Source organism: Maniola hyperantus, chromosome 7 (assembly GCF_902806685.2).
Source record: "Maniola hyperantus chromosome 7, iAphHyp1.2, whole genome shotgun sequence".
In the NCBI taxonomy this organism is placed as follows: Eukaryota; Metazoa; Arthropoda; class Insecta; order Lepidoptera; family Nymphalidae; genus Maniola; species Maniola hyperantus.
Window position 1 is genome coordinate 16,005,231 of NC_048542.1, and position 54,136 is coordinate 16,059,366.

Consider the following 54,136-nt stretch of genomic DNA (forward strand, 5'->3'; position numbering starts at 1 on the left):
ATGATGATGATGATGATGATGATGATGATGATGATCCCTATTATAAATGCGAAAGTGTGTTTGTTTGTTGGTTTGTCCTTCAATCAAGTCGCAACGGAGCAACGGATCGAAGTGATTTTTGCATGGGAAGATATAGTTTAAGACCTAAAGAGTGACATAGGCTACTTTTTATCCCGGAAAATCAAAGAGTTCCCACGGGATTTTTAAAAACCTAAATCCACGCATACGCAGTCGCGGGCATCAGCTAGTAAATTAATAAACATTATAACAGGCAAATGTGTCTGACTGACTGATCTATGCACAGCTTAAATGTACTGGACGCATTGGACTAAAATTTAGCATTCAGGTAGCTATTTTGACGTAGACCGCTAAGAAAGGATTTTGGAAAATTCAACCCCTAAAGGACAAAAATAGGGGGTTGAAATTTGTGTAGTCCACGCGGATGAAGTCGCGGTTGTAAGCTAGTCTATTGCCTATATTCTGAATGAAACTACACAACTAAGCCACCGGCTAAAAAGTGTGACTCAAAAAAAGTTGCCTTTTTAGGGTAAACACGGAACCCTTAGGTATAATTTTCCCATGTCCGTCCGTCTGTCCGTCCTCGGTTAATCTCAGAGACTATTAGTGCTAGAAATCTGTAATTTGGCATGGGTATAAATATTAATCACAGCGACAAAGTGGTGAATTTTTTAATATTACAAGTTTTCAAATTATTATTCTAGGTGTGGCCTTAGCTGATTCTCCAGCAGGTCTTGCGGCGTATATCCTGGAGAAGTTCTCAACGGCAACCAAGCTGCAGTACCGCAACCACCCCGATGGGGGGTTTGCCAACCACTTCACAAAAGACCAGCTACTTGACAACGTCATGGTCTACTTCGTGACTAACTCCATGACGTCAGCTATGAGGCTTTACGCTGAAACTTTCAACTCTAGATACTATAGCTTACAGCTTGATGAGTGAGTAACATGAAAATATAATTTAGCTTAAAAAAGCCGGAAAAGTGCGAGTCAGGCTCACGCAACGAAGGTTCCGTAATATAGTCGTATTTATTCGACATTTTGCACGATAATTCAAAAACTATATGATGCATAAAAATAAATAAAATATAGTTATCTTACTTCGAAAACTGAAAATACTAATTATTAGTTCATGACCACAATTTAATTTTGTTTGTGTGATGTAACCACAAATTCACGGTTTTCAGATTTTTCCCCGAATGTCTGCTTTAAGACCTGCCAAATTTTATGACTCTAGGTCAACGGGAAGTACGGAAGTACCTACCCTGTAGGTTTCTTGACAGACCGACAGACAGACAGACAGACAGATAATAAAGTGATCCTATAAGGATTCCGTTTTTCCTTTTGAGGTACGGAACCCTAAAAAGTAGTACTTAATTCTTATTTGTAAGTAACTTGAAAGGAGGTCCTCAATTCTGTGCGTATTTTTTTTTCAGTATTCCATCACCAGTTCCAACGGTATCACTGCAGGCTAAGAACGAGGTTGTCTTCATCACAAGATGGGCGATTCAGAAGAAGTTTCCGAACCTTATACGCAGCACGCTGTTAGACGAAGGCGGTCATTTCCTGGCGTTGGAACTGCCTCAACTGTTTGCTAAGGATGTAGTGACGGCTATTGGGGAATTTAGGGCTTGGCATAAGAACAATAAGACTGAATTGTAAGAACCATTCGAGCTGCTAGAAGCGCCACCGCCACCATATATTTTATTTGAATTTTTTATCATCATTTGTGGGAACTCTTTTACCTCTGGTAACATTAAGAAACGTGAGAATTCCACGGAATTAAAAATTAGCCTATACTTAAGAGCCCTCGTCCACGGCGACTTTTTGTAGCGATACAGTAGCGATGCTGTCGCGCTTCCGCATCGATACAGTCGCGAAGCGGTCGCTAGCTGTGTGCCCTCGCCCACGGTCTTAGATTCAGTCGCGATGCAAACGCGATACTGTCGCGCTTCTGTCTCGATGCAAATTGCAAACGAGAAAAAAATGTTGCACTGATGCTTGGTTCTCCATTCATGCGCCACCCTCCCTCCGTTCTTTCCCCGATGTCGTCCGACACGGTCGCGCGTTTGCATCGATACAGTCGCGATGCAGTAGCGCGTTGCAAATGCGACTAACACGCGTTAGTAGTGATGCTGGCGTGCGTTTAGTAAACGCGCGACAGCATCGCTACAAAAAGTCGCCGTGGGCGAGGGCTCTAAATGAAAAAGTTTGCGAAAATGTTGGCCAACCAATCCTCTCAGAATGATAAAGTTTTAAGAGTACGCTGGCCAAGTACTGTATGAAGAATCTCGTAGACTGTGACCTTATTCCACAACGTTTCACTAAATCCAGATTCGAAAACATTATTAGTACTAATCATGTTCAATGAACATTAATTCTGTAATTGTCCTAGATTAGGATAAACGATTATATAGCACAATTAATATTAGTTACACTCGCAGCAACGCTATTAATTTTCGCTGTAAATTCAAAATCAGATTATATCACGGAATTAACTATTCAAAACCGTGCACGCTTTTATGAGTCATATATATACGGAAATAGCTGCCAATTTCCTCTGATTTTGTTAACATTCCGAAAATTAACGGCTTTCATGAAATAAAGAATTCCACCCTCACCATCTGGGTGTCTGGTGCACTTCGACCGTCCGCTGCGCCAGATCCTTCTTTCCACGCACGTGCAAACTGTGGAACCAACTCCCATCGGCGGTGTTGCAAATAGATTACAACATGGGGTTATTCAAGGGGCGGACCAACAAATTCCTAAAAGGCCAGCAACGCATCGGCGGTTCCTCTGGTGTTGCAAATGTTCATAGGCGGCGGTAATCACTCAACATCAGGTGACCCGCCTGCTCGTTTGCTCGCTATCTCTATAAAAAAAAGGAAACCCTAGGGCTTCTGGAAGAAACCTAAGACATAAGTTGTCTCTGTGCATATCCTTTCAGTATTTATGTTTTGGTTTTAAGTTTTTGTTTAAAATTAAAATAAAAAAACAATAATGAGAACATTTTTTTATTAATTATAATAAGTTTGATATCCATACTTAATATTATAAATGTGAAATCTGTGCCTAAATGTGCGTGTCTGTCTGTCTGTCTGCTAGCTTTTGATGATATTGATGAGTACAGAGTTAGCTTAGGTACATCCCGGGGACGGACATTTAAATAAATTTTTTTTTCTTGTATTTTGGTGATCGTATCATATCAGTAATCATCAGTACTACCTGTCGTCAGTTTTTGCTAGCGTTCTGTATGTATAAAAAATTGTCGCCCCAAAACTTTCCCAAAGTCAGCCTCTCCCTCGTAAAATAACAATTAGTTTGCGCCCGAACGCTCTGCAGCTCCCTTATCACTGTTATCAGTAATCACCAGTTCACAATGACGAGGCGCGTGGCAGGCGTGCGGCGCGGGATTAAACACCATAAGGAAACTTATTATTGGCTTAACTTGATGGTTTAGCGTTATTAAATCACATTTTTACTTTTTTATTGCTGCTTATATTGTTACTAGCGTATGCTCGCGACTTCGTCCGTGTGGACTACACAAATTTCAAACCCCTATTTCACCCACTAAGGGGCTGAATTTTCAAAAATCCTTTCTTAGCGGATGCCTACGTCATAATAGCTTTCTGCATGCCAAATTTCAGCCTAATCCGTCCAGTAGTTTGAGCTGTGCGTTGATAGATCAGTCAGTCAGTCATTCAGTCACCTTTTCTTTAGATTACTTGATGATGCCCGCGACTTAGTCCGCGTGGAATTCGTTTTTATAGGGTTCCTTACCCAAAGGGTGCCAAGAGGTCCCTAAGACTCCGCTGTCCATCCGTCCGACTGTCTGTCAGGGTGATGTATCTCATGAACAATAAGAGGTAGATACCTGAAATTTTCACAAGATGTGTATTTCTCGTATTTCTTTTGCCGATATAGCATCGAAAAATATACATTTGCATTTTCCATGAAAAAAAAAAAAAAAAAGTGTTATTACTTGTACGGAACCATTCCTGTGCGAGTCAGACACGCACTTGACCGATATTTTTTTAATCGAGAGTTAATTTTCCGATGTAAAAATTATTAGCCTATGCACCTCGATCGCGGGAAACCTGCATCAATCAGTACCTATTACAATCTCAATTGTTCTGATTGGTGGAATTTGTGAGATTCTTGTTGCAACAATGCATTGTAGCCAATAGTGAGCGAGCGTCAACCAATCAGAGGTGATTGCGATCGTGACTTGTAGCTGTTGAGCGACGAATATGGCCTCTAGCTCTCCTCCAAAAATTAATAAATAGCGTAAATAAAACTCATTCATCAATAAATACTTAGTTTAATTGATCTTAACGCTGAACATGATTTTATTTAGGTACTAAAAATAAAAATCTTATGGTAATTTAAATTCATAAAATATAAACTTATAAACCAATTAAATAAATTATAACATCACCAACAACCATTAAAGCAATAAATAATTGCAATTGTTTAACAAAATGTTCATGAAGAATGCATCGTTTCCAAAACCGTTAGTTTTGTGGCAATTTTGTTTCTGCCGAGAAAATTATTTAAAACTGTCGTGTAAAGTTATCGTTATGTAAAGGTCTAAAAAGTTTACCGAAATCTGCCAAACTGTGAACCCAACACATTATATAAGTACTTGGGTACTATGAGACCATGAGACATATAAATTTCCGATTTTAATATTTCATTTATCTTTCCCATCAGTTTTATCTTTACAATTACCATCTTTTTCATCCCCCTTACCCGTCGGCGCGATCATCAGCAGGTTATTTCCATTCCTTTCACCTAAATTCCTGAACGGCATGTGCCTCCAATGCGACGGTATATAATACTGATTCCGCAACACTTTCAAATGGTCTTTTCCGAAGAAGAACTCCGTTTTACTTTGGAAATTCCTTTGGCAGTTTCTTCTGAACACTAACTCGTTTTCCTCATTTCCGAACCTCACGTAGTCCGTATCGTAGGACCTCTTGTCATCGTCGTAAGGTCTCTTGAGTCTTAGACGTCTTGAGGTTGGACTCAATGGAGATTCACATTTGATGGCTAGACCTGAGTTCTCCTTGTTCATTCCTAGGCCGTGATTTTTTTGCCATTCAAGAACTTCGCACAGGAGACCGATGTATCTGAATAATATATAAAATATTGCCTTAGTTTAGAAATAAGATTAATCCAAAGGCTTATTTTGCAGAAAGATGAAAATATTATAAACATTGTGAAGTGAATTTAAATATCACAACGCGAATAGGCTTATTGAGAGTTTAACCTTTTATAACAATCTAACTGTAATATTAACTTGATCAAGGCACAATAATTGCTATTGCACCTACTCAATCAAAATGGCGACCTAAACACAAAAAAACACTCAGTAGTCGGTTGAGTCTCGAGTGGGCACGAGACTAGCTTTAAAACCATCAACCACCCGTATTTATACAATCGACTCAAGATGGCTGCCTCGCAATAGATGACGCGACTTCCATTTCAAAAGGCGCCAAACTCAAATGCAATAACAATATTCTATTGAATACTCTTGAATAAAATTAACTGTAGGTAGGTATACCCTATAAATATCACTCAATGAATACACATACTTAATGTGGCCACAACAATAATAATTGTATTCTTATCACGTTTTACATCGATCGCATAAAGCTAGTCTACCTTATAGCCATCCTCAGTATTTCATTCTTGGAGAGCTTCTTGTCGTGCGGATGGGTCGGCACCAGCCGCCGCAGCTCTGCGAAGGCGCCGCTGACGTTCTGCTGGCGCCAGCGCTCGCGACAGTTGGTGAACAGCTTTCGAGGCGGTCTGAGGACGCAGGAGTTGATTGCCGGGAGATCTTCTGGCAGGCTCTACAAAAATGGAAGAGTAGTTATTTGCATAGGTATGCAAATTTTTTTTCTGTTGCCACACTTGAAAGATTGTGCTATAGCCGAAGCATTTGCGCCTGGATATCATCGATGTGCTTGGCACAATAGATATGGACTCTTGCAACTCATAGTGATAGCAGAGTGAGGGAACTCGGTTTCATCCTAAATTGACGATATGTCAAATATCAGGAAATAGTGGTCAAAGAAAAATCGGGCTGATTTAGGGCCACCTGCACCAAATGTACTAACATTTGAAGCCTCGACGTTATGTGAGAAGTTCCCTAACTGTCGTGGACGGTGATGATTAAAGCGGCTATAGGAAGAAATAATGTATAAATGGTAGCAAAAGAAAGTCTTGGCAATGTCCACAACGTCAGAGAAATTGACAGAACAGAAATGGTGAGTAGGTACCTACTAGGTACTCATTTTTAGGGTTCCTTAGCTCAAAAGGAAAAACGGAACCCTTATAGGATCACTTTGTTGTCTGTCTGTCTGTCCGTCTGTCTGTCAAGAAACCTACAGGGTACTTCCCGTTGACCTAGAATCATGAAATTTGGCAGGTAGGTAGATCTTATAGCTGGCTTTAGGGAAAACATCTGAAAATTGTGAATTTGTGGTCACATCACACAAAAAAATTTAAATTGTGGTCATAAACTAATAATTTGTATTTTCAATTTTCGAACTAAGATAACTATATCAAGTGGAGTATCATATTATGAAAGGGCTTCACCTGTGGATTCTAAAACAGGTTTTTATTTATTTTTATGAATCATACTTAGTTTTTTATTTATCGTGCAAAATGTCTAAAAAATGCGACTGTACTACGGAACCCTCGGTGAGCGAGCCTGACTCGCACTTGGCCGGTTTTTAAGCTTAGTAAAAATAACTTCAACGGACCACCAGCTCTTGCTGGTCAAATACGTACCAGAAGAACACTAGAAACAATTTATTTTTTCGCCGCATAACTTGTCAATGCCTGACATGTCAAAAAATTTTTACAAAAAAAATAAAAACCGACTTCGATACACAAACACTAAAAATTGAAAAATAATTTAATTTATTACCGAATATATTATGTATACAAGAGTTAATATAGTTCCATAATAATATTTTTAGTGCCGGTGCCAATTAGCTTTAGCTGCGCGAATCGTCTAGACTTCATATTTTTATGAGACTCCACAATGGCACCTCATTGGCACCGACCCCAAAAATATTATTATGGAACTATATTAACTCTTGTATACATAATATATTCGGTAATAAATTAAATTATTTTTCAATTTTTAGTGTTTGTGTATCGAAGTCGGTTTTTATTTTTTTTGTAAAAATTTTTTATTTCACAATTTTTAGTGGCCCCATGGAATTATGCTATGACTGGTTAAAAATCTACTGTTTACTAAGCTATTACACTGATCGCGACCAATTTACTCTTATCCGTTGAGGAGTTCCAGTATCTATCTTCGAAGATGTTCATCAGATCTTCACCAAATTTAAATGGGACCAACTTTGAACTATACCCTTTCAAACAAAAAAAGAATTTTCAAAATCGGTCCAGGCGTCTTTGAGTAATCGGGGAACATACATAAAAAAAAAAAAAAAAAAAAAAAAAAAAAAAAAAAAAAAAAAAAAAAAAAGATTCCGACGAATTGAGAACCTCCTCCTTTTTTTGAAGTCGGTTAAAAAATTACAACAAGTTACAGTACCTGAACACTTCTGGAGGTTTTCCGGTCGTCGTCGCTGTCGGGCAGACAGAGATCGTCGCTCAACATCTCGCTGTCAGGCTCTTCGTCCGAGCACGACTCCTGATCCGACGCCATTGTGTATACTGAGCACAGAACAAGTTACAGTACCTGAACACTTCTGGAGGTTTGCCGGTCGTCGTCGCTGTCGGGCAGACAGAGATCGTCGCTCAACATCTCGCTGTCAGGCTCTTCGTCCGAGCACGACTCCTGATCCGACGCCATTGTGTATACTGAGCACAGAACAAGTTACAGTACCTGAACACTTCTGGAGGTTTGCCGGTCGTCGTCGCTGTCGGGCAGACAGAGATCGTCGCTCAACATCTCGCTGTCAGGCTCTTCGTCCGAGCACGACTCCTGATCCGACGCCATTGTGTATACTGAGCACAGAACAAGTTACAGTACCTGAACACTTCTGGAGGTTTGCCGGTCGTCGTCGCTGTCGGGCAGACAGAGATCGTCGCTCAACATCTCGCTGTCAGGCTCTTCGTCCGAGCACGACTCCTGATCCGACGCCATTGTGTATACTGAGCACAGAACAAGTTACAGTACCTGAACACTTCTGGAGGTTTGCCGGTCGTCGTCGCTGTCGGGCAGACAGAGATCGTCGCTCAACATCTCGCTGTCAGGCTCTTCGTCCGAGCACGACTCCTGATCCGACGCCATTGTGTATACTGAGCACAGAACAAGTTACAGTACCTGAACACTTCTGGAGGTTTGCCGGTCGTCGTCGCTGTCGGGCAGACAGAGATCGTCGCTCAACATCTCGCTGTCAGGCTCTTCGTCCGAGCACGACTCCTGATCCGACGCCATTGTGTATACTGAGCACAGAACAAGTTACAGTACCTGAACACTTCTGGAGGTTTGCCGGTCGTCGTCGCTGTCGGGCAGACAGAGATCGTCGCTCAACATCTCGCTGTCAGGCTCTTCGTCCGAGCACGACTCCTGATCCGACGCCATTGTGTATACTGAGCACAGAACAAGTTACAGTACCTGAACACTTCTGGAGGTTTGCCGGTCGTCGTCGCTGTCGGGCAGACAGAGATCGTCGCTCAACATCTCGCTGTCAGGCTCTTCGTCCGAGCACGACTCCTGATCCGACGCCATTGTGTATACTGAGCACAGAACAAGTTACAGTACCTGAACACTTCTGGAGGTTTGCCGGTCGTCGTCGCTGTCGGGCAGACAGAGATCGTCGCTCAACATCTCGCTGTCAGGCTCTTCGTCCGAGCACGACTCCTGATCCGACGCCATTGTGTATACTGAGCACAGAACAAGTTACAGTACCTGAACACTTCTGGAGGTTTGCCGGTCGTCGTCGCTGTCGGGCAGACAGAGATCGTCGCTCAACATCTCGCTGTCAGGCTCTTCGTCCGAGCACGACTCCTGATCCGACGCCATTGTGTATACTGAGCACAGAACAAGTTACAGTACCTGAACACTTCTGGAGGTTTGCCGGTCGTCGTCGCTGTCGGGCAGACAGAGATCGTCGCTCAACATCTCGCTGTCAGGCTCTTCGTCCGAGCACGACTCCTGATCCGACGCCATTGTGTATACTGAGCACAGAACAAGTTACAGTACCTGAACACTTCTGGAGGTTTGCCGGTCGTCGTCGCTGTCGGGCAGACAGAGATCGTCGCTCAACATCTCGCTGTCAGGCTCTTCGTCCGAGCACGACTCCTGATCCGACGCCATTGTGTATACTGAGCACAGAACAAGTTACAGTACCTGAACACTTCTGGAGGTTTGCCGGTCGTCGTCGCTGTCGGGCAGACAGAGATCGTCGCTCAACATCTCGCTGTCAGGCTCTTCGTCCGAGCACGACTCCTGATCCGACGCCATTGTGTATACTGAGCACAGAACAAGTTACAGTACCTGAACACTTCTGGAGGTTTGCCGGTCGTCGTCGCTGTCGGGCAGACAGAGATCGTCGCTCAACATCTCGCTGTCAGGCTCTTCGTCCGAGCACGACTCCTGATCCGACGCCATTGTGTATACTGAGCACAGAACAAGTTACAGTACCTGAACACTTCTGGAGGTTTGCCGGTCGTCGTCGCTGTCGGGCAGACAGAGATCGTCGCTCAACATCTCGCTGTCAGGCTCTTCGTCCGAGCACGACTCCTGATCCGACGCCATTGTGTATACTGAGCACAGAACAAGTTACAGTACCTGAACACTTCTGGAGGTTTGCCGGTCGTCGTCGCTGTCGGGCAGACAGAGATCGTCGCTCAACATCTCGCTGTCAGGCTCTTCGTCCGAGCACGACTCCTGATCCGACGCCATTGTGTATACTGAGCACAGAACAAGTTACAGTACCTGAACACTTCTGGAGGTTTGCCGGTCGTCGTCGCTGTCGGGCAGACAGAGATCGTCGCTCAACATCTCGCTGTCAGGCTCTTCGTCCGAGCACGACTCCTGATCCGACGCCATTGTGTATACTGAGCACAGAACAAGTTACAGTACCTGAACACTTCTGGAGGTTTGCCGGTCGTCGTCGCTGTCGGGCAGACAGAGATCGTCGCTCAACATCTCGCTGTCAGGCTCTTCGTCCGAGCACGACTCCTGATCCGACGCCATTGTGTATACTGAGCACAGAACAAGTTACAGTACCTGAACACTTCTGGAGGTTTGCCGGTCGTCGTCGCTGTCGGGCAGACAGAGATCGTCGCTCAACATCTCGCTGTCAGGCTCTTCGTCCGAGCACGACTCCTGATCCGACGCCATTGTGTATACTGAGCACAGAACAAGTTACAGTACCTGAACACTTCTGGAGGTTTGCCGGTCGTCGTCGCTGTCGGGCAGACAGAGATCGTCGCTCAACATCTCGCTGTCAGGCTCTTCGTCCGAGCACGACTCCTGATCCGACGCCATTGTGTATACTGAGCACAGAACAAGTTACAGTACCTGAACACTTCTGGAGGTTTGCCGGTCGTCGTCGCTGTCGGGCAGACAGAGATCGTCGCTCAACATCTCGCTGTCAGGCTCTTCGTCCGAGCACGACTCCTGATCCGACGCCATTGTGTATACTGAGCACAGAACAAGTTACAGTACCTGAACACTTCTGGAGGTTTGCCGGTCGTCGTCGCTGTCGGGCAGACAGAGATCGTCGCTCAACATCTCGCTGTCAGGCTCTTCGTCCGAGCACGACTCCTGATCCGACGCCATTGTGTATACTGAGCACAGAACAAGTTACAGTACCTGAACACTTCTGGAGGTTTGCCGGTCGTCGTCGCTGTCGGGCAGACAGAGATCGTCGCTCAACATCTCGCTGTCAGGCTCTTCGTCCGAGCACGACTCCTGATCCGACGCCATTGTGTATACTGAGCACAGAACAAGTTACAGTACCTGAACACTTCTGGAGGTTTGCCGGTCGTCGTCGCTGTCGGGCAGACAGAGATCGTCGCTCAACATCTCGCTGTCAGGCTCTTCGTCCGAGCACGACTCCTGATCCGACGCCATTGTGTATACTGAGCACAGATCAAGTTACAGTACCTGAACACTTCTGGAGGTTTGCCGGTCGTCGTCGCTGTCGGGCAGACAGAGATCGTCGCTCAACATCTCGCTGTCAGGCTCTTCGTCCGAGCACGACTCCTGATCCGACGCCATTGTGTATACTGAGCACAGAACAAGTTACAGTACCTGAACACTTCTGGAGGTTTGCCGGTCGTCGTCGCTGTCGGGCAGACAGAGATCGTCGCTCAACATCTCGCTGTCAGGCTCTTCGTCCGAGCACGACTCCTGATCCGACGCCATTGTGTATACTGAGCACAGAACAAGTTACAGTACCTGAACACTTCTGGAGGTTTGCCGGTCGTCGTCGCTGTCGGGCAGACAGAGATCGTCGCTCAACATCTCGCTGTCAGGCTCTTCGTCCGAGCACGACTCCTGATCCGACGCCATTGTGTATACTGAGCACAGAACAAGTTACAGTACCTGAACACTTCTGGAGGTTTGCCGGTCGTCGTCGCTGTCGGGCAGACAGAGATCGTCGCTCAACATCTCGCTGTCAGGCTCTTCGTCCGAGCACGACTCCTGATCCGACGCCATTGTGTATACTGAGCACAGAACAAGTTACAGTACCTGAACACTTCTGGAGGTTTGCCGGTCGTCGTCGCTGTCGGGCAGACAGAGATCGTCGCTCAACATCTCGCTGTCAGGCTCTTCGTCCGAGCACGACTCCTGATCCGACGCCATTGTGTATACTGAGCACAGAACAAGTTACAGTACCTGAACACTTCTGGAGGTTTGCCGGTCGTCGTCGCTGTCGGGCAGACAGAGATCGTCGCTCAACATCTCGCTGTCAGGCTCTTCGTCCGAGCACGACTCCTGATCCGACGCCATTGTGTATACTGAGCACAGAACAAGTTACAGTACCTGAACACTTCTGGAGGTTTGCCGGTCGTCGTCGCTGTCGGGCAGACAGAGATCGTCGCTCAACATCTCGCTGTCAGGCTCTTCGTCCGAGCACGACTCCTGATCCGACGCCATTGTGTATACTGAGCACAGAACAAGTTACAGTACCTGAACACTTCTGGAGGTTTGCCGGTCGTCGTCGCTGTCGGGCAGACAGAGATCGTCGCTCAACATCTCGCTGTCAGGCTCTTCGTCCGAGCACGACTCCTGATCCGACGCCATTGTGTATACTGAGCACAGAACAAGTTACAGTACCTGAACACTTCTGGAGGTTTGCCGGTCGTCGTCGCTGTCGGGCAGACAGAGATCGTCGCTCAACATCTCGCTGTCAGGCTCTTCGTCCGAGCACGACTCCTGATCCGACGCCATTGTGTATACTGAGCACAGAACAAGTTACAGTACCTGAACACTTCTGGAGGTTTGCCGGTCGTCGTCGCTGTCGGGCAGACAGAGATCGTCGCTCAACATCTCGCTGTCAGGCTCTTCGTCCGAGCACGACTCCTGATCCGACGCCATTGTGTATACTGAGCACAGAACAAGTTACAGTACCTGAACACTTCTGGAGGTTTGCCGGTCGTCGTCGCTGTCGGGCAGACAGAGATCGTCGCTCAACATCTCGCTGTCAGGCTCTTCGTCCGAGCACGACTCCTGATCCGACGCCATTGTGTATACTGAGCACAGAACAAGTTACAGTACCTGAACACTTCTGGAGGTTTGCCGGTCGTCGTCGCTGTCGGGCAGACAGAGATCGTCGCTCAACATCTCGCTGTCAGGCTCTTCGTCCGAGCACGACTCCTGATCCGACGCCATTGTGTATACTGAGCACAGAACAAGTTACAGTACCTGAACACTTCTGGAGGTTTGCCGGTCGTCGTCGCTGTCGGGCAGACAGAGATCGTCGCTCAACATCTCGCTGTCAGGCTCTTCGTCCGAGCACGACTCCTGATCCGACGCCATTGTGTATACTGAGCACAGAACAAGTTACAGTACCTGAACACTTCTGGAGGTTTGCCGGTCGTCGTCGCTGTCGGGCAGACAGAGATCGTCGCTCAACATCTCGCTGTCAGGCTCTTCGTCCGAGCACGACTCCTGATCCGACGCCATTGTGTATACTGAGCACAGAACAAGTTACAGTACCTGAACACTTCTGGAGGTTTGCCGGTCGTCGTCGCTGTCGGGCAGACAGAGATCGTCGCTCAACATCTCGCTGTCAGGCTCTTCGTCCGAGCACGACTCCTGATCCGACGCCATTGTGTATACTGAGCACAGAACAAGTTACAGTACCTGAACACTTCTGGAGGTTTGCCGGTCGTCGTCGCTGTCGGGCAGACAGAGATCGTCGCTCAACATCTCGCTGTCAGGCTCTTCGTCCGAGCACGACTCCTGATCCGACGCCATTGTGTATACTGAGCACAGAACAAGTTACAGTACCTGAACACTTCTGGAGGTTTGCCGGTCGTCGTCGCTGTCGGGCAGACAGAGATCGTCGCTCAACATCTCGCTGTCAGGCTCTTCGTCCGAGCACGACTCCTGATCCGACGCCATTGTGTATACTGAGCACAGAACAAGTTACAGTACCTGAACACTTCTGGAGGTTTGCCGGTCGTCGTCGCTGTCGGGCAGACAGAGATCGTCGCTCAACATCTCGCTGTCAGGCTCTTCGTCCGAGCACGACTCCTGATCCGACGCCATTGTGTATACTGAGCACAGAACAAGTTACAGTACCTGAACACTTCTGGAGGTTTGCCGGTCGTCGTCGCTGTCGGGCAGACAGAGATCGTCGCTCAACATCTCGCTGTCAGGCTCTTCGTCCGAGCACGACTCCTGATCCGACGCCATTGTGTATACTGAGCACAGAACAAGTTACAGTACCTGAACACTTCTGGAGGTTTGCCGGTCGTCGTCGCTGTCGGGCAGACAGAGATCGTCGCTCAACATCTCGCTGTCAGGCTCTTCGTCCGAGCACGACTCCTGATCCGACGCCATTGTGTATACTGAGCACAGAACAAGTTACAGTACCTGAACACTTCTGGAGGTTTGCCGGTCGTCGTCGCTGTCGGGCAGACAGAGATCGTCGCTCAACATCTCGCTGTCAGGCTCTTCGTCCGAGCACGACTCCTGATCCGACGCCATTGTGTATACTGAGCACAGAACAAGTTACAGTACCTGAACACTTCTGGAGGTTTGCCGGTCGTCGTCGCTGTCGGGCAGACAGAGATCGTCGCTCAACATCTCGCTGTCAGGCTCTTCGTCCGAGCACGACTCCTGATCCGACGCCATTGTGTATACTGAGCACAGAACAAGTTACAGTACCTGAACACTTCTGGAGGTTTGCCGGTCGTCGTCGCTGTCGGGCAGACAGAGATCGTCGCTCAACATCTCGCTGTCAGGCTCTTCGTCCGAGCACGACTCCTGATCCGACGCCATTGTGTATACTGAGCACAGAACAAGTTACAGTACCTGAACACTTCTGGAGGTTTGCCGGTCGTCGTCGCTGTCGGGCAGACAGAGATCGTCGCTCAACATCTCGCTGTCAGGCTCTTCGTCCGAGCACGACTCCTGATCCGACGCCATTGTGTATACTGAGCACAGAACAAGTTACAGTACCTGAACACTTCTGGAGGTTTTCCGGTCGTCGTCGCTGTCGGGCAGACAGAGATCGTCGCTCAACATCTCGCTGTCAGGCTCTTCGTCCGAGCACGACTCCTGATCCGACGCCATTGTGTATACTGAGCACAGAACAAGTTACAGTACCTGAACACTTCTGGAGGTTTGCCGGTCGTCGTCGCTGTCGGGCAGACAGAGATCGTCGCTCAACATCTCGCTGTCAGGCTCTTCGTCCGAGCACGACTCCTGATCCGACGCCATTGTGTATACTGAGCACAGAACAAGTTACAGTACCTGAACACTTCTGGAGGTTTGCCGGTCGTCGTCGCTGTCGGGCAGACAGAGATCGTCGCTCAACATCTCGCTGTCAGGCTCTTCGTCCGAGCACGACTCCTGATCCGACGCCATTGTGTATACTGAGCACAGAACAAGTTACAGTACCTGAACACTTCTGGAGGTTTGCCGGTCGTCGTCGCTGTCGGGCAGACAGAGATCGTCGCTCAACATCTCGCTGTCAGGCTCTTCGTCCGAGCACGACTCCTGATCCGACGCCATTGTGTATACTGAGCACAGAACAAGTTACAGTACCTGAACACTTCTGGAGGTTTGCCGGTCGTCGTCGCTGTCGGGCAGACAGAGATCGTCGCTCAACATCTCGCTGTCAGGCTCTTCGTCCGAGCACGACTCCTGATCCGACGCCATTGTGTATACTGAGCACAGAACAAGTTACAGTACCTGAACACTTCTGGAGGTTTGCCGGTCGTCGTCGCTGTCGGGCAGACAGAGATCGTCGCTCAACATCTCGCTGTCAGGCTCTTCGTCCGAGCACGACTCCTGATCCGACGCCATTGTGTATACTGAGCACAGAACAAGTTACAGTACCTGAACACTTCTGGAGGTTTGCCGGTCGTCGTCGCTGTCGGGCAGACAGAGATCGTCGCTCAACATCTCGCTGTCAGGCTCTTCGTCCGAGCACGACTCCTGATCCGACGCCATTGTGTATACTGAGCACAGAACAAGTTACAGTACCTGAACACTTCTGGAGGTTTGCCGGTCGTCGTCGCTGTCGGGCAGACAGAGATCGTCGCTCAACATCTCGCTGTCAGGCTCTTCGTCCGAGCACGACTCCTGATCCGACGCCATTGTGTATACTGAGCACAGAACAAGTTACAGTACCTGAACACTTCTGGAGGTTTGCCGGTCGTCGTCGCTGTCGGGCAGACAGAGATCGTCGCTCAACATCTCGCTGTCAGGCTCTTCGTCCGAGCACGACTCCTGATCCGACGCCATTGTGTATACTGAGCACAGAACAAGTTACAGTACCTGAACACTTCTGGAGGTTTGCCGGTCGTCGTCGCTGTCGGGCAGACAGAGATCGTCGCTCAACATCTCGCTGTCAGGCTCTTCGTCCGAGCACGACTCCTGATCCGACGCCATTGTGTATACTGAGCACAGAACAATACGCTCTAATAAAAACATGGCCCAAAGTCACGTTACCCTCATCATCATCATGATCAACCCATCACCGGCTCACTACAGAGCGCGGGTCTCCTCTCAGAGTAAGAAAGGTTTTGGCCATAGTCTACCACGCCGGCCATGTGCGGATTGGTAGACTTCACACACCTTAGAGAGCATTATGGAGAACTCTCAGGCATGCAGGTTTCCTCACGATGTTTTCCTTCACCGTTAAAGCAAGTGATATTTAATTAATTAAAACGCACATAATTCCGAAAAGTTAGAGGTCCGGGATCGAACCACGTTACCCTAACTCGTTTCAAAACTTTCACCTAAAAGAAATTCCCCCGAAATTCACAAGCTTTTTTATCGCATGATAGACTTGACCTTTAGAGGGCCAACATGCTTAAAAAAGCAATGATGAGGTTGAAGTTTTGACGACCTCCCTGGCGCAGTCGTGAGCGCTGTGGTCTTATTAGTGGGAGGTCCCGGGTTCGATTCCTGGCAGGGGTTTGGAATTTTATAATTTCTAAATTTCTGGTCTGGTCTGGTGGGAGGCTTCGGCCGTGGCTAGTTACCACCCTACCGGCAAAGCCGTGCCGCCAAGCGATTTAGCGTTCCGGTACGATGCCGTGTAGAAACCAAAGGGGTACGGGTTTAATAAAAACTGCCATATCCCTTCCAGGTTAGCCCGCTATCATCTTAGACTGCATCATCACTTACCATCAGGTGAGATTGCAGTAAAGAGCTAACTTGTATCTGAATAAAAAAAAAAAAAAAAGCGCGCTTGCCTAGAAGATGCCCATGCATTCGCTGTTGCATTGAAGATATTTAGGTTATACCTACCTACGTGGCAGAAAACATAGGTAGGTAGGTAGAAAATTTATTCCATATTCCTGAAATTTTCCCTTAGTGAATTATTTTTGTCTTTTAATAGAAATATCAGTAAAACATGAAACACTGAGCAAACAGTGGCTATTGTAAGATATCAGCGGATGCAGATATCAGCGGACGTGCTATATTTAACACCGTTGCATGGGAACAAATATTTCCAAGATTATTTCTTACTAGCTTATGCCCGTGACTTCGTCCGCGTGGACTACACAAACTTCAACCCCCAATTTTACTCCCTATAGGGATTAAATTTTCAAAAACCATTTTTTAGCGGATGTCTACGTCATAATAGCTATCTGCACGCCAAATTTCAGACCGATCCGTCCAGTAGTTTGAGCAGTACCCGTAGTACAAGATTTTACGTCTCACCAAACCAAACCAAATTCGAGAGTCGAAATACTTACGCGTTACAGTAAAATGGACCTAAACAGCCTTGAATTGAAGTCAAATATTCAATGCCACTGATTTTAATTTCGCAATGTTTCCGCTTGGAGCGCTGGCTGTAGAAGTGTAGACAAACTTGAGCTTTAAAACAAGGCAATTAAGATCCAGTTTACTGTAACGCGGAAGTATTTCGACTCTCGAATTTGGTTTGGTTTGGTGAGACGTAAAATCTTGTACCTACTACGGCTGTGCGTTGATAGATCAGTCAGTCTGTTAGCTTTTCGTTTTGTATACTTAATCTAAGTAGGTACTAGGTACCTACCAATCTTCTAATATCATTGGTACCTACACTAATATTATTATACCTAAATGCGAAAGTGTGTCTGTCTGCTTCAACGATAAAGCAATGCTTGTGAGGTCTCCATAATGCTCTCGAAGATGTGTGAAGTCTGCCAATCCGCCTTTGACCAGGCAGCGTGGTAGACTATGGTCAAACGGTTCTCTAATAGGTAGGTATCCTATAAATAAGATATAGGGTACTTTTTTTTTCAGATACAAGTTAGCCCTTGACTGCAATCTCACCTGGTGGTAAGTGATGATGCAGTCTAAGATGATAGCGGGCTAACCTGGAAGGGGTATGGCAGTTTTTATTAAACCCATACCCCTTTGGTTTCTACACGGCATCGTACCGGAACGCTAAATCGCTTGGCGGCACGGCTTTGCCGGTAGGGTGGTAACTAGCCACGGCCGAAGCCTCCCACCAGACCAGACCAGAAATTTAGAAATCCTACCTATACCTACATCAAAAATCATTATAAATACCTAAGTACATATATTTTCCGAATTTAATTTTCCGAAAATATTTCGAAAATAATTTCAGCATAACAACGTTACATTATTCCTGAATAACATAGGCTATATTTTATTTTCAAAAAATTAGAAATTTCTACGAAAATTGTAATAAGGTACCTGTACATAGCCGGGGCGGGTCGCTAGTAGGTAGGTACATAATACACAAATTACTCGTACTATCCTACCTGTATTTCCGGTTATATCCGTCACTGTTGGCATAAACACAGTTAAAGTCAGCTGATCACCACACAGAAAAAAAACTATTTTTCATATAAATTTTTAACGGAGATCTTCACTGCACAGTAGTTGGAAAATAACTGAAGAAAATTCAATTAAAATATTCAAATGTCGAAGGGGGTTGAGCAAGCTGAAGCCTGGTTGGTGGACGGTGATGATGGAATCAACCAATAGCATGCAAGGGCGGAGTGCGATGCGAGAGATTCGATCTCGAATTGCTTTTATTAAGGCTGGAACACATTCAGCGAAAAGCCTCATGAATAAACGAGACGAAAAGTATTCAACTTCGGAGACTAGTTAGTAGGTATCAGTGGCGAGGGGTGAAAATCTGAAAAAGGGAAGCCGCAACAAAAAAAAGTTCTTACCTAAAAAAATATCAGCTCGACACCACCGTCACCGATTCACCATATTTTGTAAAAGCACTGGTATTTTCAAAATATTTGTGACTTTGAAAAAAGCCTTTTTATGTTGCTGTGAGACACATCTGTGCTTGCTTGCTTTATTAAATACACACTTAACCCAAACCAAATCAAAAACTAAGTATACCTATTAGGTATAGGTCTCTTTCTGTTACGTAATCCCATGCAAAATGCAAATGACAGACAAAAACTCAGTGGGCATTAACCATTTTGAGGCAAACCATTAACCAATCACAAACACGTTTTCAAAAAACATTCGAAATTCAATTCGAAAATGTTATCAAAAACATAATACTTATATTCAATTCGAAAACATAGTTTTGTTTGTCATTGGTTGGTGACATTTGGCGTGCACAGAAATAGATAGACATGTGTCCGCTATAGCTTAACTTAACTGAAAACCGCTGCCGTGCCTATAGCGTACCGTAGCGTTATTGTCGTAGCTAGCAACGGTTTTCAGTTATCATCTATGACGAACAACCTGACAACGCAACACTGCCAACTGGCAACTGACAATGCATTGTTTGGTTTTTTGGTAACTAGAAACGCAATAATTATGCCTTTCTTTCTTTCTTTCACTGAAAGCTGAGAAGGAGCGGTTATTGGCTACCGGCTTAGTAACTAAGAACTTGGTAAACCAAAGCCGACCTTATCTCTATTACGCTAAGGCTTAACTGTACAAGTACTTGTACTATTACACTTTGATCTATCATTCTAAATACAGTTAGCATTAGAGTAATAGAGATAAGGTCCTCTTTGGTTTATCAATCTTCATGAAATGTTTTTGGTTAACTGGACTGTGGCAAACTATTCGTGCAGGCGTCCACTATAGTTTGACCTATGTCAATGATCAAATTAAACTTTACTGCTATGAACTTAAGGTTGTGATTACTTCACGATATTCATGAAAGTAAAATTGGTTTTATTTTAGAGAATATGCGCGCGCTAGCTATACAGACGGTATTGATACGGCAGCTAGCTTAGTTACTACATTACAAAGTACTCTGTGGTTACTACTACGTAAACCGCTGCGCGTTGCGCATATTAAATTAGTTGAAACACAACTCTGATACCGATATTCGGCAACGGTTAACAATATCGGTATTGAAACTAAGTAACTGTTGATTAACCGTTGCCGTAAATAGCCAATAACGCCCATCTTTAGAAATAGACATTTGAATTATTAAAAACATTTACATGATGAGTATGAGTACACGATGACATTGCAATATTAATGAAATTAGATAATTTAGAAATAATTTTGCACGCCATGTGTGGCAGGATATGTAACTGATTACCTAACTTTTAAGACCCCATGTAAATAATATACATGTACCTACCATATCTGAGCAAAATAAATAAATGATTATGATTATGATTATGATTATCACATAACAACGAAAAGTTAGAGGTGAATCACTTGCGTGCCTGGGACCGAACCCCGACCTCCGATTAGGTCGTCCTGCGACTGTACGTCGAGTAGGACGTTCTAACCACTAGTCTATCACAGCTTCATCACACATAATGTATAGATACTTATTTGTGTCAGCTGTGTGCATGAGAATAATAATATTTTGCAGATCTGATTGTTGGAGTACCTACTACACCCGCTTGTGATATTAATGGTCTAAACGCACCGCTGCGCTGCGCGACGCGACGCGACGCGTCAGTGGCATAGTGCCTTGCTCCATACAAACTCACATAGCTAAACCATACAGCCGCGCCGCGTCGCGCAGCGTCGCTCGAGTGCGCTTGGCTCCATACAAACTCATATAAACTAATAGATGATGCTCGCGACTCCGTCCGCGTGGATTTAGGATTTTTATAAATCCTATGGGAACTCTAATTTTCCGAGATAAAAGGTAGCCTATGTCTTTCCCCGGGATGTAAGCTAACTCTGTACCAAATTTTATCAAAATCTGTTCAACTGTTGGGCCGTGAAAAGCTAGCAGACAGCCAAACAGACCGACGGACACACTTTCACATTTATAATATTAGTAGGTATGGAGAAAATTTGACGTGCCGCATAGCATCGCGTCCGTCGCACAGCGCAGTGTGTTTGGACCTTAAGTCCTAAGTCACATTATTGATGTCGCTACGAGCCATTGGCTCTGCAGGTGGGTAGAGCAAGGGGTGGTGTCGACCAGGGGTGTTACGGATATCCGCATCCGCAAATGCGGTACATTCGCATTAATTAAGACATCCGCATTCGCATTAATGCCGAGCTTTTATTGATGCGGTTTCATATTTGCAACAAGACCTGCAAAGAATGCGGGCGGGGCCAGAGAGGTACGTGCCTCGCGCGTGTTTGTTTGTTAGTTGATATCTTCGTTCGCTAACTGACCAATCAAAAAGTGTAAAAAAAAAATATTACCGTTTCGGCTTATAAAAATAAAAAAACTACTTAGACATTTGGAGTTGGTTTCGGATTTTTTTAGGGTTCCGTACCTCAAAGGGAAAAACGGAACCCTTATAGGATCACTTTGTTGTCTGTCCGTGAATTTGTGGTTACATCACACAAAAAAATTAAATTGTGGTCATGAACTAATAATTAGTACCTACCTACCTACCTATTTTCAATTTTAGAGATAAGATGACTATATCAAGGGGGGTATCATATGATATCAGGTCTTCACCTGTGGATTCGAAAAAAGAATTTTATTTCTTTTTATGAACCATAGTTTTTGAATTATCGTGCAAAATGTCGAAAAATATAACTGTAGTACGGAACCTTCGTTGCGCGAGCCTGACTCGCAGTTGGCCGGTTCTTTTCCTATCGGATAAATTTAAATTATTTTCAAATTGATTGATTACCATCCAACTTGGATCCATTAGTTAGTTAATAGTTGATATAAGTAACTTGAACTGGTTTTTATCGTAATTAATTGGTAGTTAGAGAAGACACGAGGCATCCTTAACAGCGATTGGCTTAACTTCCTTATCAGTGCCTCGTGCCTGATGAAAAATAGAGTTAAAATAAAAATTAAATAAAAGTAGAAAAAAACCGGTCAAGTGCGAGGCGGAGTCGCACACCAAGGGTTCCGTACTACAGTCGTATTTTTTCGACATCATGCACGATAAATAAAAAACTATGATTCATAAAAATAAATAAAAATCTGGTTTAGAATCCACAGGTGGAGGAAGCCCTTTCATATGATACCCCACTTGATATAGTTATCTTAGTTTGATAATTGAAAATACTAATGATTAGTAATTCATGATCACAATTTAATTTTTTTGTGTGATGTAACCACAAATTTACAGTTTTCAGATTTTTTCCCTAAGGCCAGCTATAAGATCTACCTACCCGTCAAATTTCATGATTCTAGGTCAACGGGAAGTACCCTGTAGGTTTCTTGACACACCAACAGACAGACAGACAACAAAGTGATCCTATAATAAAGTAGGTAATATTTATCAAATTCAAAAGTAGGAAACAACCCACCCAATACCCAATACCCAATTATTAACTGCCCAATATAATTATAAACATGGGTTGGCTCTGGCCACTGGGCGCCTAGAGTTGCCAGGATAGGCTATTTTATTTATTTATTTAATACTTATAATATTAGGTATACCTACTTCCATAATTATAATAAGGAAATATTGTTTTTAGGGTTCCGTACCTCAAAACGAAAAGCGGAACCCTTATAGGATCACTTTGCTGTCTGTCTGTCTGTCTGTCTGTCTGTCAAGAAACCTACAGGGTACTTCCCGTTGACCTAGAATCATGAAATTTGGCAGGTAGGTAGATCTTATAGCTGACATTTGGGGAATAATCTGAAAACCGTGAATTTAGGGTTAGATCACACAAAAAAAAATTAAATTGTGGTCATGAACTAATAATTAGTATTTTCAACTTTCGAAGTGAGTGACTATATCAAGTGGGGTATCATATGAAAGGTCTTCGCCTGTACATTCTAAAACAGATTTTTATTTATTTTTATGCATCATAGTTTTTGAATTATCGTGCAAAATGTCGAAAAAATACGACTGTAGTACGGAACCCTCATTGCGCGAGCCTGACTCGCACTTGGCTGGTTTTTTTATCCAGATACAAGTTAGCTCTGGACTGCAATCTCACCTGGTGGTAAGTGATGATGCAGTCTAAGATGGAAGCGGGCTAACCTGGAAGGGGTATGGCAGTTTTTATCAAACCAATGCCTCTTTGGTTTCTACACGGCATCGTACCGGAACGCTAAATCGCTTGGCGGCACGACTTTGCCCGTAGGGTGGTAATTAGCCACGGCCGAAGCCTCCCACCAGACCAGATCAGAGGAAATTTAGAAATTATAAAATTCCAAATTACGCCTGCCGGGAATCGAACCCGGGACCTTCCACTAATAAGACAACATTGCCATCTCATACTGTCGCGTACTATAGGCACAGAATACTTATAATAGTAAGTACTAACTGTCTAACGGTGCCTATTACAAATGTTTTTTTTATTCCATCAATAAACTTTAAAACCTATCGACAATACGACAAGTTATTTTATTTATAGCATTATATTACTTTTATATTTACAGCAATCTATAAACTCTAATAAATAACAACAATAAAATAAATTTGTACTTTTACCCAATAAAATATTATACCTAATTTAAAGTTAGATTAGTAATCTATATTTTGAACACGCTTCTCGGAGATAAGCTCGTTTAAAATTTAAATATCCCTCGCTTTAACGGTGAAGGAAAACATCGTGAGGAAACCTTGCATGCATGAGAGTCCCTCCATGTTCTCAAAGGTGTGTGAAGTCTGCCAATCCGCAATGGGCCAGCGTGGCAGACTATGGCCTAAACCCTTCTCACTCTGAGAGGAGACCCGTGCTCAGTAGTAGGCGGGCGATGGGCACAAGTATAATAATTATTTTTATAAATTATTAACTGATGCCCGCGACTTTGTCCGCGTGGATTTAGGTTTTAAAAATGGGAACTCTTTAATTGGTCGAGATAAAAAGTAGCCTATGTTACTCTCCAACCTCCTCCTTTTTTGAAGTCGGTTAAATATCTAGTCGATTGGTTGCTTAGTTAGGTCGTGAAGGAAGGACAAAGAAACACACTTTCGCATTTATGTTTTTATTAATATAACAAAATTCAAAGTCCTGACTGACATAGATATCAACGCACAGCCTAAACCGCTGGTCCAAAAGACATGAAATTTGGAGGGTCTATTCTTTGTGAAGAGTAGGTATCCACTAAGAAAGGATTTTTCGAAATTCCACCCCTAAGTGGGTTAAATGGGGGATGGAAGTTTGTATGAAAGTCGGTCATTTTTCAAGTTATTTCCATAAAAAATTGGTATTTAGGTTTTCGGTTACAAATGAAGAAATACGTGTTTTAGGATTTTTGGAAAATTTGCCCATTTAGGGTGGTAAAATAGGGGATGAAAGATTGTATGGGAAGTTTTAATTATTGATATTATTAACTCGAAATTTGGAAAATAGGTTTTTTCTTGAGGTTAGGTGTCAGCTAAGAAACGACTATGAGAAAATCCCCCCCAAAGGAGTGAAATGGGGGTTGGAAGGTTATATGTGTTATTCGGTGCTGTTCAGAGTGCGTGTCCTGATGTTATAATGTTTGTTTCTGAAAAAAAAAATGCCATTTGTTTCCTGTAGGCCACGCGGGCGAAGCCGCGGGCAGAAGCTAGTTTATAATATTATAGTAGGTATATAGTTATAGTGTAGTAGGTATAGTATAGCACAGTAATTGGTAACTATACCTACTTAGAAGTCTAGATTTAGTGTGCTGCTTCTAGTACTGCAAAAACGAAGTAGGTACCTACATATTTAATCATTAATGCCTACATAGCTAATAATGACTGATTGTAACCATGTAGATTGTAGACATTTAGTATTAAACTAATTACCTACCTAGTAATAAAATAATTAATTAAACTAAAAAAAAATTGAGAGTGTTTAATTAAGTAAGGAGTAGTAATAATTAGATACTTAGCTGAACAAACGATGTGTTTTGTTAATTTAATGTATTGTACCAACTTAATTAGTTTAGTAAGTGATTACTTAAATAAAACAATAGTTACCTACCTACCTCAGTAAAGAAATAGTTATTTGTTATGCAAGGCTGCAAAATTTGTTATTTTGTCCCGAGAGTTTGTATTGAATTCCGAGCCAGCAAAGGATCCTAAGGTTGAAAGATAGAATCCTGAGCGTAGCGAGGAATTCAAAGGCTCGAGCACGAATAAATCAGCGAAACACACAACTTTTCATCTCACTACAACCTTAGAATCATCCTTGCTGGCTCGGAATTCAATAGGTACAAACTCTCGCGACAAAATAACAAGTTTGCAGCCTTGCATAACAAATAAATATTGTTTATTTAAGTAGGTGCTGATAAAATGTATGTTAATTTCAATAAAGGAAACAATACGAAAGGTACAAATATGATATTAAGAACCTACTTATCATCCATTTTATTAACCGACTTCAAAAAAAGGAGGAGGTTCTCAATTCGTCGGATTTTTTTATTTTTATGTATGTTCCCCGATTACTCGAAGACGCCTGGACCTATTTTGAAAATTCTTTTTTTGTTTGAAAGGGTATAGTTCAAAGTTGGTTCCATTTAAATTTGGTGAAGATCTGATGAACATCTTCGAAGATAGATACTGGAACTCCTCAACGGATAAGAGTAAATTGCTCGCGATCAGTGTAATAGCTTAGTAAACATTAGATTTTTAACCAGTCATAGCATAATTCCATGGGGCCACTAAAAATTGTGAAATAAAAAAAATTTACAAAAAAAATAAAAACCGACTTCGATACACAAACACTAAAAATTGAAAAAAAAATTAATTTATTACCGAATATATTATGTATACAAGAGTTAATATAGTTCCATAATAATATTTTTTGGGGTCGGTGCCAATGAGGTGCCATTGTGGAGTCTCATAAAAATATGAAGTCTAGACGATTCGCGCAGCTAAAGCTAATTGGCACCGGCACCAAAAAGTATTATTATGGAACTATATTAACTCTTGTATACATAATATAATCGGTAATAAATTAAATTATTTTTCAATTTTTAGTGTTTGTGTATCGAAGTCGGTTTTTATTTTTTTTGTAAATTTTTTAAATAAATAAACCGTTACAAAATTTTGATATGTTGACAATAAATAATAAAAACCGACCAAGTGCGAGTCGGACTCGCGCACGAATGGTTCTGTACCATTATCTATAAAAACAACAAAAAATTTACGTTTGTTGTATGGGAACCCCTCTTAAATATTTGTTTTATTTTAATTAAATTATTAATTTTTTAAGTGAATACATTATAACTAAATATTCTGTGAATATTTCAAACGTCTGCCTGTTGCCGTTATCAATGTCGAGCAAAAAAAGCAAAAAAAATGACGTTTGTTATATGAAAGCCCGGTTTAATATTTATTTTATTCTGTTTTTTATTATTTGTTGTTATAGCGGAATCAGAAATACACCATCTGGAAAATTTCAACTGTTTAACTATCACGGTTCATGAGATACGGGCTGGTGACAGTGACGGACATACGGACGGACAGCGAAGTCTTAGTAACAGGGTCCCATTTTACCTTTTGAGTACGGAACCTTAAAACCGTTACAAAATTTTGATACGTTGACAATAGGTAAATAACAAAACAATGGCGCACAAAATATTCGCGTTTTCAGCGAAATTCTGAACGGGTTAGATACGCACAATTATAAAGCACATCTATTTATGTTAGGTATTTGTCGAGATAAATTTAAATGCGTCGGCAAGATAAAGAATAAACTCAGTCGCGATTTTACCGCCCTATCAAATACACGTGTCGGAATTTTGAATCGTGAAATAACGTCTTTATTTACGATATCATATTATTGTAAAAAAATATTATGGTACTGAATGATGTGATAAATAAAATAGGTTATAAAATTAGACAGTAGACTGTGTTATAAAGTAAATGGCGATTTTTAGTGTTCCTAAGTAGTCCAGAATTATTGGTATCAATCATGATACCTAAATCACAGAATAATATAAAAGTACCTAAATGAGCAAAAATTAATTATAGGAATTAATAATATTATGGGTGTTAAATGAATATGAATAAATAAATTGTTAACTGACTACCTAAATATAATTTGAATATACATTTTTACAGTGTTTTGTTGTCCATATGTTTGGTTGACGTAATGTTTTTGTGTTTAGAACAATGAGTGTATTCGAATATTTAGAGTTCGTCGGTGGTCGTTAAACTTCGATTGTAAAATGCGTGTAAGTAAATTCTTCTTACTCTAGCATGGCTCTAGCTATCTATCGTCCACTTCAATGAAGTAATAATCGTCCGATGGCACCATATCAATCAATGCGTTTTTAGGGTTCCGTACCTCAAAAGGAAAAACGGAACCCTTATAATTTGCTGTCTGTCTGTCTGTCAAGAAACCTACAGTGTACCTACTTCCCGTTGACCTAGAATCATGAAATTTGGCAGGTAGGTAGATCTTATAGCTGACATTTGGGGAAAAATCTGAAAACCGTGAATTTAGGGTTAGATCACACAAAAAAAATTAAATTGTGGTCATGAACTAATAATTAGTATTTTCAACTTTCGAAGTGAGTGACTATATCAAGTGGGGTATCATATGAAAGGTCTTCACCTGCACATTCTAAAGCAGATTTTTATTTATTTTTATGCATCATAGTTTTTGAATTATCGTGCAAAATGTGGAAAAAATACGAGTGTAGTACGGAACACTCATTGGGCGAGCCTGACTCGCACTTGACCATTTTTTTTGCTCGACATTGATAACGGCAACAGGCAGACGCTTGACTGCAATCTCACCCAGTGATAAGTGATGATGCAGTGTTTATTAAACCAAAGGCAATTTTTATTAAACCCATACCCCTTTGGTTTCTATACGCTATCGTAACAAAGGAAAGTGTCACCGTGCATCGGCCCGCTGCCGCTCCCGCTACCGCTCCCGCCGTATGAATTTGTTAGTGATTCTCTCAAATTGTTATGGTACATATTAGGTTTGATTGTAATTTAGTAATTTGTAAAAGCCCCTATCAGATATTACAAAAAAAATAAAAACCGACTTCGAAACACAAACACTAAAAATTGAAAAATAATTTAATTTATTACCGAATATATTATGTATATACAAGAGTTGATATAGTTCCATAATAATATTTTTTGGTGCCGGTGTCAATTAGCTTCAGCTGCGCAAATCGTCTAGACTTCGAATTTTTATTAGACTCCACAATGGCACCTCATTGGCACCGACCCCAAAAAATATTATTATGGAACTATATCAACTCTTGTATACATAATATATTCGGTAATAAATTAAATTATTTTTAAATTTTTAGTGTTTGTGTATCGAAGTCGGTTTTTATTTTTTTTGTAAAAAAAATTTATTTCACAATTTTTAGTGGCCCCATGGTATTAAAATATGCTATGCCTGGTTAAAAGTCTACTGTTTACTAAGCTATTGCACTGATCGCGAGCAATTTACTCTTATCCGTTGAGGAGTTCCATTATCTATCTTCGAAGATGTTCATCAGATCTTCACCAAATTTAAATGGGACCAACTTTGAAGTATACCCTTTCAAACAAAAAAAGAATTTTCAAAATCGGTCCAGGCGTCTTCGAGTAATCGGGGAACATACATTTAAAAAAAAAGATTCCGACGAATTGAGAACCTCCTAATTTTTTTGAAGTCGGTTAAAAATACACGTGTACACGTGCTGAATAGCCTCGTGTTTGCTGGCTAGCATACCTACTTACTGCATAGGTACCTACCTACATTATTCAAATATAAATACATACAAAGATATTACGAGTAAATAGGTAAAGGTAGGTATAGATGTTAGGTGTAGCATTACCATGGTAGGTACCTATTTATCTTGAATATTAAATGTTTATAAGCAAGCCACATTTTATTTGTAAATCATTATGTTACTTTATTTAAATGAACTTGCTTTATCTAACTATAATAGGTAGGTCCCTACGTACTGTGTAACTCATTACGTTTTACCAGAAATATAGTTAACTAATTACCCATTTTACTGGTTAGCACTTATGACTCTACAGTCTGTATGTAGTGTGTCTAATGCCTGATTGTGTACTAATGTTATTATTTTAAGATTAGGCACTTACAAATTACTACAATCTAGGTTACATATTATCATTTTATGATACTTTTTTAAATTAGATATGTACCTACCTTACTATCCTACTTTAACTTTGTTAAAAATCATTAAAAGTGTAACTGCAATTATCAGTGATGATCCCAATAACTGCGTATACCTATTTACTTAACATTGCAAATACCTACTTATTATAAATTGATAAATACTAGTAGGTAGATATTTTGTTACGTTGTATTGGAGTAGAGACACACGAGTAGATAATACAGACTCTATCTATATATCTACTGGTGTGGTAGAGACACTAGAGAGTCGTCAAATCGTGAGTAGTTGGTCTACATTCTACAAGTTGCATTTATATGATTGTGTGTGTATAACCCGTTTACTGAAAGATTGGACCTGGCGTCGATTAAAAAATTAAAAAAAATTAAAAACTCAACAAGTGGCAGACAAAAATTCGTAGCAGGTACCTACGTGTATGTTTGCATCTTTGCCACTGATACACATGTGTATTTGTCACTGATACACATCTTTGTCACTGATACACATGTGTACTTGTCACTGATACACATCTTTGTCACTGATACACATGTGTATTTGTCACTGATACACATCTTTGTCACTGATACACATGTGTATTTGTCACTGATACACATCTTTGTCACTGATACACATGTGTATTTGTCACTGATACACATCTTTGTCACTGATACACATGTGTATTTGTCACTGATACACATCTTTGTCACTGATACACATGTGTATTTGTCACTGATACACATCTTTGTCACTGATACACATGTGTATTTGTCACTGATACACATCTTTGTCACTGATACACATGTGTATTTGTCACTGATACACATCTTTGTCACTGATACACATGTGTACTTGTCACTGATACACATCTTTGTCACTGATACACATGTGTATTTGTCACTGATACACATCTTTGTCACTGATACACATGTGTACTTGTCACTGATACACATCTTTGTCACTGATACACATGTGTATTTGTCACTGATACACATCTTTGTCACTGATACACATGTGTATTTGTCACTGACACACATGTGTATTTGTCACTGATACACATCTTTGTCACTGATACACATGTGTATTTGTCACTGATACACATCTTTGTCACTGATACACATGTGTATTTGTCACTGATACACATCTTTGTCACTGATACACATGTGTATTTGTCACTGATACACATCTTTGTCACTGATACACATGTGTATTTGTCACTGATACACATCTTTGTCACTGATACACATGTGTATTTGTTGAGTTTTTAATTTTTATTTAAGGTTCCGTACCTCAAAGGAAAAACGGGACCCTTATCATCATCACGGGATCACTTTGTTGTCTGTCTGTCTGTCTGTCGGTCTGTCAAGAAACCTACAGGGTACCTACTTCCCGTTGACCTAGAATGGCAAATGAAATTTGGCAGGTAAGTATGTATGTTGAAAAATCTGAAAACCGTGAATTTGTGGTTACATCACACAAAAATAATTAAATTGTGGTCATGAACTAATAATAAGTATTTTCAATTTTCTAAGTAAGATAACTATATCAAGTGGGGTATCATATGAAAGGTCTTCACTTGTACATTCTGAAACAGATTTTTATTTATTTTTATGCATCATAGTTTTTGAATTATCGTGCAAAATGTCGAAAAAATACGAGTGGTGTACGGAACCCTCGTTGTGCGAGCTTGACTCGCACTTGGCCGGTTTTTTTTTAATTTTTAATGGACGCCAGGTCCAATAAACGGTTTGTAGGTGCTATACCATGTCGACAATGTAATTGTTTGGATATTGTCGTAAGTAAATCTAATCTTGTTATAAATGCGAAAGTGTGTTTGTTTTTTTTTTTTTGTTGGTGTATTGTTTTGTCCTTCAATCACGTCGCAACGGTGCAACGGACTGACGTGATTTTTTGCATAGGTTTGCATTTTTTGCATTAAAGACCTGGAGTGTAACATAGGCTACTTTTTATCCCGGAAAATCAAAGAGTTCCCATGGGGTTTTTAAAAACCTAAATCCACGCGGCCGAAGTCGCGGGCATCAGCTAGTATGTCAATAATAGTAATGGTACCTCAGATATTTAACCGACTTCCAAAAAGGAGGTGGTTCTCAATTCGGCCCGCTTCTTTTTTTTGCCATAGAGGTGTGTGTCTGAGGGGCCCGACGCGACGTCTCAACACAAGCTGAGTGGCCTACCTGTTCAAGGTGTTGCACTGCTGTACAGGACGATATTGCCTACACCATGTATATGATACCTCGAGCCTCAATAGCTCAACCGGTAAAAGAGTGGACTGAAAACCGAAAGGTCGACGGTTCAAACCCTGCCCGTTGCACTATTGTCGTACCTACTCCTAGCACAAGTTTGACGCTTAGTTGGAGAGGTAAGGGGAATATTAGTCATAGCTAATATTGAGATATGTTGTGGCCGTATGGTAATAATTAAATGCGGCAACGGTGAAAGATGTTTATTGAGAGCCGGCTTATGATCTACTCTCGCTTATGGACTAACAATACTAATAAAGAAATCTTACATACTATTGTTTAAATCTTATTGCTTAACTACCTAACCTACATAATTTTGCATCACCTCTCTTTCAATCCGATGTGCAGGCAACCTAATTCGATATATTGAGGAGTTGCATTTTTATGTTACTTAAACTGACAATTCGTACATATTACAACTCCCCTGAAAATGTATGCGGTTACCCCTCCCCTTAGAAGAAAAAAAATGTTAGACGCTACATCGAATCAGAAGAAAAGATGATGACAATCACAAAAATAAAATCTAATGCTAAATAAAATTAAAATTATGTCAGGAAACATTTTTTTTTATCGTTACTTCCTGTGCTCAAGTGCAATTTATATTATCTCTTACTTCGTATGGGCATACTTTCAACCTTACTTATAAATAGAAAAATCGTAACCTAATAAGTGCAGTCAAGGATTTAACTTTTACAAAAGTTTCGAAAAATCTCATCATAATAAAATAATCTCAAAATACCATCATAGGTGTTAGATATGTATAAGCTGAGGTACCGATTTCACTAATCGACTTAGTTGTCTCAAAAGATTCTTTGACCTATCAAAACGTCCTCATCATCAGTATACAGCTGTCGTATAGCATCGTCGTAAGACGGTAAATATAAGGTTTCTATTCTAAAACCCATAATAATACCTATTATTAAGTAAACATCTCAGGTATTCATATTTCCTGGACAGTCAAAATAAATCTCTCCTAGTCTTCATCTTCCTTTCAAGTTACTTCTTCACATAATACAAATAAATAAACAAATCAACAAACGCGGCGCGTACTCTCCTAATAAATATTTAACATAACATGCTTGCGAGCATTTTTCATAACACTTATAATCTTCATCAAACTTATTTCTTTCAATAAGTATTTCACTAACATTCAACTTTTCATAAAGATTCTAGGTCTTTCACTAACACCAGCGCGGTAGATAATGATCAAGAGTCTAGACAAATATATAGTTGAATGAGGAGGTACTAAATATGCGCAAAATATCGCGTTCAAACAAATAAATAACAATCATCTTCCTACGTCAGTATGTCTCAATCCCAAAATAAATATTGTATATTTTATACCTAGCACGTCTACAGCCGAAGGGTGATCAAGCCTTTGGTTTGCAGAGTCCTAATTTGTTAAAGCCGGGTAAAGTCTTATATCGTCAAAACTAGCACGAAACAAGACGAAAAACGTCTGTAGGGGAAAAAGTTCTCCTTATTTCATATTCATTTCCTTGTATTTGCAAATTGCATCTCGAGCAAAACCATTGTCTCGTATAACAATACAAAATGTTCGGGTACGCGTGTGTCGTTGACCACGCGATGACACCGTTATAATTCTCTGAATTATTATATTTTACGAAAGAAGTAAGTACCTACCTACTTATTCATTTATTAATTATTATCTATTATTAGTTTAAACTATCCTACACACTATATAAAATCTTACAAATAAAGCACGAACGGAACTTATTAGTAGATAGTGGAGCAAGTATTATTTATTATTTTTAAAAAATTACCAATATTCTCCTATCCTATACGTACAAAATTTAATTATCTACCCAAAAAAATAATTACATAACCTACACATTCTACCTATTTGCCCATTACGAGAGATAAATTGCACTTACTTTAACTGTTAGCGACGCATTTTATTAATCAGTTTCGTGACCGCCGTGTAGTCGCCGTCGTCATCAGGACTGGTTTTGGTCATCAGGTCCGGAGGTCTGGAGTCTGCGCCTCTTCTTTACTGCATCTTAATGGGCCGGGAAAACCCTGGACTCCTCGAACTGGGCCGGGAATACCCTGGACACCTCCTAGTTGTGGCCGGGATAACCCTGGAGGCACGATGATGCTGGGCCGATCAATGAAGCTTGAGATGTCTTCTGTTCATAAGCGATTCATTTTTGGGCTTATTTCTTGATGTTAGTGTTTCTTGATGTTAGTTTTTCTTGATTTTTAATACAGGACGTGGAATTAGTTTCTTCTTTTTGTTCTAGCTGAGTCTTGAATATTCTTTTGAAAATTGTGTAGTCTTCTTCTTGATCGGTGCCCAGCCGGTGCACGCACTTAGATTAGGCATGCACCGACTGGCAAGGGTCGCCATGAGATATGTTGTGGCCGTATGGTAATAATTAAATGCGGCAACGGTGAAAGATGTTTATTGAGAGCCGGCTTATGATCTACTCTCGCTTATGGACTAACAATACTAATAAAGAAATCTTACATACTATTGTTTAAATCTTATTGCTTAACTACCTAACCTACATAATTTTGCATCACCTCTCTTTCAATCCGATGTGCAGGCAACCTAATTCGATATATTGAGGAGTTGCATTTTTATGTTACTTAAACTGACAATTCGTACATATTACAATATTCTTTTAAAAAAAACAAAAAAAAACCTCAATTAAACATTATCCTATTCTATTCTATTCTATTCTAAAAGTGCACGATTATTATGTTAAACAGGTTTCGGAACAAATCAGCAATCAACAAGGATCAAGAATGTCTTGAGCTAAGCTACGAATATACCGTCACTTGACTGACGTAAACTCCTACCTACCCTACTTGTCAATAAACTATGAGGAGGAGAAAATGGACCCCCAGGAATTAGTGCCGTTGGAGAGTGAGTATAAACACTTAATATGTCATAACCAATAGGCTATCACGGCTTTTTGGCTTTTTAGGGTTCCGTACCTCAAAAGGAAAAAGAACCCTTATAGGATCACTTCGTTGTCTGTCTGTGTGTCTGTCTGTCGTGTGTGTCAAGAAACTTATAGGGAACATCCCGTTGACCTAAAATCACGAATATACACACGGGAAAAATCCGAAATTCATGAATTTGTGGTTACATCACAAAAAAAAATTAAAATGTGTTCATGAACAAATAATTAGTATTTTCAACTTTCAAAGGGAAGGGAACAATGTGATATGTTGTTACTGCAAGCAATTTTAACCGGCTCAATCGATTGTCCTAGCTTACTCTCAGCCTTTTCATTTAATGCTCAACCTTTAAGAACGCGTCACACGCGCCTTCTAAATGTTCCCAAATCTAACTCAAATTATGCGCGAAATTCTATAATTCCACGCTTGGTACGTACTTATAACAATCAGTTCGCTGAGTTTGACTTATTTTACCTATCAAACAATAAATTTAAAAAGGAATTAAGAAACTATCATCGTAAAACAAAAAAAAAAAGTAGCTAACATCTAAATATGCATGCAATCATACACTCCCATTTACACACACACACACATGCACACACGCTCACACATACTCATAAGCACACACTCACACACGCATACACACACACATACAATCATACACACACTGTTGTAATTTTATTTTATTATTGTATATACCTACATTTATTATAACTCTATTTTGTTAAAATAGTTTAATTATAATTTTAAGTAATCTCTTTTGGCCTTCTGTTATACCTAGATTTAAATTTAAATAATAATTATGTATTTACGCTGTTGATTACTTTCAAATAAACAAAAAAAAAAAAAAGTAAGATTATTATACCTACCAAGTGGGGTATCATAATTAATTTAAATATATAAAAGGAAAAGGTGACTGACTGACTAACTGATCTATCAATCAAAAATAATGAAAAAATACGACTGTGGTACGGAACCCACGATGCGCGAGTCTGAGGCTGAGATCTATAGAGCGCACTTTGATTTTGCTCAGACTTAAGATTGAGTTAAAATAAAACGAGACAGATTTATGTGAGAGAACTCTGTCGTTTATATTTAAATACTAGCTTATGCTCGCGACTTCGTCCGCGTGGACTACACAGATTTCAAATCCCTATTTCACCCCTTAGGGGTTGAATTTTTACTAAAATCCTTTTTTAGCGGATGCCTACATCAGAAGCTATTATGACGTAGGCATCCGCTATCTTCATTCCAAATTTCAGCCCGATCCATCCAGTAGTGTGAGCTGTGCGTTGATAGATCAGTCAGTCAGTCAAGTCACCTTTACCTTTTATAAATTTAGATTTACCTACTTTACATTTCCTTTATTTCAGCTGGCATCCCCCGCCCGCCCCCGTCTCGCCATTTCAGTCAGTTATCGTCGCGATCATGCTATAAAGGCCCCATCAGACTGTGCAGGCTGCTGGCGCTGATGATCGTGCTGCCCAGTCTCTTCATATTCATACCGCTTTATATGAGGTGAGCTTACGAAGTTTTAGGGTTCCGTACCAAAATGGTAAAAATGGAACCCTTATGGTGCGACTTTGCCTGTCCGTCCGTCTGTCTGTCTGTCTATCACAGTCACAATCGACACCTACACACAATCTAATAAAGAAAAGAAAATATTATTTATTCAATTAAACTTTTACAAGTACTTTTGAATCGTCAAATGCATTTACCACAAATGACTTTTGGACTTTCCTGAGGCGGAATGTAGGAGTTGCAAGCTTATTACGGTTTCTAGTTAGCCTATTGTGTAGATCAGATTTTATAATGGGGAGTGCTCTGAAGAGCTTTTTGACCTTATTCCACCCTCATTTTTCTACAACCGTACCGCGCGCCACCGTAAGGAATTTCACCCTCACCACCTGGGTGTCTGGTGCACTTCGACCGTCCGCTGCGCCAGATCCTTCTTTCCACGCACGTGCAAACTGTGGAACCAACTCCCATCGGCGGTGTTCCCACTAGATTACAACATGGGGTTATTCAAGGAGCGGACCAACAAATTCCTAAAAGGTCGGCAACGCATCGGCGGTTCCTCTGGTGCTGCAAATGTTCATGGGCGGCGGTAATCACTTAATATCAGGTGACCCGCCTGCTCGTTTGCTCGCTATCTCTATTTTTAAAAAAAACCAATTTTCTTCTAACTAAGAATATTTTTTCTTACAAAAATTATGTTATTGTAAATTTATATTGCGAGGGTACTGTAAAGGTGCTGATAAACTTGAGCATTCACTTGTAATGAGCATTCGTGCGAATGTGTTACATCACAGAAAAATACGAGAACATTATAGCGAGCATTCTGGCGAGCATTCTGGCGAGGTTTCTAGCGAGCAGATTTGCTAAGAGCGCTTTTTGCCGAGCCAAGCTTCTGTCATCTTTCCGCGCCCCGCCGCTCTGCGACGTCCCTCCCCGCACCCTTGTTGCTTTTTTAAAATAACCAATGAGTATAAATGCAGCACACGCGACCGTCAAGTCTGACATCTTCATGAAGAATTGACGAGTGTTCCGTACTTTTGGTATTTTATTAGCCTAGCACAAAACAGTTCCCCCTTTTCCAAATTTTTACTACATTTCATTATTACAATCGGTCGGGGTTTACCAATGTGGCCGCTTATCAAAAGTCTACACTACACCTACACTGTGTACACTAACTGTGTGTGTGTTACTGTACACTACAGTGCTGTCAACTGTCAGTCGAAGTTGACACATACCGCGAACGCCCCGAGCGAACCGTGACGCACGAGAAACAAGCCTCTAACGGCTATCGCCGACAAAATCGGATTATAGACGCGAAATTCATCAAACTTGGACCAGAGCATCAACCCTGAATCCTTACCAGCGCATCTTGGGGGCCCCCATCATCGGAGCGCGTTCCCGGATCCGGTAAGTGACTGCATTCTAAACAACGAGCATCGAATAGAGCGTTCGCTAAAATTCTCAAGATGTTCGTAGCAATATTTGGCTCTATGCTTGGCTCGGCTCGTTGTTCAGTTCGACAAAAATAAAAACGGCGAATGCTCGATGTTCTGTTACAAGTGAATGCTCAAGTCTATCAGTACCATAAGGATACTGTTTTACAATTTTGGGCAGGTACCGCGTGTTCTCCGGGCAGATGTATCCCATGAGCATGACGGACATGCGCCTCATCGACAGCAAGATATCTCCCACGTGGTGCCAGGTAGGTCTGTACACTATTAATTCAATTCAATTCAATTCTCTTTGTGCCCGACTAGCTGATACCCGAGACTTCGTCCGCGTGGATTTAGGTTTTTAGGTAGCCTATGTCTAGCTCTCTAGATCTCTAAGGGTGAGATCTATAGAGCGCACTCTGAATTAGCCAGAGTTAAAACGAGACAGAGCTATATCTCTTACATAAATCTGTCTCGTTTTAATTCAATCTTAAGTCATAGTGCGCTCTATAGATCTCAGCCTTACTATGCCCATGGAAAAAATCGCGTCTATATATACGCGACAGGTCCAGATGGCAATCGGGGTACGAGCCGGGGGGACGCCCCGCACATCCACACGTCACGCACGCTCGCCCGCACCCGGCTAGCGCGGGGGTGTGCGAAGCGTTCCCTCCCCGATGGCCATCTCGACCTGTCACGTATTATGCTTATAGGTTAATCTCGCGTCAAAGGTCAAGCCTTCACCAGTGTGTTTGTTTGTTGGCAACAAACAAATACTTACCGCTCTATATTTGAGAGTGTGCGCGATACGCGTTATCGGTCGACAGAATGTCTGCTTGTTTGTTTTGTCGGATATACACAGCAATCAATTTTTAAACTTTTACTCGCATCAACTTAACATTAGGTAAGTAGTAGTAACACCCCAGTGGGTTCCCAAATCCCAATAAGTCACACTCAATCGTTTCATAACTCCCAGTATGACTCGTTGGGAATTCATCGAATTTTTCCTCTCATCTAGTCACAATGTTACCCAGTTGCAACAATTTTATCCATTAGAATTCCCAACGAATAGACTGCCTAGGTTGCCCAGGGCTTCATGGAGTGAGGTTGGGGATACTAATTTCATTATCCTTTTTGACGACCTCCGTAGCGCAGTGGTAAGCGCTGTTGTCTTATTAGTGGGAGGTCCCGGGTTCGATTCCCGGCAGGGGTTTGGAATTTTATAATTTCTTAATTTCTGGTCTGGTCTGGTGGAAGGCTTCGGCCGTGGCTAATTACCACCCTACCGGCAAAGCCGTGCCGCCATGATGCCGTGTAGAAACCAAAGGGGTGTGGGTTTAATAAAAACCTGCCATGTTCCAGGTTAGCCCGCTTCCATCTTAGATTGCATCATCACTTACCACCAGGTGAGATTGCAGTCAAGAGTTAACTTGTATCTGAATAAAAAAAATCCTTCCAGAGGCAAGTGGTGAGGTCCAACGCGACGTTCAATGCGTTCGTGGTGCCAGGCCAGCCAGAGCTGACGGACGAGCTGGTGCCGGTGTCCATGACCAGGGAGCTGGAGCTTGAGGACGACATGAAGGAGTACTGGGGGTTCTACTTGCTGCAGGGGTCCACCGTCACCGTGTCGGCTTGCGTCAGGTATGACAACTTAGGTATATCCATGAAATTACACTATTTTTACCCAGCTGCGGCGAAATCCAATGGAGGGTTCATGATCATCATCATCATCAACCGATAAACGTCCACTGCTGGACATAGGTCTCATGTGGGGACTTCCGCACGCCACCGTCTTGGGCCACCTGAATCCAGCGGCTCTCTGCGATTCGTCTGATGTCGTCCATCCACCTAAAGGGGGTCCTCCAACGCTGCGCCTTCCGGTGTGAGGTCGCCATTCTAGCACCTTGGGACCCCAACGCTTAAGTATCGGTTTCCGAACTATGTGCCCTGCCCATTGTCATGTACCTACAGAGATAGCTTACATCTCGGGGAAGGTACTAATTTTTATCCCGGAAAATCAAAGAGTTCCCACGGGATTTTCAAAAACCTAAATCCACGCAGACGAAGTCGTGGGCATCATCGAGTACTCTAATAATTTGCAATAAGTTCTTGAAGCTCTAATCATCATCATCATCATGATCAACCCATCGCCGGCTCACTACAGAGCACGGGTCTCCTCTCAGAATGAGAAGGGTTTTGGCCATAGTCTACCACGCTGGCCATGTGCGGATTCGTAGATTTCACACACCTTTTGAGAACATTATGGAGAACTCGCAGGCATGCAGGTTACACGATGTTTTCGTTCACCGTTAAAACAAGTGATATTTAATTACTTCAAACGCACATAACGCTGAAAAGTTAGAAGTGCGTGCCCGGGATCGAACCCCCGACCTCCGATTAGAAGGCGGACATCCTAACCACTAGGCTGTCACAGCTTAAAGCCCTATGCTCTCATTAGGAGTTTAAGAACAAAACATCCTCATTCCTCACATCAAAAAATAAATATTCCCAACGAGTCACACCCAGAGTAACATGTGACTCGTTAGGAATTACAATGGATAAAAAAGTTGCAACCAGTACCTAACAGTGTGACTCAATGAGAATTTTTTTTCGATGGATTCCCAACGAATCACATTGTGACACGATTCAGTGTGACTCGTTGGGAACCCATCTCAATCGATGTCGATGATCATAACATAACTCTTCTGACCAGATGGCCAGGCGCCTCCCTGATCATGATAAAGGGTTACAAGCACCTGCAAGAGTGCGCCTACATCGGGGACGACTCCTCTGAGGAGCTGGACGAGCTGATCGAGAGCTACAGGCAGGGGCTGATGAGCAACGCCACGCTGCTGGACAAGATCAACCAGCTCAACAAAGAAGATGGGAAAGCCAATGATCCTGGTGAGACTCTCATTTCTCCTTTATAGTCGTAGAATAGAATAGAATAAAATGGAATGGAATGGAATGGAATGGAATGGAATGGAATGGAATGGAATGTAATGGAATGGAATGGAATGGAATGGAATGGAATGGAATGGAATGGAATGGAATGGAATGGAATGGAATGGAATGGAATGGAATGGAATGGAACAGAATAGAATAGAGTCAGTACGTACCCTTATTATAAATGCAAAAGTGTGATTGTTTGTTGGTTTGTCCTACAATCACGTCGCAACGGTGCAACGGATCGACATGATTTTTTGCATGGGTATAGTTAAAGACTTTTTATCTCGGGAAATCAAAGAGTTTCCACGGGATTTTTAAAAAACCTAATTCCACGCGTACGAAGTCGCGGGCATCAGCTAGTAGAATGTATTTTTATTCAAGTAAACCTTTACAAGTGCTTTTGAATCGTCAACTAGTTTAATTTAGTACGCGACAGGTCGAGATGACAATCGTGGTATGAGGCGGGGGAGTGCCCCGCACGTCACCTGCGCTATCCTGCACCGGGTTACTGCGGGGATTGTGCGGAGCGTCCCCACCCCGATTGCCATCTCTACCTGTCGCGTACTATAGGTATGAAGTTATGTATTGTGTACAAACAATGAGAACACAGTAATTACAGAGCACACATTGGTCACGTGAAGACGTTATCTATCAAGCAGTTCTATATTAACTTTCTGATAACAGTAATATTGCAACTATAGACGAATGCTTGACATTTTAAGTACACATTCTAAAATTGTGGTAGAAATATTTAAAAATAAAAATATATTATAAAAACCGACTTCCAAAAACAAGCCCATCGGGGGTCCTTTTTCAAGGAGTCAGTTCCTCCTTCAAAAGTTCAGTGACTCCTTGAAAAAGGACCCCGGATGGGCTCGAAACTAGTCGGGTTTAACGTCAAATAAACACGTTAGTACAGCCGAGTGTAAGATATGATATGCATACGAGTACAATGAAATCTATATATATAAAAGGAAAAGGTGACTGACTGACTGACTGACTGACTGACTGACTGACTGACTGACTGACTGATCTATCAACGCACAGCTCAAACTACTGGACGGATCGGGCTGAAATTCGGCATGCAGATAGCTATTATGACGTAGGCGTCCGCTAAGAAAGGATTTTGGAAAATTCAACCCCTAAGGGGGTGAAATAGGGGTTTGAAATTTGTGTAGTCCACGCGGACGAAGACGCGAGCATAAGCTAGTTAAATGTAAAAATGTTCCCTATAGTAACATTATAATCGTTTATATCTGTATATTTCAGGTACTATGAAGAGACATAAACCTGGAGTATCTTTCCATGATCCAAATCAGACGGCGAATGTGACGTCATCCGACAATGTTCCCACTAATGACGTCACAGACCATGATCCAAAGGTGAGAATCAAAGGCCAAAATATCATCCTCCACTTACGTTGAGGATGATACCACTAAGGTCGCCGGCTTATCAGTGTTTTATAGGATATATTTCGGAGAGTGTGCTCAGGAACTTTTCGATCTTGTCCCCCCTTCACCATTTTACCACCGAACCGCAAGACGTCGGGCGAGTTTCCATCCTTATGTCGTCGACATTCCATCTACACGCACGAAACGTTTTGCGTCATCATTCCTCATACGCATGGCTAAGGTTTGGAATACTCTTCCGCGATATGTGTTTCCTACCAATTACAACCCGGGTATCTTTAAAACAAGAGTGAATAGGCATCTTCTAGGTAAACGCGTCCCATCTTAGGCCACATCATCACTTCCCATCAGGTGTGATTGTGGTCAAGCGTACACCTATAATGAATAAAAAAATAAAAATAAAAAAAACGTTATAATCTTCAATTGCCACTTCAGCTTTGCAACCCGTTGAGCTATGTCGGTTACTCTAGTTCTCCTACGGATCTCCTCGTTTCTGATTTGATCACGTACTAGAGAGACTCCAAGCATAGCTCTCTCCACCGGGACTCTGAGCTTTCCTATGAGGCCCATAGTTAGCGACCGTGTCCCGCATCTATAAAGGCCCGTAACCAGAACGCCAGTGTGTAACTATTTGCCTCATTTTATAGTTTTAGTGATTTACTAGCTTATGCTCGCGACTTCGTCCGCGTGGACTACAAAATTTCAAACCCCTATTTCACCCCCTTAGGAGTTGAATTTTCAAAAATCCTTTCTTAGCGGATGCCTACGTCGTAATAGCTATCTGCATGCCAAATTTCAGCCCGATCCGTCCAGTAGTTTGAGCTGTGCGTTGATAGATCAGTCAGTCAGTCAGTCAGTCATTCAGTCAGTCAGTCAGTCACCTTTTCCTTTTATATATATAGATTATCTTTCAAACCCGTAATGTATAGCGCGCATTACTCGGGTCAATGCCCCGCATATGACGCGGTATTTACTCTGAGTGGGCTACTTACGCAGCATTCGTGGACCTATAGCGTCGGTCAGATGTTTTATTTGCAATATATCGTGAACTTTTACAAAATATAGTTTTTTTTTTTTTTTTTGTGGTATCATACCAGTAATGATCAGTACTATGACCTGTCTTCGTTTTTGCTATCGTTCTGTTCACACCCTGTATATAGAAGAGGCAGTAGAGCCTATAGAAGAATAAGTTGTTCTTTCTTCAACAGGAGCTTCGCCAGATCCTGGAAAGGCTGCACGCGCTCCGACAAGCAGCTAAGATGGAGTCAGCGAAGCACTACACCCCGCCTTCCCACCTCATGGCTCTGCCGGCTCTGCATCGATACAGAGACACCAACGTCGATAGAGATGAGAGAAGATGGCTGACTTTTAAAGGTAACATATTAATATGTTGGAGTTTGCACGGTTATGTCGTCATGTGAACCGCTAAGACGTGGAACGCCTTTCCAGCGTCCGTGACTCCCGCCTCGTCATGGTCATGATGAACCCATCGCCTTGGCTAGGTATTGACGTCGGTTTTTTTTTTTTTGTAAAAAAAAATTAAATAGATAATTTTGCCGTATCGTGCTCATCGGCATTCCTTTTGATACTTTACTAGCTTATGCTCGCGACTTCGTCCGCATGGGCTACATAAATTTACGCCCCCTATTTTACCCCATTAGGAGTTGAGTTTTTAAAATCCTTTCTTAGCGGATGCCTACGTCGTAATCGCTATCTGCATGCATATTATATGTAATGTTTATTCATTTTCCCAGATATAGACTCGAATATCAGCGAGCATACCAAGATTAAAACAAATAAGACGACAGAAAATGCAGAAAATCCACATATTAAAACCGTTAATCAAACTTCGAATAAAGGAATGAAAAACTTTACTAATGCGAATATTCAAAAGGATTTAGATCAAAGTAGTAGAGATAATCTTATCAACTCTATATCCAATCATAAAAGATATGATAAAAGAACAATAAAAAATGGAATTAAGAATAATACTGAAGCAATACTTATTACGATGGATCAGGTAAGTCTTAATCTTTGAATCTAGTTCATAGCATAGTACAGTTGTTGATAATAATATGATAATGGAATACTCCTCCTAATCATTCTCCGGATTTCTAATGGTCTAAGATCCCGCTATAGAACGACCTTCACCGAGCTGGTTAATGGATGAAACGTATTTTATATTCAACTAGCTGACCCGCCCCGGCTTCGCTCGGGTGCAATTTTGAAAATCGAGGTGGGGGTTGAATTTCCAAAAATCCTGAAATACATATTTCTTGATTTATTACCGAAACCCAAATACCAATTTTCATGTAAATTACTTGAAAAATTACACTTTCATACAAACTTTAATCCCCTGTTTAACCGTTACCCTTGGTAGTAGAATTTCCAAAAATCGTGAAATACGTACTTTTTTATTTTTAACCGAAAGCTGAAATATCGATTTACATCGATGTAACTTCAAAAATGACGGAGTTTCATACAAACTTCCATCCCCCATTTAACCCAATTAGGGGTGGAGTTTCGAAAAATCCTTTCTTAGTGGATACCTACTCTTTACAAAGAATAGATCTTCTCTTCTCTTGTCTCTAGGACCAGCGGTTTAGGCTGTGCGTTGATATATATGTCAGTCAGTCAGTCAGGACTTTGAATTTTATATAATACTAGCTTATGCTCGCGACTTCGTCCGCGTGGACTACAAAATTTCAAACCCCTATTTAACCCCCTTAGGAGTTGAATTTTCAAAAACCCTTTCTTAGCGGATGCCTACGTCATAATAGCTATCTGCATGCCAAATTTCAGCCCGATCCGTCCAGTAGTTTGAGCTGTGCGTTGATAGATCAGTCAGTCAGTCAGTCAGTCAGTCAGTCAGTCACCTTTTCCTTTTATATATTTAGATTTAATATGTCAATAAATATATTGCATATGGGTTGCCTAAAAAATTTCATTGCAGTCCCAATGCTTTCTAGAATAGTAAAGAAGAGCCGAACTCGAAAGAAGTGTTCGAGGAAATGTTGAGACAGCTGCAGGGTTTGGGAGATAGAGGGAAGCGAGTGCTGGCGCGACTGCATGAGACCATGGGAGTGGCATATCAAGATCAGGTAAACAAAGTTACCTCACTCACTCACTCACTCACTCACTCACTTTTGTATGGAAGCATCCGTAAGCGCTGTGCCTCTGCGCACATACGAAATATGATAGGTATAGAGGTAGCTTGCATAGTTCTGTGCAGCAGTTACTCAGCATCCTCTGTAGATATAGACCTATCTCCAGAAATAGGTCTATATCTCTGGAGATATCTGGACCTTACAATGCCCAATTACAAAGTGTTGCGCGGTGGTGCATATTGCATGCCACGCATACCTTACGCCGTCCATAGCTGTAGTATTTAATTGACAGCCCACAGATGCAGCAACGCAAAGCGAAGAAGATTTGGATCATTTGCGCAGTGTGTTGGTGGAAGCCATTGACGAGGAGAAGACCAAAACACTGAGACAGCGTAAGTTGCCATGTTTTCTAACCTATAGTAAAATTGTTATTAGGTACATATAGGCCCCCCTAGCATGGGCAGGAGACAAAAATTTTATCCCCCAATTATATCCACTGACGAGGGATAAAATTTACTTGTCCACCTCTCAAAGCACGGCAACAGGGGAGAGGAGAAGTTTATCCCTAATTCGGGGACAATTTTATCCTCGACATTAGACGTGGGTTTAAGTTTATTCTCATAGAACTTAAAAAATCAAAACATGTCTCGCGGTACCTGTTGGGTTTAGGTTATGTTTGGGTTGTGTTTGGGTTATGTTTGGGTTGTGTTTGTGTTATGTTTGGGTTGTGTTTGGGTTATGGTTGGAATATGGTTGGGAACCCCAACATAAACCCAACATAGGTCCCAAATACCAATTACCATTAACCCAATAAAGGTAAAGGAAAAGATCCAAAAACCGAAAAGTCCCCCGTTTTATTCACTGTGGATAATTATATCCACCCGTGAGCCCATGCTCGGAGAGTGGATAAAGCTGTCGGAGGGGATAAAGATTTTATCCTTTCCCCGGGGAGAAAATTATATCCCCGCCCATGCTAACCCTGCTGATAGAGACTACATAAATAAAGTAGATGGTAGGTAAAGTAAATGTGTGCGCTCGTGTCGCTGATTGGTCCGACATGCACGCACATTTACGCAATGCCCATGTGATCTACGTAACCACGAGTAAAGTTCACTCGAATTCGTCAATTGCACGATCTGTTCTAAAAAATTAATAATTACAGAAAAACGCAGACAAGCAAGAGAAGATGCAAGGCACAAGCGGGAGCTACTACTCGGACAAATCCAGCTTCAGAAACAGTTTAACGAAGATGACGAGGCGAGGGACTTAGCGGCTGAAGAGGTAAGATATTCATACAGACAAGACAAATTAAACTTTGGTGGCCTAATTATTGAGGAACTGGTACAAAAAACGGTGTAATTGTACAAAATTGCATTTCTAATTCGAACCGCTAAGATTTGGGCCGAGAAGACCCTTCCAGCATCAGTTTTCCCCTCCAATTATAATAATATGGGTACAATTAAGTCAAGAGTGAATAGGCATCTTCTAGGCAAGCGCGCTCCATCTTAGCTCAGTTTTATTATAAGTTGAGATTTATTCATTTTAAAGTTTGTTAAAAATTGACGTCTCCTAATTTTCAGGGTCTGGAACCAGACGGTTTCGCGGAGCACCACAACCACATAAACGAAACAACTGCCTTCGACATGTCCAACTCGGAGTTCTGGTCGTCCTTCTCCAGCAGCGAGGAAGCTCTGCTGGAGTGCGCTGGACTGATACTGAATCTGCCGCTGACTCCTCACCCTTCATGCCAGCCTGCTGCTTCTGAATCTGAGAGCCTTACCGCGGCTAGGGCTAATGCTTTAACTTACAGGTCAGTGTAGTTTACCCTTTCTCTGGTAGTCCTTCTCCAGCAGCGAGGAAGCTTTGCTGGAGTGTTTGCTAGTTGATATCTTCGTTTGCTAACTGACCAATTAAAAAGTGTACAATGGCACCCAACAGAGGTGTTACGGTTGTTTGCATACGTGGAAACTGCAAAAATTGTGTATTTTGCCTATTTCCACAATATTATGTCTTACGGAGTCTTGCTATGGGGTAAAGCGGCAGATATTGGAAAAATATTCGTATTACAAAAAAGGGCAACGTGCAATTTATAATTTAAAACCGCGCGTTTCCCTAAGAGAGATATTTAAGGAAATAGGTATTCTTACAGTAGCTTCCCAATATATTTACAATAATATAATTTTTGTACTACAAAACATTCACAGTTACAAAAAAATCAGTGATCTCCATGATAGGCAAACTAGAAACAAAAATAAGCTAGCTACTCCTGCGCTCCGCCTCTGGAAGGTGCGAAAGTCATTTGTGGGAATGAGTGTAATATTTTATAATATAAAATTCCACAAGCAATTTTAGACTTGCCTTTACACAAGTTTAAAAAATGTGTTAAAAGAATGCTCCTAAAAAAAGCATATTATACAGTCGCAGACTATGTAAACGATAAAAAAGCTTGGATTTGACTCGCTCCAGCAATGCACGGGGCTGCAATGGCTTGTATAGTACGGTAAAGTAACATTGTAAATTGAAAAATTAAAAAGAGCAACCGCCGAGTTTCTTGCTGGTTCTTCTCGGTAGGAACGGCATTCCGAACCAGTGGTAAATTAAAACTACCTGACTATTCATAAGCACTTGTAAAAAGTTTACATGAATAAAAAAAAACATTCTATTCTATTCTATTCTATTCTATGCAAACGCGGAACATTTGCATTAATTCAGACATCCGCGTCCGCGGATGTGAACTTCTAATAATCTGCATCCGCATCCGCGGATGTCAAAAGGCTGCCATCCGCCCTGATTTTAATTTATAGGTACCTTTTAAAATACTTCCTATTACAGAGTGCCAGCTAACGGCTACTACTTCTTCGTGTTCAACTCGGAGAACGAGGTGCAGAGGAACTACATACGCGCGCGCTTCGACCTGCAGAAGACGCGCTACGACATCGCACGCACTACCCTGAGGGAATGCCGCAACAGCACCGAACGGTGTGACCTGTCCCTCGACATATTCTCCAGCCAAAAGGTAGGAAATGGAAATTTATCAATTGCTTTTAAATATGTTCCTCTTTGATTTTCCAGGATAAAAAGTAGTCTATGTCCGTCTCCAAAATGTAAACTATTTCTGTACCTACCGATCGAGTAGGTGATGCCCGCAACTCCATCCTTATCCTTAAAAAAGTATTTTTTCATTTTCCGAGAGAAAAAGTAGCCTATGCCCATCCTTGGCCTGCATCCATCATTGGATGCAGGCTATCTATGTACCTACTTTTCGTCAAAATTTTCGTTATACGGTGGCCAAAGAACGTGAAAATCTAGCAGATAGACAGACACACTTTCGTATTTATAATATTAACTAGCTTGCCTACTTGTCTAGCTTATACCCGCGACTTCGTCCGCATGAACTACAAAATTTCAAAACCCTATTTCACCCCCTTAGGAGTTGAATTTTCAAAAATCCTTTCTTAGCGGATGCCTACATCATAATAGCTATCTGCATGCCAAATTTCAGCCCGATCCGTCCAGTAGTTTGAGCTGTGCGTTGATAGATCAGTCAGTCAGTCAGTCAGTCACCTTTTCCTTTTATATATATAGATATGGATTATCTTTTCCTATTTACGAATTTTGTGAAATATGATACCCGAGACTTTATCTATGTGAATTTAGGTATTTAAAACCCGCCCTAAAATAGTTGCTCTTTGATATTTTGAGATAAAAAGTACCTTTTAAACTATATTCTTGGTCGTCTTTTCCAGGTCGTGCTGGAACTGCCACTGAGGAATAACGACTCGCTTTGGAACGAGCAGTTCGTCATAGTGTCGGAGTGCGAGCCTCGGACGTCAGTGTACCTCACCTGTGTCATTGCTGTACCGATTTTGATACTCTTGTTTGCATTTCAATAGCGTTAGACCAAACACCGCAGAGACGTAAGCTCTCTTTGCGTGTTCTATCACCTCTATAATGGAGAGTGCTCCGAAGAGTTGTTTGATCTCATTTCACCCTCCTTTTTCTACAACCGCACCGCACGCCACCGCAAACAATTCAACCCTCACCACCTGGATGTCTGTAGCACTTCGACCACCCGTTGTGCCAGATCCTTTTTGACAAAGTCTTCGAACAGTGCGTGTTGCCAGTGATGACATAATATGGATCCGAGACATGGTCGCTAATTATGGGCCTCATAAGAAAGCTCAGAGTCACATTTAAAAAAAAAACGGGCCGAATTGAGAACTACTTTTAATATTGAGAAATACTTTTTATATACGACAACGCTTTTAATATTGTTAGCGATTATATATGGATAGTAAGCAAAAAATATGAGATATAAGTATAGGTATAAGCAAAATTTTCTTATTAGGTATCTTATTCTTTACTATACATTAGAGACTGTAAGACAATAATAATAATCATAGAGCTCTTACCACCTTGTACCAAAAGTATTATAAGCATCGTAATTATAATAGTCTCATCTATACCTAATTATTTATTTGTGATGTCGTCATCACAAATAATCCATGAAGATTACAAACTATGAAGTATCGTCACGTATCGTTTAATTAAGAGGAATAAAATATTTAATTGCCGTATTCAGAGTCGCTAATCGTTACTTAAGATTGAGTTAAAACGAGACAGATTTATGTGAGAGATGTAGGTAGCTCTGTTTCGTTTTAACTAAACTTAAGCAAAGATTAAGTGACTCGGAGTACGGCTGTAAGAGGAATAATTTGTATTGGTTAGATCTCGATCGATTCGATTAGGTACTGAACTTGAATAAAATGCTGAATTAGTACGCTAGAGATTCGTTTATATTCTGAACGTTAAAGTATTAAAGTTGATTTAGACCAAACGAGCGAATGCTCAGACAGAGCATTGCAGAGCATCTATATCAAAGAGGATTCGACGGAGCGAGCCTTTACTCGTTTGGTCTAAATCTACCTTTACACTTGTTATAGTTCTTGCATGTCACGAGGGCGAGTGGCTCATGTAGCATGCTTGAGTTGTATCGGTATAAGTAAAGTACAGTACATGTGTGCGTTTGCGAGCGCTTGTTCGCGTCTGATTGGTCCGACATGCACGCACACTTACGCAATGTCCATGTATACGACCTAACCACAAGTAAACTTCACTCGCCTTCGTGAATTGCAAGAACTATAGTTGTTACTGCTAGATAATAATTATATTATTATGTACATATAATATTTTTATAATATTATGTTTAGTAGGTAAGTATGTATTCTAAGTTAATTACAATGAAACATATCGAAATACTTTATTTTAAAATACATTTTTACAAAACATTGTTAGAGGCTGTATTTGTGATACTAGTCATAATAAAACAATATTACTAATAGGCGTTATTAATTAAAAAAAGTTCAAGAGAACCATGTGTTTTATTTTAATACTTACCTTAAATAATGTATTTAATAAATAGAAGGGTGACGATACATTCCACCGAAAAGTATGACCTCAGTAAATCTGTCAACAATAAGGTACGCAAACGGGCTGTCTGCACTGAAAGTCTGCATACTGTCGTCAGGTATCCGTATAGTATCAGGCATAATACTTGCTCGTGCACTTTGTTCTGTTATTTCCAAGTCAGCAATTTGGGTCATCAAGGACGCATACACTGGATAATCAGTTATACCACCAAAGTCTGCCAACTCCGGGTAGAACATCCTTTTTACACCCATATCGTAAACCAATTCTGGAATGTTTCGCAACTCGGACGTTATTTTAAATCTTGGCAATTTGACTTTCACGAATTTCGTTCCTTCCGCTTTGAAACGATTAAAAATTGTCGTCAGCCGTATACTTTTTAGATTATAAAACAAATCATTCACTGTGCCTTCAATCGGTAAGAAAATAAGGATAGAGATTCTGTTACTCGTGTTAAATGGCAACTCTAAAACTCTAGCATTAATAAGCGGTACTTCTGTTAAATTGAAGTTTTCTTCTTGGTGCATCAACCTCACTTTGCCGATAGCCACTTTTTGTTCCGAATAAAACGTCTCCTTTGAAGTGTACACGGGGTTAAAAGGTTTCAACCAATCACTTTTAAAGTAAGCAGTGTCAGTCATTAGTAAAACAGTTAAATTAAAGTCATTGGCATCAAATGCACTATCAATGTCGTTCATATCCATATCGATAGCTTCGTTTATTTTCGCCGCAGCTTGCGCAGGGTTATTGAAGTTTAATGAAAAAATCTTCGTCGTGTTTGTTTTCCTCACTTCGTTAATAAAGGATTCTTTCACGTCTAATAATTTGTCGATGACGATAACATTGGTCCTTTTTGTCATGAAACTCAATTCTTCGTCCATTGAATTGAGAATTTCCCTGAACTTTCGTCTTAAACATTTCATGCGATGATGTCTTGTCACTTTCCATATTTCACTTTGTGTCGAACCTCTCGCTCCTTCGGCCAAAGACATCAATTGAAGCCAAGTAGATAACGGTGAGAACACAAAATGGTAGTTCGTCTCTTGAGCTACCCTGTCCAAAAATCTTACGGAGAATTCATACGTGGGACGCTTGGAGAAAGCTAAAGCGTTTTCGTCGTTGCAGTATGTTCCAAAAACTAGTGTGAAAAAACACGCCAACAAAACTATTTTGAAAAGCTTTGCCATTTTGATAAAATATGAGTTTATTATTCATACACTTTTGTGATAATAATTGACTTGTTTACGCGATGACGATGTAACTGTACTAACACTTTGAAGGCTTGTTATATTTTACTTAAAATTTGATGTCATGATCAATATTTATAACATTGAAGTGATAAACTTGGGTCAGGGTATTTGACGGCTAAGTATAATTCTAGAGAATTCTACAGTTTATTGCGTTACTAATAATATAGTAAAATTACTAAAAGCACTTTTTAATTAACAGGAAACTGTAATGGAGCAAAATATAACAGTTAGGTACGAGGAAAAGATATTCTATAGGTACCTACATATCTATATGTATATAAGTTTCCTCTTATAGGTACATGTCTGATAATAATAACAATGTGTCGGTTAGGTATTACGTTGCCATGCCATTAAAGGCATCTTTAAAGGTAGAGTGCGTACGTTGTACCAGTTATTTGGGGAATTAGGGAACGTGTGTCTTTTCTTTTTGGTGTACAATAAAGAATATTAAACTAAACTAAACTTTCACAAAGCGCAAAAGAATAAATCTCATTGGCTTTACTTCGATGCGATCGATTCGGCCGAATCTATTAGACTCATTTTCAGTAATTATGGAAAAAAATTGCATGCACCTGTTGCAGATCTTTCAACTTTGGCGTCTCTTGAATTTTTTCGGTTAGGTATAGTAGTTTTGGAGGTCATTAAATTTCTTCTTTTGCATTTGGCAAAATCAACCATTGCCGAAATCTTTCACAAGAATCTCCAACCGGTACCAGTTATAAAAGTCAATGAATAGGCAAATAAGCAATAAGGTGTAAAGTAATAAGTAATATTATTATGATGTAATATCGCCCCCGTGCATGGTGCTGAAACATGGACGGCTCAACTAGTTCAACACTATTAGCAAGCTAAACTGGTAGTGGGCAGGTCATGCCTGTCGTAGAGGCGATGGCCGTTGGAGCCGGAAAGTCCTTGAATGGAGACCGCGTATAAAAAGCAAGCGTAGCGTGACCCTCCATCACGATGGACCGTTGATATTATAAAGAGGCTGGCGGGAAGTGGCTGGATGAGGAAGGCTGAGAACCGGGTATGGTGGTGCTCTTTAGGGAAGGCCTATGTATAACACTGGATATCGACAGACTGATGATGATGATGATGAATGTAACATGAGTATGTACGAGTTTAAATCATTATGTAATTTTACTCCAAAATATTTTTTTGTTTATGACCTCGGGTGTTTCCAAATGGAACAGATCTCTAACCTTTTTATCTCCGTGGTCGTTCGAACTGATAACGTCGCCTCCAACTCAGCTTTTACTTGCTATCAGTCTCCGAAGCTCATTCAACAAACACTAACGACATGGCGAAAACAGTATTCCTTTTATTTATTGCATTTATTCCTTATGTTCTCACTCAATGTACATTGGAAACGGCAGAGCCGCGATTTAAAAGGTCAGTGTACGAATTTTCGATAGAGCTGTTGACGAGACTCGCCCAGGAGAAGGAGATTCATTTCGTGTCATCAACTCTGTCGACATGGACCCTACTGTCGAGCACCTCGCTGGGCGCTGGGGAGCCAACCCTCACCGAAATGCGGCAGGTCCTCAACCTACATAAACTTAAGTGTTTCAACTACAAATATTTGGAACTCGCAAAGTCCATCACAGTCAACAATGAAACCGATGTGGTCGTAGAGAGAAGCTCAGCAATATTCGTCGACGACAAAATCCCAATCTATGAATCGTTCAAAAGAAAAATTAGGACGGCAGCTACCACTTTCGAAAGCCGAGCTTTCGACGATGCCGACATGGCCGCCCAAAGGATAAACAGCTTCGTAAGCTACACGACGCATGACGTGATAGACGAAATTGTGTCCCCAGCGGATCTAGAAGACGTATTATTTATTATAATCGATGCCATATTTTTCAAAGGCACGTGGAAAACCCCGTTCCCTTACGAGAACACCGATGTGGGAGCTTTTTACAACGAGAGAGGAGCTCAAGTCGGCCAGGTTAACTCGATGTTTGTTACCGCATCGTTCAACTACAGGGAAGCACCTAAATTAAAAGCAGAAATCCTGGAAATTCCGTACGGTAGCGGCAGGAGGTATTCAATGTTGGTCTTTCTTCCACTAAAAGACGAGTCCGTGTACACAGTAATCGATAACCTTAAACTAATAAGTTTGAAGACTATACAAAATTTATTCGATGAAGTCGGTCCCACTCAACTGGCAGTTTCTTTTCCTCGATTTAAGATAACTTCAGATCATAATAACTTGAAGGAATTGTTAGAGGATATGGGCCTGAAGACGATGTTCGACAGCAGTAAAGCGCAGTTTACTAATTTATCCGACTACCCTCTATACGTCTCCAATTTTATCCAAAAAGCTGACATAGAAGTGACCGAAGAAGGCACGGTCGCGGCTGCGGTGACCGAAGAGGAGTTCTCGTTCAGAAGTGGCCCCCGTCAATTCAATGTCAACAAACCATTCCTGTTCATGATTGTAGATAAAAAGGTTGAAGTGCCTTTATTCGTTGGTGCCTATTCGAAACCGAGCATATTTTGAATAAAATAATTTTAATTAAAAAAAACTTACCTACCAATTATTTTGTTTTACTGATGTCCCACACTCAAGTAGCCTGGTCATTCGTCATTTTATTTTCGTTTAGAACTTATATAGAAAATAATATCATACACCTATAACAGTCATTTAACCAGATTAATTCGGCAAGTACCACAACAACTTGTGCTGAGTTTGGTATCAAGGTCACCTGTTTATAAGATAGTGGTAGTTGGCTGTCAAGCAGGGAAGTTCTCTGGCACCTCTTCTACTTCTTACGTCATGTCTTCTGTCAAC

At 41.4% G+C, this 54,136-nt stretch overlaps 5 protein-coding genes across 7 annotated transcripts in view; 3 read left to right on the forward strand and 2 right to left on the reverse strand.

Annotated features, from left to right (window-relative positions):
- LOC117983410 (uncharacterized) overlaps positions 1 to 1,724 on the forward strand; it is an 18,644-nt gene extending 16,920 nt beyond the window's left edge. The window contains exons 16-17 of the mRNA XM_034969953.2: positions 723 to 957; positions 1,455 to 1,724. Coding sequence (XP_034825844.2) covers positions 723 to 957; positions 1,455 to 1,680 — 461 coding nt within the window. The 3' untranslated portion in view covers positions 1,681 to 1,724. The remainder of the gene's footprint in view (positions 1 to 722; positions 958 to 1,454) is intronic.
- Positions 1,725 to 4,359: 2,635 nt separating this feature from the next.
- LOC117983853 (neurogenic differentiation factor 1-like) lies at positions 4,360 to 11,386 on the reverse strand. The gene is made up of 4 exons (XM_034970476.2): positions 11,273 to 11,386; positions 11,126 to 11,224; positions 5,686 to 5,876; positions 4,360 to 5,150 (listed from the first exon to the last, which is right to left on the reverse strand). Exons 1-4 carry the CDS (start codon positions 11,384 to 11,386, stop codon positions 4,712 to 4,714), a joined length of 843 nt encoding a protein of 280 aa, XP_034826367.2. The 3' UTR covers positions 4,360 to 4,711.
- A 15,286-nt stretch (positions 11,387 to 26,672) lies between these two features.
- On the forward strand, positions 26,673 to 49,690 carry LOC117983787 (uncharacterized). Of its 3 annotated transcripts, XM_069499970.1 has the most exons (15): positions 26,673 to 27,137; positions 34,052 to 34,208; positions 35,620 to 35,764; positions 37,379 to 37,466; positions 38,657 to 38,838; positions 39,911 to 40,101; positions 41,416 to 41,528; positions 42,764 to 42,929; positions 43,310 to 43,575; positions 44,525 to 44,656; positions 44,955 to 45,054; positions 45,825 to 45,943; positions 46,243 to 46,472; positions 47,495 to 47,678; positions 48,409 to 49,690. In XM_069499970.1, the coding sequence occupies exons 2-15, from the start codon at positions 34,178 to 34,180 to the stop codon at positions 48,553 to 48,555; spliced, it is 2,094 nt and encodes a 697-aa protein (XP_069356071.1). In that variant the 5' UTR covers positions 26,673 to 27,137; positions 34,052 to 34,177; the 3' UTR covers positions 48,556 to 49,690. The 3 variants fall into 3 exon arrangements, with proteins under 3 accessions (XP_069356071.1, XP_034826297.1, XP_034826298.1); XM_034970406.2 differs by lacking the exon at positions 26,673 to 27,137 and having other exon boundaries at positions 33,968 to 34,208; XM_034970407.2 differs by lacking the exons at positions 26,673 to 27,137; positions 34,052 to 34,208 and having other exon boundaries at positions 35,729 to 35,764; positions 37,379 to 37,470.
- Positions 49,691 to 50,012: 322 nt separating this feature from the next.
- On the reverse strand, positions 50,013 to 51,377 carry LOC117983705 (serine protease inhibitor 77Ba-like). The gene has a single exon (XM_034970321.2). The coding sequence runs from the start codon at positions 51,274 to 51,276 to the stop codon at positions 50,074 to 50,076; it is 1,203 nt and encodes a 400-aa protein (XP_034826212.1). The 5' UTR covers positions 51,277 to 51,377; the 3' UTR covers positions 50,013 to 50,073.
- Positions 51,378 to 52,501: 1,124 nt separating this feature from the next.
- On the forward strand, positions 52,502 to 53,862 carry LOC117983676 (serine protease inhibitor-like). The gene has a single exon (XM_034970292.2). The coding sequence runs from the start codon at positions 52,640 to 52,642 to the stop codon at positions 53,843 to 53,845; it is 1,206 nt and encodes a 401-aa protein (XP_034826183.1). The 5' UTR covers positions 52,502 to 52,639; the 3' UTR covers positions 53,846 to 53,862.
- The last annotated feature ends 274 nt before the right edge of the window (positions 53,863 to 54,136 follow it).

Coding starts and splice junctions, on each gene's coding strand:
- LOC117983705 (XM_034970321.2), bottom strand. CDS start 51,276: ATGGCAAAGCTTTTCAAAATAGTTTTGTTGGCGTGTTTTTTCACACTA.
- LOC117983787 (XM_069499970.1), top strand. CDS start 34,178: ATGGACCCCCAGGAATTAGTGCCGTTGGAGA. Junction 41,529..42,763: donor TCACAGACCATGATCCAAAG/GTGAGAATCAAA, acceptor TTTCTTCAACAG/GAGCTTCGCCAGATCCTGGA. Junction 47,679..48,408: donor ACATATTCTCCAGCCAAAAG/GTAGGAAATGGA, acceptor CGTCTTTTCCAG/GTCGTGCTGGAACTGCCACT.
- LOC117983676 (XM_034970292.2), top strand. CDS start 52,640: ATGGCGAAAACAGTATTCCTTTTATTTATTGCATTTATTCCTTATGTT.
- LOC117983853 (XM_034970476.2), bottom strand. CDS start 11,386: ATGGCGTCGGATCAGGAGTCGTGCTCGGACGAAGAGCCTGACAGCGAG. Junction 11,225..11,272: donor AAACCTCCAGAAGTGTTCAG/GTACTGTAACTT, acceptor GCGTCGGATCAG/GAGTCGTGCTCGGACGAAGA. Junction 5,151..5,685: donor ATACTGAGGATGGCTATAAG/GTAGACTAGCTT, acceptor TATATTATTCAG/ATACATCGGTCTCCTGTGCG.